The following is a 72,089-nucleotide window of genomic DNA, read 5'->3' on the forward strand; positions in this document are numbered from 1 at the left end:
TTTTCTAAACTTAATGTAATTACTGTATGAGTAGAAGTTCATGCTTCTGGTATGAATATTAGGAATTTAGGATGGCTGCTTTTAGTAAGTGGGCAAGATAACGGAAAGGAGTACATCTTGTGAACTTTGAAGGAAGCAGCAAGTGGAAAGAAGACGGCGTGCTGGCCAGTGCCTGCAAGGTTGGAAGGGTGAGCAGTGCCCTGGCCCCCACGCACATGTAGCTCACTCTGCAGTTTGTGTGTTCACCCCGAGACACACTTCGCTCACCTTCCCACTCTACAGTTTGTACATTTAACGTCCTTCAGGCCAGAGCAAAGGCTAACTCTTTCCCACGTGAGGAATCTATCATTGAGAACCTCAAACCTCAAGTGTTTCTGCGTTTGAGAAACACTGTTTTTTTGTCTAATTGCACAGTTCAAGGAATTTTACTTGTATAAGTCATGATTCTAGCATAACGTGGAGAATGCCTACCCATGCAATGAGTATAAAACTATTTCTGTAAAACTGTAGTTTTTTTCCTAGTACTCTATGGTTTTCTTTTCCTTTTACATTGATATTTAGTCCATTTGGAAAGTATTTTTAAGTAAGATCCAACTGGATTTTCCCAGGAGGTGAGCAAGGATCCTAATGTAATTACCTTATCCATCCTTTCCCTGGGGGTTCGAAATGCCACCCAGTGCCAACTCTCCGTGTATTTTATTCACTTCTGCGTTTTGCATTGTTTATCTGTTATTTCTGAAGCATCATCGTATCTCATTATTTGCTGAGGCACCTTCAGCCCTCCTTGCTCTCGTGTGTTTACTCCACTGCATGAGTGGCTTTACTTAAAGTTGTTACAAGTTGATAAAAATACTGATGTAGCCTCTTATTTGGACTAAGTCTGTGGACGCATTCAAGCAGGGAGGATGTAACGTCTTCTGGGTGTTTTCCATCCAAGCACATGATAACGTGCCTCGTTAAAAGAAGTTTCATCCAGACTTCTTTTAAGTCCCTGTGCGGTGATGGTCTCGTTCCCAGAAGGAGGGGAAATGTATATAAAAAGTTGAAGAAGTGAGGTCCGTCATCTCCTTCGTTTACTTGCCTCCCTGCCTTGCAGACCTCTGGGTCGCCCAGAGGCGGATCATCCAGGCAGGAGGTTGGGTTCTTTTTGCAGGATCTTAGTCCCCCGACCAGGGATTGAACCCGTGCCCTCGGCAGTGAGAGCGCAGAGTCCTAACCACCGGGCCACCAGGGAATTCCCCTTTCTTTCTCTTTTAAAATGTGGTCACTCCAGAGATCAGTTGCTGTGTCCCCCTGTGGCTCCGCAGGTGCGGCCGCAGTGAGGCCATGCCTGTTCCCAGCGTCACCGGGCTGCTGCCTGGCGAGGCGTCCCCACCTTCCCCCTTTCCTCCTGCAAGTGCCAGACGTGCCCCTACCCTGGGGAGGCGGTGTCGGGGCGGGGAGCTGCCCAGGAGGACGCTCCAGCCCGGGCAGAGCGCAGCGGGGAGAGGCCGGTGTGCACAAGCTCACGGGTCTGAGGTGTGTGGGCTGTCCTGGTACCTGTTGTCCTGGTGCCGGGCTGTCCAGGTGCTGACGTCCCCGCCACAGTGTCCCACCTCTGTGCCCACAGTCTGCTGTATAGCATTTTCAAGTTCCCTGTTTGGTTTTAGCTACAGCTAGCTTTAACGTGAATTTAGAATAATTTTAAGGCAAGTCCATTTGGGCTTGTGTCCAAGGTCTGCTGGGGTAAAAATACCGAAAAACAAAGAAGTGAGGACACACATCTCATCCTGAGCTTGTTTCCTCTGAGAGCGTTTGCCCCCGGGGCCCGGCGAGCCTGGTTGGACACGACCAGCGTGTCTTCCAGCTTCTCTGGGTCAGCGTTGGGTAGTTGGGTAGTTAGTTGCTCGATGTGTGCACGGTCGAGGGAAGAAGCGCTGGAGGTGAGCTTGGAAGGTGTGAACTTTCCTTCCGGGGGCGCAGGCCAGCAGGAGGCCCGCGCTGGGTGGGTCTGCTGGCGGCTGGGCGGGGCCGGGAGGGGGCGGGGACGGGGTGCGGCGTTGTGAGCCCGAGTCCGCCCGCCCTGACCCTGCTCTGCCCACAGGCCGGCTGTGCGGACTCGCTGCTCTGGAGGCTGAACCAGTGGCTGATGGTCCACCTGTTCCACTGCCGCATGGTCCTCACCTACCACATGTGGTGGGTGTGCCTGGGCCACTGGGACGGCCTGGCCCGCAGCCTCTTCCCGCCGCACTGGGCGCTCTTCGTGGTCGGGCTGGGCCTCCTCACGGTCCTCATCAACCCCTACTGGACCCGCAAGAAGACGCAGCAGCTGCTCAACCCCGTGGACTGGAACTTCGCGCCCGGCCGCCCCAACGGGCCGGCGCCGCCCAAGAAGACGAGGTAGCGGCCTCGGCCCCGACTGTCCCCGCGGCGCCGACCCCAGGCCGCGCGAGTACTGACTTCCACGTGGCGCCGAGTACTACACCTGAGCGCGCCTCGGGGACAGAGTCCCGCCGTGGTGACGTCACGGCCCGATGTGCTCCTTCCCGCGAGCTTGGCCTGTCTGCGCCGTCGCCCCAAGGAGGGCCCGCGTGGACGGGTCGCACTAAAGCGTGTGTGCGTCTTATTCAACAGCCCCGTTATTTTTAGTGGGAGAGAACTGTCCCAAGAGAACATAATCCGGTCCCTTACCCTGTTGACATTCCCAGGGCTGAGATGTAAGCCGCGTCTCCGCAGCGCCATCTCGTGGTGAGCGCGGGGCATCGGCCTGGCTTGCGGCTGGGGGCGGCGGAGGGGTCTTCTCACCAGGGAAGCTCGTCCGGCGAAGAGTTTTGTTTCCGTTTTGTGTTTCTCTGTTGACACAGTAAGAGAGGTGTTAGTAATCAGATCTGTCTAGATTTTAGAGCTGTTTTTAACTAAGTTTCAAACAGGTGCCCCGCCAGACCCTACCTAACCCCCTGGTTGGTGTCTCTCTGTAGGTTTCACCAGACCCTACCCCCTGGTTGGTGTGTCTCTGTAGGTTTCAAGTCGGGTCAGTGGTCACTCTCCCTGCGAGCTGTGGGTGGACCTGGCCCCTTGGAGTGCCCGGCTGCAGGGCCCCCTCCTCACCTCCTGGTGACGAGCCCGGGCACCACCTTTACCATGTGGGGCCCGGGTGGAATCTACACGCCGACCCGCAATTTTGTTGACGAATACGTACTGACATCTTATTCTTGCCACGAGTGGGCAATTAAAATGAAAAGCTCGTATTTACTGAAAGTGCCCTTGAACTGTTTTTGAAAAACACACTTATTGGTCGTGAGAATCACGTGTGCCTTGTGCCTGATCTGTAACACGGCCCCTCGGAAGGGTGTGTGCTGATTTCTGGTACTGTGACTTGACTGTACGGAGGTCAGGAGATGTGATAGCTGCTTGTGTCATTTTGAGAAGTGTTTCAATCCTAGAAACATCCAGCAAACCGTGTCCCTGCTGAGACTCCTCTCCCCCTCGCCGAAGACCCCAGGCACCTGCCGCCCGCTCTCCCGTCCGCAAGCGGGGGGAGCCGAGCTGGCTGTGTTTCCAGCCGGTCAGAACTTTAATAAAGTAACCGATGTTTACAGAACCTGAAAGCATGTCCGTTCTTCTCCCTCAATACTGTTCACATTGCTGTGGAGGCTTTCTGTCTCGGTGATACAACTGTGATGATGAATCTTCACGTGCTCAAGGTTTGAACTCAGTTTAAGGTATAAAATATTTAATTTTTACGTGACCCTCACTGGGAATTTGACTTTCCCCGGGCTCAGTCTCTACATCCTTCATCTCAGTGAAGGTGCTTTTGCCTCCGTCCCGACCCGACTTCCCGTGAGGACCGCAAAGGCAGGGCGTTTGGTCAGAAAGGGGCTTTTGAGGCTTGTGATCCGGCATCCAGGCACCTTCGCTGCCCAGACAGGTGCTGCCTCCCGGGCTGTGGGTGCTTTGCGGGCTCCGCCCAGCCCGTGCACGGACCAGGCCATAGAGAGAGATGTCGGGGGGTGTGCAGGGGGGCGTCGGCCCCTGGCCCTCCTCAGACCCCGTCTCTCCGATCGTTGCGGCTCCGCCAGCTGTCCCTGCTGCGGACCGCTGGGCTTTCCCAGGCGCCGCGCTGGCCACCGAGGGCTCCTCGGTTCCTGGCACGAACAGCTCTGGGAAGTAGGCACCGTCGATCCCGTTTAGAGCTGGGGCCTGGGGCTACGAGGTGGCGCAGGCGGTCAGCGGCCACGCTCTGACTTTAAAGCCGAGGCCCGTAGACTGCGTCTACGAGCACAGAAAGCAAGCGGCAGGCCCCGGCTGACCCTGGCCACCAGACCCAGCTGCATCCGCGTATGCAGAGCACTGGAGCACTGCAGTGTCTGTCCTGGTACTGCAGCCCCGCGGGACAGATGCCTGGCCGCTGGTGAGCGAGGCCACGGCGGCGTCAGCGGGCAGGTACCGGGGTCCACCAGGAAGGGCAGTTAGGAAGTTAGGAAGTGGGAGCGGCAGCCCGGCTCTGGCACCTGGAAGGCCGGGGCCGCGGGAGACTCTCCCGGGACAGGGCTGGGGTCTCCGGGTTGGCCGAGAGGCTGGGCGCCCCTGGGGGGCCAGCCAGCCTTGTCTGCAGCACCGTGTCTGTGTCAGGGCCGGTCAGGTGATGGGGTGATGGGCTGGAATGGCTGTCACATACTTCAGAGTGTTGAAAGCAGCAAAGCAGGGGACCTGTCTCCTCTCCCTCCTGCACCAGCACTGTGCACACGGCCGGGCTCGGGATCGGAGCACGGGGGTGGGGGGGGGGAGGCGGCTCCAGCAGGCGCCCTCAGGCTCCTCCCTCCTTAGGCCCTGGGCTCACTCTCATCTGGCCCTTTGCGACGGAGTTCCCCACGTGGCCGGCTGGAGCCCCGCGCTGGGGGCAGCGGCCACGGGAGGAGGGGACTGGATGCCAGGTGAGCCAGTGCCCCCGAAGGTCAGACTCGTTTCTCGTTGTAAGAGTGAGGTTGACACCCAAAATAAACCCCCCTGAGTGACGCCCACCCCTTCATTGGTGCATGTGGATGCTTTCAGTTTACCTGTATCCTTACTAAACTTCTGCTCTAATGGGAAAGTTTATTAATTCAACGTTTCTCTTTTTAAATAACTCTTCCCCTTTTTCAGTGACTAGACTATACAGTACACATTGTCTTGCCAGGTCATGTTTAGTGAAGTGGAAATCTCAGAAGTCTGTTTTCTTCCTCTGATGGCTGGGAATGCAGTGCTCTGGATTGGACCCTGCCCGTCCGGGGCCTGCAGCTCTCCCCACAGCCCGGCCAAGCCCAGCTACGCAGAGCAAGGAAGCTGCACCGTGACACGCCGTCCCACACGATGGGAAGGGCCGTGGGAGCCGCTTCTAGCGCTCTGCCCCGGGGGCCCACGGTGAGGACCCACTCCTCTCTCACTGTGTGTATGTGTATTTCCCTCTTACTGTCGTGCGGTTTCAGTGTCAGGTGCTGGCCTGTGGAGGCCTGGGTGTTCTCTGTGCGTCTGTGTACCCTCCCCCTGCCCCCCCAATTCACATGCTGGCATCCTGACCCCCCAGTGCGACGGTGTCAGGAGGTGGCGCCGGCGGCAGGTGACTAGGTCATGAGGGTGTGGTCCCGTGATGGGATCAGTGCCCTGACAGGACGCGAACGGAGAGCGTGTCCCCCCCGCTTCCCCTCCCAGGTGAAGCTGCCTCGAATCTGCCTCCACCCTGACCCTGCGCTCCCAGCCTGCAGGTCTGCGGTGACCTGCTGAAACAGCCGGGGCTGAGTCACTGGGTCCCCGTGACCTCAGCCTTTTCTCCCTGCGGCCCCCAACCCCCCAAGTCAAAAGTTTCCCAAAATTAACCCAGCATTAAAATCCTCAGTTATTAAAGAAAGGTGTTGAAGGTCAAGTCTTCTAATCTGGAAGTGCCCTGTTGACATTCTACTAGAAAACTTTTACTTTGTAAACTTCATAATATTTACTTGTATTTCAAACAGAACCACAGTTGGAAGGGGGCACGTTTCAGCCACAGTTTCTTTGGTTTGTATCGAGATCACCCTCAGCTCTTTTCCAAGAAATACGGAGCCTCTTTGGTCCACTCCAGAGATTTTATTTCCGCACAAGACAGACCAAGAGCCCAGAATGTTGGAGCCTTCACGGATTTTGCGCAGAAAGCCAAGCTTCAGAAAGTTCAAGGCCAGCCACGCCAGGACTCTCATTTTCCATCTTCCGGTAATTGCTTGATTGTCTCAAAATGAAACATGTATTCACTTAAAAAAAAAAAAAAGCTCAGAAAAACACTGCATTCACTGAAAATGATGGCTTACACTTTAATTTGGAACCAGTTATCCAACCGTGGGTTAACCTTCATCAGTTCGTCCTTTGCCGGCTGGGTTTGCAGCCCCCTCGCCCTTCAGCGCCCCCGGGTATGAGGTGGGCTTGGGAGGGTGGGAGGGGTCCTGGGGGTGCATGTCTTCTGCCAAGCAGGGTAAGCCTGGAGCAGGAAGCCATCACCCCTTCCTGCGTCCTTTTTGCCTAACATGCAGTTTTGACGCCCACAGGTTCCCCCGCCCTTGTCACGGGGACAGGCCTAAGGCCCGGGAAGCAGGCGTCCCCGGGGGCATCTCTGCGCTGCTGCACGGCCCGGCCCGCCCCCTCTGGATCGCCTGTCAGGTGAGAAGGACTTTCTGCCCTGGAGTCCCCATCCCCACAGGAGGCCCAGTTACAGAAATGCGAACCAGAACCTTTTCATCCCACCGTGCTCGTGGTCTTTCATTTGGGTTCAGATGAACAGCCTGTGACAGTTAGCCCTCAAGAGAGGGTGTTTCCAGTCTGAAGCTGCTGACCTTTTTTTTTTTTTTAAATGCTTGGCTTTTAAAAATTTATTTATTTATGGCTGTGTTGGGTCTTCGTTTCTGTGCGAGGACTTTCTCTAGTTGTGGCAAGTGGGGGCCACTCTTCATCACGGTGCACGGGCCTCTCACTATCGCGGCCTCTCTTGTTGCAGAGCACAGGCTCCAGACACGCAGGCTCAGTAGTTGTGGCTCACGGGCCCAGTTGCTCCGCGACATGTGGGATCTTCCCAGACCAGGGCTCGAACCCGTGTCCCCTGCATTGGCAGGCAGATTCTCAACCACTGCGCCACCAGGGAAGCCCTGCTGACCTTTGTCAAAATCATCTTCGTTGACGGAGGGGAGACGGCGGTGGCGTGGGACTCAGCACGCTTCTCAGAAGCAAGGCCCCCAGAAGTGTGCTCTTTGTTCCATTTTATGTTTATCTTCAACTTTTTATTTTGAACTAATTTCAAACTTAGAAAAAGGTTGGGAAAATAGTAAATACAAACAAACAACCCCATACACCCCTTACCTGGGTTTACCAATTCTTACCATGTTGCCGCGTGTTTCGCCTGTCTCCCAGCTTCCCCGCATCCGTCACCCCTCGATACTGCGTGCGTGAGCCTGTGACGGAGGACGTCCTCCTAAGTAGCCTCAGCTGGCGTCACCCAGAGAGACGGCACGGAGTCTGCACTTTGGTCTGATGGGCAGCCAGGTGGTTAGCTGGGTGGCCGCCCTGTCCATCCTCCTGTCCTCGCTCTCCTGGCCTGGATGCAGCCCGGGATCCCTGCGGCCTTCGGGTGTCACGTCCCTCAGCCTCTCTTTCTCTTCGACAGCCTGGGTATTTCGGAGGAATAGCAGCCAGCTGTGCAGTAGAAGCCCCGAGGGTGGGCGGGTCGGGAGCTCTGTCAGGATTGGACTCAGGGACGCATTTTTGGCTGGAGAACCAGGTAAGCGTCTCTGTCCTTCTTGGGCCTCAGACCCCGAGGCGTTAGTGTGTGAAACTCGGTGGCCGGGTCGCGGTGTTGTCTGGTTCTCACTGGACAGTTGTCATCGTCCCTCTTGTCATTAATGAGGAACGTGTGGGGAGGTGGTGACACCGACGGTCCCGTGTCTGCACGGAGCCGCCTCCTGCCCCAGGTTTACCATCCACTCACAACCCCACTCTTCCTGCAATGCTCGCGGACCGTCAACTTCCCGAGTCCATCGTCCCTTCCACATTGATTAGCCACATTCTGTCGTAAATAGAATCTTCCGACTTTTAATGCATTATCAATACGGGCTCGTGGGTTCATTCCGTAGCTTTATTCTGTGCACAGCAGTTTGTAGGTTATGTGTAACTCCCTGTTGTCCTTATACATTGTCCCTGCTTCGCCAGGGGGGTTCAAGCTGCCCCCAGTGTCCTTTTTTACGCCCATCGTTGTTTTTGATTACCTCCCTGTTTTCTCTGCGACAGGATGCCCTTGCGCTGTGTTGTCCCTGTGCTGGATTCACCCGTTTCTCCGATGACCTGGTTCTTCCGTGAGGAATGGTGTCTGGGAATCGGGACGTAAGTGTGCCATGTGCTCATTGCTAGCGGGTTATCACAGCCTCTAGGCCCTTCCGCCTCGCCCGCCCCGTCCTGTCCTGCTCTGCAGGGACTCTGGCTACGGTATCAGTGAGATCACACGTGGGTCACACGTGCACATGTGCACACAGGTGCAGAAGTGCCACCCGTGGACAGAATCCAACAACCGAGAAGAGTTTGCGGGATTTTTTCTTTATTCCGAGGGTGTACAGTCACAGTGCTCTGTGTTCAGTTACTTAACCTCCTCCTTCCCCACCTTGCCTTCAGGTGATCATGTTATTAGAGAGACAGTCCTGTGCACTTGTTTCTTTTTGCATTCAGTGTTAGGGTCTTCTCCAATTCTCGTTAATCTGGTTGTATTTTTTGCACATGTAGAATATTATCCAAAAGTCACACTGTTCAAAACAGTGTTTAGAGAAAGGTCACTGCCTTCTCTGTTCCCTCTGTCCTGTTCTCTTTACTCCTCGTGACAGATTTCATTCATGTTAACAGCTCTCTTGAACTATAATTCACATACCATCCAATTCATCCATTTATAAAGTGTACAGTGTGGGGAAAACAGTCAATAATTATGTAGCATCCTTGTGTGGTGACAGACGGTAACGGGACTTATCCTGGAGATCCGTTTGTAATGTACAGAAATAATCACTGTTGTATAATAGGAACAAACATAGTGTTGGAAGTCAGTTATACTTCAAAAACAAACTCATAGAAAATGAGATCAGACTTGTGGTCAGCGGAGGGGGGCGGGTGGGAAGGGGGAATTGGATGAAGGGGGTCAAAAGGTACAAGACGAAGAAACACTAGGGATGTGATGTCCACATGATAAATACAATCAACACTGCTGATGTTATACCTGCAAGTTGTTAAGAGATTAAATCCTCGGCATCTTTGTCAAGAGGGAAAATTTTTTTTCTTAAAGTCAAATCAAGGAGTCTCTCGTTACATCTGGATCTTGAATCACAGCTAGAAAACCTTCCTCTCCACCCAGGGTATGGAGCAATTGTGTAACCTGATTTTTCCCCATTTCAGTCTCTGGTCCATTTAGATTTTATTCTTGCAGGCAGCGTGAAGAATAGATCAAATTTTGTCTTTTTCCAGATGGCTGTCCAGCTGCCCCAACACCATGTGATAAGAAGTCTGTCTTCTATACTGGTTTGAGATGCCACTCCTCTCGAGCTGGATTTTCTTGGGCGCGTGTCTCCGTCTCTGGTCTTGGTGTCCTCTCCCGTTGGTCATTGTTGGTTAGTCCAGCGGTTTTTCCATCATAGAGACTCTGTGGGTTGTTTCAGTGTTTTCTAGCTACTTTTGTGTATTTTTCCAAATGAACCGTAATATCATACAGTTTTGTTGAACTGCAAAAAACAGAAAAAGGGGGTTATTGGTCTTTTGTTGAGTTCTCATTCATTTCGCAGTAACTTGGAGGCGTCTGACATCTTGGTGGTGCAGAGGCACCAGTCCCAGGACAAGGAAAGCCTTTCCACTTGTTCACGTCTGCTCTTCCCGTCACCAGCACTGCGCAGCCAACCGCCCACAACTCGGTGGGTTGAAACACCTGCCGCTTCTCAGTCAGGAGTCACGGGGTGGTTGGCTGGGCCCTGCTCTGTTCTATGAGGTCACCCAGCCGCCCTGCAAGGCCCGGGGCAGCTTCGCCACCTGCGGGAGGGCTGCTCCGGTGAGGGCCTCTCCTCCACGTGGCCTCAGGCCTTTCCCGCAGCAGCTGCGCAAGTTCAGAGGACTTGTGGCTTCTCAGGCTCGTGGTGCAGAGACAGGAGGCGAGGCTGCCAGTCCCATCCTGCCTGAAACTCAAGCGTCCTTCCTGCCACATTCTGTTGTCACAAAGCTGCCCCAGACCCCAGGGCAGGCAGGCGTGGGACGCTGAGCTCAGTGATAGCCAGGCCAGAGGGCTCGCGGCGGACTTCCGTCTGACATGTCCGCTTTTGTGTGTCCAGGATGTTTCAAGTTTCTCGTAATGCAGGTTTTGCACACTTCTCGGCTGGCGTACCCCTAAGCTCTTATTGCTTTTCTTGCTGTCGTGAAAGGGCTTTTCTCCCCCATCGTATTTGCTTATCATTTTTGTACATGAAGGTTACTGCTTTTTGCATGTCAGTTTATATCCTGCTAACTTGAATTTTTTTTTTTGAGTTCGTCTTGTCATTGGTTATCTAGATTTTCCAAGCATAATACCATCCTGTGTATAGAGATGCTTGTACTGCTTTTCCAGTTGTTAGGCCCATCTTTGTTTTTTCTTGTCTAGTTATATTGGCGAATACCCAGCAGGATGTTAAACAGCAGAGATAGTAAAGCCCTTGCAGACACCTCCGTATTCCCTCCTCCGTATCCCCTTCTGGGAACCTGTGCCTTTAGGGTATTTTCGTGATAAGAAGTATCCATCTGTTCAGATCACCTGAAGTGCTTCTGTTAAGAATTGGTGTTGAATTTTGTTAAATTTTTTTTCCAGCATCTTGAGGTAATCATGCAGCTTTTCATCTCAGACCTATTAAGATGGTATTGATAGATTTCCGGTATCAAACCACCCTGTGTTCCTGTACAAATCTCACTTGGTTGTTGACTTTTTTTTTTTTTAAGTTTATTTTTGGCTGTGCTGGGTCTTCATTGCTGCACATGGACTTTCTCTAGTTGTGGCGAGCGGAGGCTACTCTTCATTGCGGTGCGCGGGCTTCTCATTGCGGTGGCTTCTCTTGTTGTGGAGCACAGGCTCTAGGCGCACGAGCTTCAGTAGTTGAAGCTCGCGGGCTCTAGAGCGCAGGCTCAGCAGTTGTGGTGCACGGGCTTAGTTGCTCCGCGGCATGTGGGATCTTCCCGGACCAGGGATCAAACCCGTGTCCCCTGCATTGATTGACAGGAGGATTCACAACCACTGTGCCACCAGGGAAGCCCCTCAATAATTTTCCTAAGAGACTCAAAATAGAAAATTCAGATTTCAAAATTTAAAAGAGAATTTTGAGATAACTGATTCTGTGCATGTAACTATGTAGTGATAGATATTTTTTTTCTTGTCTTTCTTAGTTCTAGTGTAGTAAGGTGTTCTAATAAATCATGCTTAGAACGCACAATTTGGGAAATGAAACAGTTTTAATACATCAGTTGACAATTACTTTCAGTATCTTGGGTGTCATTTACAATCCTGCAAATAATAAACTCGTAGCTTTTAACATTCAGGCCGAACAGTCGCCTGACTGGGCCTCTTAAGCAGAAGATGAAAATAAAAATCACTTACTGTTTTGTCAGTGGAAATGTTATAGGCCAGTTAACAACACTCTGAAACTTATGGACACGAATTTGAGCCCAGTTAGTTTCTAGTTCAGTGTATGAGTCATACAGGCTCTTGGGCTGTGAGGAGAAAGCTTTAGTATACTTGGTCTATAAAAGAATTGTTTACCCTTAAAAAGTTCAAGTAGGAACCACCGTCCTCCTCGGCCACTTCCTGAGATCAGGGCAGGCAGAGCTTTGTTGTCAGGCCTCAGGTGAGGACACTGGGCCTATCACCCTCCTTAGGTCCTGGTACCACTGGTCAGCGGCAGGGCCCTTTTCCCTTAAGGACTGTGACTTCCTTCCCTGTCCCCACTCCGTCCCCCAGTCCTCTGTGGGGCTCGCCCTGCGCTGCTGTCCCGCGTCGGATCCCTTCCCAGCAGGCACTGAGACGAGGGTGGGTAGCACACTCGGTGCTGGAGGGAGGCGGGTGGAGCAGGAAAGGCGGGGAGGAGGCCAGCTCTCAGTCCACTGCAGGCAGCTGGATGGATCCTGGCCCGGGAAGCACGGACAGCCCTGAGGCCCGGCTCGGCAGTAGTGGGTGGGCTGCTTCTGGGCGTCAGTGCCAGCATTTCCCTGCCTGCCCTGGGTGCAGCCACTCTGCAGACAGAGGGACCAGCTGGCCAGGGGACACGGTCAGGGCGCCGACTGTACTTGTTGGCTGCAGGTTTCATGTGAACAAGTTTTATTCTTGTCATTTTGTACAAATGGCAATGGGTACCGATGTTGGTTGTTTACCCACTCAGTACTTTTTTGTGTGGAGACAGACATTCTCTCTGTCGTTCCCAGGTCCAGCCTGGGACCCGTGTCGCTCCGATCCAGGCCTTCAGCGCTGCCCACCCGGACGGGCTCCGGCTCCGCAGGATCACAGCCGTGCTGCAGGGGACACCCGTGTGCCCCACCTGCTGTGGGCCGGAGCTTCGGGGTCATCGCAGCAGTGGAAGCGCTGGGTCCAGGCCTCCGCGGATCTCCTTCTCCGGGCTGACACCAGGGGGCTCAGGTCTGTGTGGCTTGGCCCCCTGCCCTGCCGGGCCCGAGCATACGCTGGGGTCCCGGCACCACCCCTCCCGTCTCTTCCGACCGTGTGGCTACTCGTGCTTGCCAGCTGTGTCGCCGGTGCAGGCTCATCGTGAGGGCTCCCTGTTCCCGTTGATCTGTTTGCGGTGGGGGGGGGGGGGTCCCTCTTCTTCCTGATGATTCTGTGCCTCTTGAAGCCCGGTTGCCCGTCGAGCACCTCGGAGTCGGTGTCTCCCCAGCCGTCACCTCCAGGCTCTCTGCGCCTCTGCAGGTCACGCAGGGGAGGGTCTCGTGAGAGGGCGTTCTCCAGCCCAAGAGCCACGGTTCTGTTTAGTCTGATGCGTCTAATGTAACTACTCATGTGGGTGGACGCAGGCCTGATCTGCTCTTGTTCATCGTGCCCATGCCTCTTCTGAGTCGGTCCGTTGTTCTCATACTCCATTGTAATTTCTCCTCCTTTTTAACTGCACGCTCAGCTTTCAGGGGCTGCTCTGGGAATCGCGTTCTTCATCCTTCGCCTGTCAGTCCAGGTTATTCCGTATCGTGACGTGAGAGTGTTGATTGTCCTCCAGTTTCTATGTGTATTGACTTAAGTTTCCACTTTGCTCTTGTTGCAATTTCACCATTTATATTTTCAAAAAATGTCTTTCATCTACACTTCATAATTATTAATGCATACTTTTTAAAAATATACTTTATTTTGGCAAACCTCTTAATGTCTAGTTGTTTTGGTTGGTTCTATAGTTTATATCTCTTTCTCAAGATTTGTTTATATCATTCATCTTTCCAAGCAGTAGGGGCTTTTGGTTATTCTTTTTTTTTTCAATAATCTATTTATTTGTCCTTGTATTTATGTCCTTCCGTCTTGTTACTTTGAGTTTATTTAGTTTTCCTCTTTGTAAATTTTTATATTGAATATTTTGTTTTCCTTTAAGTATTGCTTTAACTTTGTCCCACAAATTCTGACATTTTTGTTTTCATTTTCATTCAGTTCTAAATATTTCTTAACCCCCTTCTGATGTACTTTTAAACGCAAGCGTTATTTAGTAATGTTATTTTCTTTCCAAAAATGTGGTATTTTAAAAAAAAGTCTATCGTTTTGGTATTTGTTTGGAAATGTATTGTCCTGTTCTAGAAAGAACATGACCACTTTGTTACTTTGGAATTTATTGTGTTTCCTTCTGTCCAGCAGCTGCCCGGGCGCCTTTGTCTCAGGCACAGCCCCCAGTGCCTGCCGCTGACTGGACATCGCTGGGCCACGGCGCCTTCTTCCCTGATGAAGGAAGCAAGGCTGTGGTCCTGGTCTGAGACATCTGGTAAGTGGTGGAACCTGTGTGTCAACACCAGGTGTTCTTCCCTACTGGGTGCCTTGGTTGGGATTTTTCTTTTGGGGAGGGGAGGCATAGGACTTAGTCATCTGGTTTTGAGCAGAGCACCACTTTAACTAGGTTTTCCCTTCTGGGTCAAGGAGTGTCTCGGTCTCCCGGCACTGCCTACAGTCGCCCCCTATTAGACCACGGCTCATCTGCACGCCCGTTGGAACAGCAGGTAGGAAACTTTCCATTCTTGTGCTAGGGAACTGTGACCCTGAGAAGCCCTGGACACTAGTCTGGTTCTGGTGACACTGGCTGTGTGAAAGAATGTGAAATTAGAGCTCTATTCCATCTTGGAGTCCCCTAGGGTGTATTTTACAAAACTGGGACATTTTCAGCTAGGCTCCTACGTAAAGGAAGAAAATGTTATTTTATTGTAACACTGCTTAGCCCCAGTATTTCTTGGGGTCCAGGGAGAAATGGCCCCAGTAGCTCTCTAAATCACACCACCATATTTCATCTAAAACTGGGGAAGGTAAATGGTACGAAATTCTTCAGCCTTTATGCTGTTGAATCAAAGGGAGCCTTCTGGAATGGGTTTGGCTCTTACCTTGGGTAGGTACGTGTTTGTGTCTTGGTGCATGAGTCCAAACCCTGTTTTCTCTTCCTGGTTTGAACCTTGTTAGGGGGTCCTGGTGGTCCTGGTTTTGGGGGAGACCCCACTGGTAGGAGAGAACTTGAAAGGATTAATTGTTCTCAGAGACCGTCCTGGTATTGACCCTCGTTACAGGGCCCTGGTAACCTGAACGTGGTGTAGACACTCGTAGAGACGGATAGCTTGATTTGCTCTGAGCCTGATTTAGAGCCACCTACAAGTTTGTCCGGAAGTGAGCTGTGTGAATGTGAGTGAATGACATGCGCTATTGTGTTATTTAAACTGAATTGGCTATTTGGGTACTGAAGGAACTCTCACCTTGAAAATGGCCAAAATGGGGCTCTCTTGATGTTCTAAGAGACTGGTTGTTGCGTATGCAGTGAAAGGAAGCTGGCTTCCTAAGAGGAACTTGCTTTACTCTCCCTGTGCCTTTGAGAAACAGATGTTCTGACAACCTCCAATTCCTGAGACTGAAGAGAAAAAAGGGAAGGAGAGTTTTAACTCAAGCAGGAAAACTGAGATCTGTGTCTATATGGGTGTCTGTGTATGTTATAGAGATATGTCTTTACCTCCAGATGCTATCAAAATTAATTTGTAAATGAGCTCTATGTAATTGGCTTAAAGGAAATTAAATGCTTATCTAAATTCTCAGAAATATAAAACTAACCCACCCCAATGAATTTCAGGTTCACATGATCTGGGAAATAGTATTAAATATCTGGTGTTAAAGTTTAAGCTTGTTGATGCCTGAAGACAGAGGTGCCTTCAGAGCCATGAACTATAATTTTTATTGTATTTAGGAAAGTTAATAAGATCTTACTAATCCTGTTACAGAATCTTCACAAGGAAAATAACTTGATACAATGGAACTCTTAAGTAAGTTAAATGTAAATAAGAAGAGTTCTGGGAGTTGAACTTTGGGAATAACTATGTTTTAGAAAATCTACTTAAAAATAGTCTCTCTAGATTTTGGCAATTTGAAACTTTAGGCTTTTGCTAAATTAATTGCTAAATGAGTCTAAGTTTACCCACTTTTGTCTTATGAGAGAAAACCTAAACACGTTTGGGTTTGGGTTTTTTGGACACATGTCTTATACCACATTGAGGAAAGAAATTATGAGAAGATGTATGTTTCTGGAGGTTGTAGAATATATTCATAAGTTTTCCAATCAGGAAACGGTGGTATGATCACAATTGCTTCTTTGTTTTTGCCAGAGATTACAGTTTTTAAGGGTTAAAAGTTGTAATATATGTAAAGCTACTAAAATAAGGGAAACATTTCAGTATATAAGAAGAGTAGGATGTTTGTTTTCATTAAAAGAAGGTAAGAGGAGTGAAAATGCATTTTGTTAAGGGTAAAAGTAATTTGGTCCTAAAGCTGGTTATTTCTAAATGGGAAAGAAAATAAGGGACAAGCTAATATGGAAAAAAAGGTGTGACAGGTTAAAAAAAAGGAACCCGGAACCCCAAAGCATCTGAGAGAGATTAAACTAAGATTGCTCGGTATGTTTAATTACATGGGAAGCATTCTCAAATGAGTGTTAAGCCTCCTTAGGTTATACTGTATGGGTAAATGTTATTAATATATTCTAGAAATTGTATGGAATTCTGAAAAATCTGGTGGTCCTGATAAAATGTCATAATTCTAGTTTTGTTAATTGAGGTCTATTTACTAAGACTCACCTCCCAGGTAGCTCATTATGTTACATAATTTTTTATTTTATATTGGAGTATATAGTTGATGAACAAGGTTGTTAGTCTCAGGTGTACAGCAGAGTGATACAGTTATACATATACATGTATGTATTCTCGTTTAAATTCTTTTCCCATTTAGGTTGTTACATAATATTGAACAGAGTTCCCTGTGCTATGCAGTAGGTCCTTGTTGGTTATCTATTTTATATATAGTAGTGTATACATGTTAATCCCAAACTCCTTAACTATCCCAACTATGTTACTTAATTGTCAAGTTTAACTGAATTATTAAAGGACACTCAAGTTTGTTTCTGAAGCTCATCACAGCAGTCTCTCATTGGATAAAGATCATACATACTGGAAAAGGCATCATTGAAAGGACTGTCTCCAACCTAGATGAAAGGACTCTTACGAGGTATTTTTTTAATTAAGCATCAATGATATTTAATTTTTATTGAACTATATTTACAGTGTTGTTTCAAGTGTATAGCAGAGTGATTCAGTTATGTATACATATATCTGTTCCTTTTCAGATTCTTTTCCCTTATAGGCTCTTACAAGATATTGAGTATAGTTCCCTGGGCGCTATACAGTAGGTCCTTGTTTATTTTATATACCGTAGTGTGGGTATGTTCATCCCAGACTCCTAATTAAAGTTGCTCAGGCACAGTGAAACCGAAGGGAATTGATACAAATTCATATGTGACTACTTCACTAGAGAATCTTCTTTCTATCCTGAACACTGAGGGCAACACACCCTGCACCCCTCTCCTGCACACTGTCTTTACAAACCCTCCCCTCAAAGATGGGGTGGTGGCACAGGGGGTTCAGGTCTTTTGAGCACAAGCTGCTCGTCCTCCTTGTTTGGCCCCAGGTTGGATGCCTTACAAACGCTGCACTTGCCTTCACCACAACCCGGCCTTGCACCCCAGTTTGGTTCACTAACAATGGGCTGGGAGAGCTCGCCAGGTAGCCATGTCTTTTCTCACCTGTCAAACAGGTGGCACAGAGCCCACGTAATCATTTGCCAGTTTGTAGAAACGCTCTCCTCTCTTCCAGCCCATTATACAGGTGAACCTTGAATTGCATGGGTCCACTTAAAGGTGGATTTTATTCAATAAATATATTCAAAATTTTTTGGAGATTCGCAACAATTTGAAAAAAACTCAGACAAACCACACAGCCTAGAAATATTGAAACAAGAGCCAGGTATGTCATGAATGCATGAAATACATGTAGGTACTAGTCTATCCGTACACAGGCATAAGGTGAGTGGTATTTGATATAAAATTGAGAATGTGTTAGTGCTCTGTTTTAGATCTTTGCCTCTCTCGTAGTTGGACAGACAGTGGATTAGCCTATCACAGATAAATGTCTTTTTACGTAGCAATGTTTCCAATACTGTGTTATGAATACAACTGACATAAGCCATAAACATAACGAGTCATTCATTACCGTAGAGGCTACGCCACTGTGAAGCACTCGTGTCAACTGCACCAGGCTACCGCTGACTGAAGAAAAAACGCACAACCTTCAGTTTTTTGGGGGCCTTACTGAAGACTATATAGCCTGTCAGACAGGCCTGAGAGTCTACGGAGGAGCCAGGGTACGTAGGAGTTTTTTGCTTAAAATAGGAAATGCTGAACAAAGATTCCTGCTAACCACAAAAACAGGCATCTCAGGTTAATGCTTTTAGTGCTTTTCTATGCGTGAGAAGATGCAAGAGTCTGGGCTCAGTGAAAATATCCTTCAGGTGTGCATATCCTTCAGGTATGCATCTTAACTGAGGCCAGTATCCAGAGCACAGAATGTGGCCTGTTACCCTCCATTCATGGCCAGTTTGTCCCACGGTGCTGGGAATTCTCATTTCGTAGGTCGATGAGGACTTGATAAAGGCCAATGTAGTATTTTTGGATTAGGCCCTGTTGACTAAAATTCTCTGCATCACCTGTCTTAACTAATCTGTCATGGTCTAGGAAGTGTTTTTCCTTGTTTCTTCTCATATCTAGAGTTGCACCGTTCCAGTTATTCAATATAGAGTCATATATGTGACTGATTGCCTCAAGATTTTAGCCCTCATTAATTTTGTCAAAGGCCTGGTTACACAGTGGGTAATACAAGAGACAACGATCTTATAAAACAGACAGGTAGTAACATTAATAAAGTCATAAGTAGGGAATTAAGCCATGAGGTTCCAGAACCAAACCAGCTCCCTACAACCATCACCAAGACTAGGAAGTGAATCACTTAAGGCAGAAATCTGGTTTTTCACGTGGTCATTAAATGCATCCTAGTAGAGGATTTGTCTGGTATGAAAACACAGCATTCGGTTTGAATTACAGCACAGGTGCCTCCTTGAGATGCTATAAGGCTATCAAGGGCCATGTGATTCTGTAATACCACTTTTCTCATCATAGAGGTGGCCTCAATGATTAATCATTTAGGGGGCTTTTGGGTGAATTCTGTTAAGGCTTTGATATGGGGAGGTACATCTTCCAATCCTACTAATAGCATAAAAATAGATGCTACATGATCATACCAGGGGAATACAGAGCTCTTGGTAAATTTGCTGGAGTCATCTCTAAATTAGCACACAAGTGGCCTTGAGCCCTAGGGAATCCTAAAGTACCTCTTCCCATCCATCCTGGAAGAAGCCAGGGATGTAGATTGGTGCCACAAAACCACTGAGTTCCATTAGGTGCAACCCAGTTACTCCTGGGTACCTGACCCAGTCTGTTCCATGTCAATTACTATCTTTAAGGGAAATGATGATACACTGACATGTTTCATTAAGGCACCCAGCCTAATTTTCTGGTGTTATTAGGCTGAATATCTTTAGTGTGATTTAATTGTTCCCAACATAGGGGGGCGCCTTAAGGGATCACAGCCTGGTATTAGCCATATAAACCTATCCCATAACTGAGGGGGGGTCCCTCCTAATAGTCAGGAAGTTATCATTTTTGACTGAAATTTAGCTTGTTGCTCTGACTGAGCTTGAGTAACTTTAAGGGAAAACTCATTTATGGCCAAAGTCAGAGCAAGAATGCTTGACTGGCCAAGTGAGGGGTTCCCATCAGTTGCAGCTCAGACAGAACTACTTTTTTCTAAGCTTTTCTACAGGCCATCCAATCAGAGCCTTGGAGAGGAGAAGCCCACTAACCAGAAGTAGTGGATGTAGGTAACTGACCACAAACCCAACAATTGCATTGACTTCTAAAATCTGCACAGGATCGTACCCATGACAGAAAAGCATTTGATTCATGTGCATAAAGTCCAGGAAATCAAGAAAATGTTATAAATAATCATACGGTCAGGTCCAGCATCTTGGGATAGCTGTCTCCTGATGTCGTCGTCTTCTCGTCCTGGCGTTGGTGTTTCTTTCCTATCAGAGCATCGCTTTAAGGTGAGTTTGAGGTCAGCAGTCCTCTCTATAGACCAGACGGTGCCTCTTTAGGTGGGAAATACGAATCCAAGAGTCAGTTACCTTCGATTTTGCTGTGCATGAGCTACTTAAAAGAACCTGATAGGGACTTTCCATCGAGGCTGGAGAGAGTCCTTTAAATGATGCCTTTTCCAGTATAGAGTGTCCTGGTTGTAGGTCATAGGGCATCTGACCATCATTTAAAGAAAGCTACTGTGATGGTTATGCTTTAACCTATGCATCAACACTTATAATGTCCTGTTAATTCAATTAAACCCTTGCAATAACGTAACCTATCCCTTTTCATTACTATAGGTTCATATAATCTCTCATCCAGTCTCACTGGTCTCCCCCTGATAATCTCAAAAGGAAACAAATGTTTTCCAGAACAGGTGGATCTGAGGTTGAGGAGAACCAATGGAAGGGCCTCAGGCCAGGTAAGGAATAAGCATTCATCATCTTAGCCAGTTGGGTTTTAATTGTTCCATTTGTTCTTTCTACTAACCCAGAGGGCTGGTGGTGATAAGCACAATGGAAATGCTGCTTAATTGGCCAAATCTTAACGATTTGTCCAGTAAAATGAGTTCCCCTGTCACTATGTGGTTCTGAGGGGACTCCCCAAATGGGCATCACTCTTGGTAAAATAAAATGTCCTACACATCGGGCTGTGGCCCTTCAGCATGGGATGCCTCAACCCAGTGTGAAAACATACAAATCAAAACAAGAACATACCGATAACCTTGAGGGGGGCACGTATAAAATCAGTCTGCCAAGTCGCAACGGGACCTGCAGGTCGTGGCAAATTCCCTTGAGAACTATGTAACGGCTTCCCTGGCTTATATTTTGGACAAGTGGTACATCTTGAATAATTCCCAAGCTCTCACAAAAGTCTTTCGGCAGTTTTTTACCCCATAATACCGTCCTACCTGGGTTCCAATGTGTTAACTCGTGAACATATTGCAAAATAGGATATTGAGCTTCAAAGGGAAGGATAGGCCTCCCGTCTGGGTGTATCCACAGCTTTGTGTGAGTTCAGGCTGCCTCCCTTGTGTGTCCAGGTGTCTGTTTTCTGGTGCCATTCCTTGAAACTTGACCATGTCAGTAAGGTTGCTGGGAGGCTGAAAAGGAAAGGCAGTGGTTAGTTGCTTGTTTTTGTTTTGCAGAGCCTCAGTCTTGGCAACGTGATCAGCTAAAGAGTTTCCTTTTGCTTCAGCAGTGTCAGCCTTTGAATGATACCTTAATGGCAAGTGCACCTGGCAGCAGAATGGCATCCATTTTTAACAGACTGTCCTCGGGATGTTAGAAATCCTGTTGCCAACGCATACCCAAGTCGTGGTCCCCCCCAGAAGCATGGCGGCCGTCTGTGTAGGTATTAGCGGGCTTTCCTTTTGCCAGCGGGCAGGCTCTCAGTGCTATTAGTTCAGCCTGTTGGACAGAAGAGACATGAGACAAGGGACCGTTTTCTAGGGCAGACACTGGAGGAACAATGGCATAGCCAGCCTGGCACCTCCCATGAGGTCCTCGCAGATACGCACCACCCATGAGTAACAAAGTCAGGATTATCCATTGGGCTTTCTTGAAAATCAGTCCTGGGATAGAAAAGATAACGTCTGAGTCTTCTGGGAGCAAGGTGGCTGGATTAAGTTAGTCACACCTGTGGGGAGAGATATGGTGAGAGCAAGACAATCTCATGAGAAGTTAATCGCCCTGAATAACGTGTGTGATGAGAGTTTAGTAAAGCTTCCGTGGCATGGGGGACAAAGATGGTGAGAGTGACTCATGATGCAGCACAGCTGTTGCTGAGACAGCCCCGGGACAAGGGCGGGGGAAGCCCTTGTCTACTGCAGCTAGCTGCTGGCTGTATGACCTATTGGTGGGTAGTACCGCCGTGTTGCTGGGTTAATACTCCGTGTGGCACCTTTGTTTTCATGTACAAAGAGAAAAAGGTAAATCATAAAAAGCTGGGTTCTTTTTAGTGTCTCCCTGGCTTCAGAATGTTTTATTTCCCAGAGGTTCGGCTTGGCCTTGTTTAAACAAGTTACATAATGGTTGGGCCACTAAAATAAAAACTCTGTAATCCAGTTCCTGCAATAGCCTGCAGGATCTAGAAATCCCTCAAATGCCCTTTTGTCCTAGGGGCAGGGAAAGCCAAAATGTATTTCACCGTCAATTAAAGGTCCTTTAGATGTCATTTGTTCTAAATATTTCACATTAGCCTTACAAAATTGTAATTTTTCCTCACTTTGTCCCTTTGAGCTAGTCTTGAAGTACAGGCTGTCTTCCTATTTATCAAAGAATTCGAACACAACAGCAAATCACCTGCACATTGTATCAAAACTGATTTATGAGGAAAAGCTAGATCATCTAGGTACGTTTTTAATACCTGGGGAAGGTGAGTATAGCCCCGCCACGTTACAGTCCGTGTATGCTGCCGTTCATCCCAAGTAAAGGCAAAGGGTGCTGGCCACCAGGATGCACAGGGATGCCAAACAGTGCACTGTGGAGGCCACAGAAAAGAAGTCACTGTTCTTAGGAACACAGGACAGAAAGGCATGGGGGTTGGCAAGGAGTAATGACGGCACTGCTAGAGCTCAAACCCTACACGATCCTCCAGCCCTCGCCGCCATTAGGTTTGCTAACAGGCAGAATGAGTGTGTCACAAGGCCCGGTGCAAGGCGTGAAGTCTTTCTCAATGTAAGCTGGTGTCAGGTGTTATTCCCTCCGTGGCTTCCTGCCTCCATATGGGGACGCGGTTCTTCTCGTCTTGGGTCGTTTTAACAGGCGGTGTGGAATGTTATTTCCATATGTCAGTAACTCTTCAGGTACTAAGCCTAGCAAGTCTTCGTCAGCATCACCTTGACCATGGCTCACAAACATTGTATGATGAAGGAAATCAGCTCTAAAAACATCTCCCCCTTAGGAGTAAGGAAATATGGGCTTCATAAGTTTCTAATCAATCTCTTCCTGTCAGGTGAATAGGGGTGCTTTCTACTAGAAAAGATGAGTGCCTTCCTTTAAGTTCTCCTAAGTAAAATGCTAAAGATAATGGTTTAAGAGCCTTAAGAGGTGCAGTAGAAATCCCTACCATCTACACTGAAGTATTACTTCATGGGAGGGAGCCTCTGGTTTTGGTTTAAAACTGAAAAGGTGGTCTCTGTATCTATTAGGGCTTTGTTTCTCTCTGTCTTGTCTCTCTACTTCTGCCAGGGTGTTACAGAAGAAAGACTGCCACTGTTCCCTCAGAGGAGCCCTATTCTTGTTTAACTCGGTATTCTGATCTGAAATCTAGTCTGTTCTTGAAATCTTTCATTTTTCTACAGTTCCTTCTTTTTTTTTAAACACAGTAAAAGAAAATGCTAGGTTCCTCTGTCAGTCGAGGATTGAACGGGGGTTTGTTAACTGTAGCCTGACCTTGCTTACTTAATTGGCACAGTTGAAGGCTCACGATTTTTTTTCATAAATTTATCTTTAGCTGCGTTGGGTCTTCATTGCAGCGCGTCAGTGCGTGGGCTTTCTCTAGTTGCAGTGTGCAGGCTTCTCGTTGCAGAGCATGGGCTTCAGTAGTTGTGGCATGCGGGCTCAGTAGTTGTGGCTTGCAGGCTCTAGAGCGCAGGCTCAGTAGTTGCTCCGCAGCACGTGGGATCTTCCTGGACCAGGGCTTGAACCTGTATCCCTTGCGTTGGCAGGTGGATTCTTAACTGCGGTGTCATCAGGGAAGTCCCGAAGGTTCACGATTTTTATAGATGTATCCTCTCTGATGGTTTTGAAAAGCTATCAGCCAGCGTGGTAAGGGCATTTGTATGTAACACTGACCAACCGAAGTTGTGTTTTTAATTACAGTAGCCAATTCCTCATTTATACCTTCCGAAATGGACGTAAGCAAAGGCTCATTGTGGTGGTTAGAGAACATTCAGATGTTATGCCAGAATGTTGTTTAAAAGTTCTCACACCATGATCTAGGATTTTATCCTGTTTTTGTTTGCACTGCTGAATTTTTGTCTAGGCTATGGCTTTTGGGAAAAACTCTGGGATAAATGAGTAATTTATGAGCCAATTCCTTGCATTCAACTCGAAAATCGAAGTTTGTTTGTTAAGGGCTGTTTCCATTCTACTTTCTCTATCCGTTGCCTTGCTTTACTTTCAGAAAGGAATAGCTATATTACGGGATACATATCTGCAAACCCAGACTCACGGGCTTGGATGGCTAACTCATATTCCCTGCATATCCCAATGGGCCTTGACTAGGGTCAGGAAACCCCTTAGCTAAAGCCCTAAGTTTTGCTCGAGTCCAGGGTGTGTATGTAAGCACAGAGGACAGTTCCCCTCTTCCTGTGAAAGGTTTTCCTTAAAGGGGGATAGAAGTACTTCTGATTTAATGTCCTCCTTTGCTGGGGGGAGAGGAAGCAGCAAGGGGCAGAGGTGATGGAAGAGAGAAGGGAACAGCATCTGGGTCAGGGGGTTCAGATAAAAGAGGAAATGAGGGGGAGCAGAGGAGAGGCAGGGTTAATACTGGCAGCTTTCAGAAATGTTGATAAAGTAAGTTTTGGTTGATTTCCTGCAGAAGCTTATCATTTCGTCTTTAGAAGCTTCTAATATCCATAAGCATTCCCTTCCATCTGTCTGATCTTGTGGACTGCTTTCGCTAGCTGCATACACAGGAAAATTCTGGAATGTCAGAAGAACCCAAATGTGGCCGTTTGAGGTTGTGATCTCCTTTAGTGTGGTTTCTCCAATCAAGTAAGTATTTGCAGGTATAAATTCCATACATATTGTACCTGAACCTGGCCTGGGTGTTAGTTGGAGGCTAGCAATCTGTCCTTTTTGTTTTAAAAGCTTTGTTTCCCATTCCAAGGTGGATGTGTTGAGATAAGAATCATTACTGATGATCCCATGGTGGGCCAGCGTGCTGGCTGTGAGCCTGATTCCTCGGGATTTTAGCCCAGAGCCATTGCAGCGCTCTTACAGGTCCTACTTTCTGTAGCCTAAGACCACAGTGGGTGCTTGCAGCACCGAGTGGCCGGCTCTTATATGTGTCCCCAGCTGAGATGAGTGGGTTTCCCTCTACAGATGGCAGCCCAGTATGAGGACTTACCTCCACCACTCCCACAAGTTTCCCAGTTGCCTGAGAAAGCCAGTGCTGTCAGGAAGGAGATGGCTCATAAGGGCTTTCAGCTCCAAAGAAGGGACATCTTCATTTTTATTCCAATAATCTGTTAAAGTAGCCAAATAAAGGAAAAATGACATGTCAGTCTCCCACCTAATTTCCCAGTCCAACCAATCAACTGAGTAAAATCTCCCCAACATCTCTCAACTGGGATAACCCAGGTTCTTCTTCTTGAAATTAAATTCAAGGAAAACCTCCTCCTCCAGTGAGGGATTTATCCACCACCGAATACAATAGGATCAGCCAGTAACAGGAGATCTGAGACCGGGGGGCTCACCAAGGAGACGGCTGGGCACAAGAGGCCTCTGCTGGCCAGTCCGCCAGTCCCTGCAGGGCTCAGGCAGAGGAGAAGCCTGCTCCAAGTTCCCTTCCGGTCACCAAAGCCGCTGACTGAAGGAAAACATACAACCCAAAAGCTGCAAGTTAAAGTTTTAAGCCCAGGAGACAGCCTCTCAGGAGGTAAGGGAGGTGCCAAGATGCAGCGAGTTTTTGCTGGAAGACAAGAATTTAGTCAAAGGTTACTGCTTGTCACACACACCAAAGCCCCAGGCAGTTCAGGTTAGTAATTTTAGTGCTTCTGTATGTATGGGAAGATGAAGAATCTGGCCTCACTGAAATTATTCTTTAGATGTGCACTTAAACGATCTAGGGCTGGTACCCGAGCACAGAATGTTTCCTGAATCCCCGCGGGGCATGCCGTCAGGGCAGCTGCAGCAGCTGATGGCTTGATCATGCCCAGTATTCTTTGTTTACTGGAATGGCAGGTGACACTCCCTGTCCACACTACATACATCATATTGCTGTTGCTTCATTATCAATGCCTGAACCATTATTCCTATAAATAAAAATGAATTTTCACATTGTTTTTGATGTCTAGTGTTAGTAATAACCTCTGCAGTGTTTTATATCATAATACTGACAGATGACTCATCTTGTAAACGTACATCATCGATAAATGCAGTATTATAAGTATTCCTTATGATGTTAACATTTTCTCTAGCTTACTTCTCTGTAACAATGCAGTGTATACACACATAGAAAATATGTTAATTGACTACATTATTGGTAAGGCTTCTGGTCAATAGTATAGTAGTTGAGTTTAGGGGAGTCAAAAGTTACACGCAGCAGAGAGAATTCCCAAGATGGCAGAGGGGAGACCCTGAGCTCGCCTGCTCTCAAGGGCAAACCAGAATTACAGTGTGCGAAGAATCTATTGTTGACAAAGACTCGAACCTACCAGAAAAGATCTGCAAGTGATAAAGAAGGAAGCACAAGCTGGGTAGGAGGGGCCGAGTCACAGCACCGTCAAGACCCCCAGAGGAGGGAGAACAAGGTGGCAGCGGAGGGCGTGGAGCTCACCCCCTCCCACAGATGTCAAATGCATCTACACGTGGAGCAGTTCTCAGGGGAACTACACGGAAACTGGCAGAGCTGCTGTACAACCAAGGCTGCAGGAAGATACGTAACCAGCGAGGACAGGAAGAAAAGCGTTGGTTCGGGACCCCCGCCCCTGGGAGGGTACTAAGAAGAGGGAGATTGTGTGGGTGGACACTTGCCCTTGGGAGTGAGCCAGGCAAGCCAGACTGGGCCTCCCAGGCCTGGGGCCCTGCGTAGTGGACACAAGTCTCCCTTGGCTGGTTGGAGAACTGCTGCGACAGGTATGAAGGCTGGAGAAGCCTAGGCTCCGTTCATGAGGAGTGCATAGGTGCTGGCTTGCCACTGGACAGGCTGGAGAGAGGTCTGACCTAGTGGCTCCCAGCCTGCCAGGCTCCCCAGTCCGAGTGAGGAGACACACCATGCACTCCATGCCACACCTCAGCAGTGTTTCTAGGGCAGCCAGGCCCTGGGAGGAGACTCATCGAGGGCCACAGGGGTTGCCTAGGGGCCCGGGGTGAGGTCCAGATGGGGTGGTGGCAGCCACTGTCGGTGCACCACGCAGGCAGCCCAGACCCTCTAACAACAGTGGGGCTGCTGGAACCCCTACAGCACACCACGATCCCCCACTCCCAGCTGAGCTAATCTGCTCACCCACCCACTCCACGCCACAGCCTTGCACTAGGTCTCAGACAGCCACAACAGGGAAAAGACGCGACACTGGGCTGCATCCAGCGGAAGGGCAGACACCAGCACAGACCTCTGTGAGCACACGAGCCCCACTTGCTCCAGCAATCCCCTCCTTCGGAGCAACGGCCCCAATGCAGAAAGAAGGAAAAACACACTTCAAGGAACAGAGCCATCCACTCCCTTCGAGATCACAGCAGGTAACTGTTTCACCTAAATTCATAGACACAGAAATTTAAGAAAAATGACAACACAGGGGACCTACTCTCAACTGAAAGAGAGCAAAGCCCTGAAAAAATAATGAAACAAAGGTAATGAGTCTACCAGACAATGAATTAAAAATGCTAACTGAATTAAGAATTGATCTAAGCACAGATTATTTTAATAAGGAACTAGAAGCTATAAAGACAGCCTAATCAAAAATAGATAATTTTAAAAAAACAGGTAATTAAATCTGAGATTAAAAAGCGCTCTAGAAGCAATGAATAGCAGACTGAATGACACAGAACAACACATAAGTGAACTGAGAGAGAGAATAGAAATCACCCAATCAGAACAGCAGACAGAAAGACGCATGAAAAAAGGAAAGCAACATACAGGCTCTATGGGATAATATAAAATTGTGTCAGCATTTCCATAATAGGGATTCTCCACAAGGAGAAGGAAGGGGATCAAATGTATTTTGAAGAAATTATGGCTGAAAACTTCCCAAACCTAAAAAAGGAAACAGATACCCAAGTACAGGAAGCATAGAGGGTCCCAAACAACATGAACACAAAGAGACTCACACTGAGACATACCACGATTAAAACAGAAAAAGTTATAGAGGATTCTAAAGGCAACAACAGGAAAACAGAGTTATATACAAGGGAATCCCCATAACGCTATCAGCTGATTCCCCTGTGGAAAGTTTGCAGGCCTAAAGGGGGCAGCATATATACAGAGTTCTCAAAGGGAAAACCCTGCCACCTCAGATACTGCACCCAGTAAGATCATCATATGAGACAGAAGGATGAAGAATTTCTCAGGCAGTCAAAAACCAAAAGAATTCAGAAATACTAAAACTATTCTAGAAGTGTTGAAGGGTCTTTTTGAAACGGAGAAGTAGCAGGAATCTGTAGGAAAGGGAAAAGCCCAATAGGAAAGGCAAATATATACTAAGGATTTAAGATCACTGAAACCAGTATGTAGACTGAAACACAAAACAAGATTGTAAAAGCAATTATAACTACAACTAACAAAAAAGTGATGAATGTGAAGATGTAAACTATAACATCAAATATACACAGTGTACGAGGGGAGTAAAAAAAAATATTTTAGGACATGTCTGAACTTAAATGACTATCAGTTTAAAGCAAGTACATATAATTATGGGTCAACATATAAGCCCCATAGTAACCACAAATCAAAAACCTACCACAGATACACAAAAATCAAAAAGAAAGGAAACCAAGCATACTACTGAAGAAAAATCAAACCACAACATGAGAAACAAGAAACAGAAGAACTACAAAAAGTGGGAAACAAAGAATAAAAATAGCAATAGGTATGTACTTACCAATAATGCCTTTAAATGTCAGTGGTCTAAATGCTCCAATCAGCAGACACAGGGTGGATTTTTCAAAGTGTGCATTTTTCTCTGAGCTGGAACTCCTCCACAACTGACTATCCCTAAGGGGCTGATGAGCTGCCCGGGCCTGGGAGGAAAGGATCCAAACCTTTCGAAAGGCGAGCTCTGTGTTGGCCAAAAACGTTAAAGGTCTGATTTCCTCTCCTACAAGTGTGAGGACATAAATCAGTTTCTGGGCTGGAGAAAACTTTAGATAAACTAGAGGCAAGAAGGGAATAAAGCTCTCCAGCCTCTTCTTCAACTTGGTCACTGCTGCTGCTGCAGCCCCTCCTAGGATTCCCACCAAAATCACAACTGCTGAACAAGCATTGACAAAAAAAAAAAAATGGAACTGAGATTGGTTCAAGATGGCAGACTACAAGGACGTTCTGCACCAGAATCACAACTAACTGCTGAACAATCATCCACAGGGAGACACTGGAACTCACCAAAAAAGATACCCCACATGCAAAGACAAAGGAGAAGCCACGATGAGACAGTAGGAGGGGCATAATCACAATAAAATCAAACCCCATAACTGCTGGGTGGGTGATTCACAAACTGGAGAACACTTACACCACAGAAGTCCACTCACTGGAGTGAAGGTTCTGAGACCCAACCTGGGGGTGTGGCAATGGGAGGAGGAATTCCTAGAGAATCAGACCTTGAAGGCTAGTGAGATTTGATTGCAGGACTTCAACAGGACTGGGGGAAACAGAGACTCCACTCTTGGAGGACACACACAATGTACTGTGCACACTGGGACCCAGGGGAAGGAGCAGTGACCCCATAGGAGACTGAGCCAGACCTACCTGCTAGTGTTGGAGGGTCTCCTGCAGAGGCAGGGGGTGGCTCTGTTTCACCGTGGGGACAAGGACACTGGCAGTAGAAGTTCTGGGAAGTATTCCTTGGTGTGAGCCCTCCCAGAGTCCACCATTAGCTCCACCAAAGAGCCCAGGTACGCTCCAGTGTTGGGTCGCCTCAGGCCAAACAACCAACAGGGAGGAAACCCAGCCCCACCCATCAGCAAACAAGCAGATTAAAGTTTTATTGAGCTCTGCCCACCAGAGCAACACCCAGCTCTACCCACCACCAGTCCCTCTCATCAGGAACTTGCAGAAGCCTCTTAGATAGACTCATCCACCAGAGGGCAGACAGCAGAAGCAAGAAGAACTACAATCCTGCAGCCTGTGGGAAAAAAACCACATTCACAGAAAGATAGACAAGATGAAAAGGCAGAGGGCTGTGTACCAGATGAAGGAACAAGAGAAAACCCCAGAAAAACAACTAAATGAAGTGGAGATAGGCAACCTTCCAGAAAAAGAATTCAGAATAATGATAGTGAAGATGATCCAGGACCTCGGAAAAAGAATGGAGGCAAAGATCGAGAAGATGTAAGAAATGGTTAAAAAAGACCTAGAAGAATTAAAAAAACAAAGAAACAGAGATGAACAATACAATAACTGAAATGAAAAATACACTAGAAGGAATCAATAGCAGAATAAATGGGGCAGAAGAACGGATAAGTGACCTGGAAGGCAGAATGGTGGAATTCACTGCCATGGAACAGAATGAAGAAAAAAGAATGAAAAGAGGGCTTCCCTGGTGGCACAGTGGTTTAGGGTCCGCCTGCCGATGCAGGGGACATGGGTTCGTGCCCCGGTCCAGGAAGATCCCACACGCCGCAGAGCGGCTGGGCCTGTGAGCCATGGCCGCTGAGCCTGCGCGTCCGGAGCCTGTACTCCGCAACGGGAGTGGCCACAACAGTGAGAGGCCCGCGTACCGCAAAAAAAAAAAAACAAACCAAAGAATAAAAAGAAATGTAGACAGCCTAAGAGACCTCTGGAACAACATTAAATCCAACAACATTCGCTTTATAGGGGTCCCAGAAGGAGAAGAGAGAAAGGACTTGAGAAAATATTTGAAGAGATTATAGTTGAAAACTTCCCTACCATGGGAAAGGAAATAGCTACCCAAGTCCAGGAAGTGCAGAGAGTCCCATACAGGATAAATCCAAGGAGAGACATGCCGAGAGACACATAGTAATCAAATTGGCAAAAATTAAAGACAAAGAAAAATTATTGAAAGCAGCAAGGGAAAAAGGACAAACAACATACAAGGGAACTCCCATAAGGTTAATAGCTGATTTCTCAGCAGAAACTCTACAGGCCAGGAAGGAGTGGCATGACACATTTAAAGGGATGAAAGAGAAGAACCTACAACCAAGGTTAACTCTACCCAGCAAGGATCTCATTCAGATTCGATGGAGAAATCAAAAGCTTTACAGACAAGCAAAAGCTAAGAGAACTCAGCACCACCAAACCAGCTCTACAGCAAATGGTAAAGGAACTTCTCTAAATGGGAAACACAAGAGAAGAAAAGGACCTACAAAAACAAACCGAAAACAATTAAGAAAATGGTAACAGGAACATACATATTGATAATTACCTTAAACGTGAATGGATTAAATGATCCAACCCAAAGACACAGGCTCGCTGAAAGATACAAAAACAAGATCCATATACATGCTGTCTACAAGAGACCCACTTCAGACCTAGGGACACATACAGACTCAAAGTGAGGGGAAGGAAAAAGATATTCCATGCAAATGGAAATCCAAAGAAAGCTGGAGTAGCAATATTTATATCAGATAAAATAGACTTTAAAATAAAGAAGTTACAAGAGACAAGGAAGGACTACATAATGATCAAGGGATCGATCCAAGAAGATATAGCAATCATAAATATATATGCACCCAACACAGGAGCACCTCAATACATAAGGCAACTGCTAACAGCTCTCAAAGAGGAAATCGACAGCAACACAATAACACTGGGGGACTTTAACACCTCACTTACACCAACAGACAGATCATCCAAACAGAAAATTAGTAAGGAAACACAAGCTTTAAATGACATGATAGACGAGATAGATTTAACTGATATTTATAGGACATTCCATCCAAAAACAGCAGATTACACTTTCTTCTCAAGTACACACAGAACATTCTCCAGGATAGATCACATCTTGGGTCACAAATCAAGCCTCAGTAAATTTAAGAAAACTGAAGTCATATGAAGCATCTTTTCTGACCACAACACTATGAGATGAGAAATCAATTTACAGGGGAAAAAAAAACATAAAAAACACAGACACATGGAGGGTAAATAATACGTTACTAAATAACCAAGAGATCACTGAAGAAATCAAAGAGGAAATCAAAAAATACCTAGAGACAAATGACAATGAAAACACAATGATCCAAAACCTGTGGGATGCAGGACTTCCCTGGTGGCGCAGTGGTTGAGAGTCCGCCTGCCGATGCAGGGCACACGGGTTCGTGCCCCAGTCCGGGAAGATCCCACATGCCGCGGAGCGGCTAGTCCCGTGAGCCATGGCCACTGAGCCTGTGTGTCCAGAGCCTGTGCTCCGCAACGGGAGAAGCCACAACAGCCAGAGGCCCGCATACCGCAAAAAACAAAAAACAAAAAGAAAACCCTATGGGATGCAGCAAAAGCAGTTCTAAGAGGGAAGTTTACAGCAATACAAGCCTACCTCAAGAAAAATCAAACAATCTAACCTTACACCTCAAGGAACTAGAGAAAGAAGAACAAACAAAACCCAAAGTTAGCAGAAGGAAAGGAATCATAAAGATCAAAGCAGAAATAAATGAAATAAAAACAAAGAAAACAATAGCAAAGATCAATACAACTAAAATCTGGTTCTTTGAGAAGATAAACAAAATTGATAAACCATTAGCCAGACTCATCAAAAGGGAGTGGACTCAATAAAATTAGAAATGAAAAAAGAGAAGTTACAACAGAAATACAGAGCATCCTGAGAGACTACTACAAGCAACTCCATGCCAAAAAAATGGACAACCTGCAAGAAATGGACAAATTTTTAGAAAGGTATAAACTTCCAAGACTGAACCAGGAAGAAATAGAAAATATGAACAGACCAATCACAAATAATGAAATTGAAACTGTGATTAAAAATCTTCCAACAAACAAAGGTTCAGGACCAAATGGCTTCACAGGTGAATTCTATCAAACATTTAGAGAAGAGCTAACACCCATCTTTCTCAAACTCTTCCAAAAAATTGCAGAGGAAGGAACACTCCCAAACTCATTCTATGAGGCCACCATCACCCTGATACCAAAACCAGACAAAGATACTACAAAAAAAGAAAATTACAGACCAATATCACTGATGAATATAGATGCAAAAATCCTCAACAAAATACTAGCAAACAAAATCCAACAACACATTAAAAGGATCATACACCAGGATCAAGTGGGATTTACCCCAGGGATGCAAGGTTCTTCAATACATGCAAATCAATCAATGTGCTACACCATATTAACAAATTGAAGCATAAAAACCATATGATCATCTCAATAGATGCAGAAAAAGCTTTTGACAAAATTCAACACCCATTTATGACAAAAACTCTCCAGAAAGTGGGCACAGAGGGAACCTACCTCAACATAATAAAGGCCATATATGACAAACCCACAGCAAACATCATTCTTAATGGTAAAAAACTGAAACCATTTCCTCTACGATCTGGAACAAGACAAGGATGTCCACTCTCACCACTATTATTCAACATAGTTTTGGAACTCCTAACCACAGCAGAGAAGAAATAAAAGAAATCCAAATTGGAAAAGAAGAAGTAAAACTGTCACTGTTTGCCAATGACATGATACATAGAGAATCCTAAAGATGCCACCAGAAAACTACTAGAGCTAGTCAATGAATTTGGTGAAGCTGCAGGATACACAATTAATGCACAGAAATCTCTTGCATTCCTATACACTAATGATGAAAAATCTGAAAGAGAAATTAAGGAAACACTCCCATTTACCACTGCAACAAAGAGAATAAAATACCTAGGAATAAACCTACCTAGGGAGACAAAAGACCTATATGCAGAAAATATAAGACACTGATGAAAGAAATTCAAGATGATACAGAGATATACCATGTTCTTGGACTGGAACAATTAACACTGTGAAAATGACTATACTACCCAAAGCAATCTACAGATTTAATGCAGTCAAATTGCCAATGGCATTTTTTTACAGAACTAGAACAAAAAAATCTTAATATTTGTATGGATACACAAAAGACCCCTAATAGCCGAAACAGTCTTGAGAGGAAAAAACAGAGCTGGAGGAATCAAGACTCCTGACTTCAGACTATACTACAAAGCTACAGTAATCAAGACAATATGGTACTGGCACAAAAACAGAAATACAGATCAATGGAACAGGATAGAAAGCCGAGAGATAAACCCACACACTTATGGTCAACTAATCTATGACAAAGGAGGCATGGATATACAATGGAGAAAAGACAGTGTCTTCAATAAGTGGTGGTGGGAAAACTGGACAGCTACATGAAAAAGAATGAATTTGAACACTCCCTAACACCATACACAAAAATAAACTCAAAATGGATTAGAGACCTAAAGACCGGACACTATAAAACTCTTAGAGGAAAACACAGGAAGAAAAACCTTTGACATAAATTACAGCAAGATCTTTTTCTATCCACCTCCTAGAGTAATGGAAATAAAAACAAAAGTAAATAAATGGGACCTAATTAAACTTAAAAGCTTTTGCACAGGAAACCATAAACAAAACCAAAAGACAACCCTCAGAATGGGAGAAAATATTTGCAAATAAAGCAACTGACAAGGGAGTAATCTCCAAAATACATAAACAGCTCATGCAGCTCAATATCAAAAAAACAAGCCAATAAAAAAATGGGTGGAAGATCAAAATAGACATTTCTCTAAAGAAGACATACAGATGGCCAAAAAGCACATGAAAAAAAGTTCACCATCACTAATTATTAGAGAAGTGCAAATCGAAACTACAATGAGATACACCTCGCACCAGTCAGAATGGGCATCATCAAAAAATTTACAAACAATAAATGCTGGAGAGGTTGTGGAGTAAAGGGAACCCTCTTGTACTGTTGGTGGTAATGTAAATTGACACAGTCACTATGGAGCACAGTACAGAGGTTCCTTAAACTAACAACAGAATTACCATATGACCCAGCAGATGTGGATGGACCTAGAGTGTCATACAGAGTGAAGTAAGAAAGAGAAAAACAAATGGTACAGATGAACCAGTTTGCAAGGCAGAAATAGAGACACAGATGTAGAGAACAAACAGACGGACACCAATGGGGTAAAGGATGGGTGGAATGAATTGAGAGACTGGGATTGACATATATACACTAATATGTATAAAACAGATAACTAATGAGATACTGCTGTATAGCACAGGGAACTCCACTTAGCTGTACAGCAGAAACTAACACAACGTTGTAAAACAACTATAACCCAATCTAAAAAAAAAAAACTTACAACGAGGTATCACCTCACACTGGTCAGAATGGCCATCGTCAAAAAGTCTATGAACAATAAACGCTGAAGTGGGTGGGGGAAAAGGGAACTTCCTACACTGTTGGTGGGAATGTAATTCATTTGGTGCAGCCACTATGGAAAACACTACAGAGGTTTCTTGAAAAAACTAAAAAGAGAACTACCATATGATCCAGCAGTCCCACTCCTAGGGATATATCCAATGAAAACGATCATTCAAAGAGATACATGCACCCCAGTGTTCACTGCAGCACTCTTTACACTAGCCAAGACATGGAAGCAACCTCAATGTCCCATCAACAGAGCAATGGATAAAAAAGATGTGGTACATACATACAATGGAATATTACTCATCCATAAAAAAATGAAACAATGCCATTTACAGCAAAATGGATGGACCTAGAGATTGACATACTACGTGAAGTCAGACAAATCTCATATGATATCACTTATATGTGTAATCTAAAAAGATGATTCAAATGAATTTATTTACAAAACAAAAACAGTCCCACAGACTTTGAATACAAACTTATGATTACCAAAGGGAAAAAGTGGAGGGGTGAGAGATAAACTAGGAGTTTGGGATTAACATACACACACCACTATAATTAAAATAGATAATCAATGAGGACCTACCGTATAGCACAGGGAACTGTACTCAGTATTCTGTAATAACCTATATGGGAAAAGAATCTGAAAAAGAATGGATATATGTATAACTGAACTGCTTTGCTGTACACCTGAAAGCAACCCAACATTGTAAATCAACTATACCTGAATATAAAATAAAATTTAAATTAAAAAGAAAACAAATGCCCCAAACCAAATTATTATTTACTCCTTCCTCTGATATTGTTTTATCCTTTCTGCTTATAAGTTTAGATAATTATGTTGTTTTACCTTCAGTAGCAATATTTTAGTTGCAGGTAAAGTCATTCCTATGTGAAATAGTACGTAATATATGCACATTTGGAATTAACATTATTCAACACATTCTGCTGTTACTTACAATTAGCAATTTATATTTTAATGTTGTAAGTAGTTGTGGAGTTTAGTCATTTATGTACATTGAATTATTTACTGTCACTAAATAAGTATCTTTTTTCTTTAGCGGCTCAAAATATAGCTTTGTAAATAAAAAAGACACAGGGTGGCTGCCTAGATTAAGAAAACAAAGCTCTTCAATATGCCGTCTACGAGAGACTCACTTCAGGGTGGAAGATGCGATGCGCAGAGACTGAAAGTGAGGGGATAGAAAAAGATTTCACGCAAACAAAGAAGAAAGCAAGAGTAGCAATACTCCTATCAGGCAGAACAGTCATTAAAACAAAGGATGAAAAGAGACACAGAAGAGCATTATATAATGATAAAGGGATCAATGCAAGAAGAGAATATTTGTTAACAAATACACACCCAATATAGGATCACCTAATCTATATAAAGCAAATACTGACAGACATGAAGGGAGAAATTGACAACAGGAGTAGACTAACACCCCAGTGACATCAGTGGGCAGGTAAGACCAAAAAAAAGTCAAGAAGGCAATCGTAGTCTTAAATGACAGAACAGATCAGTTGGACTTAAATGATATCCATAGGATATTACATCTAACAAAGCAGAATACAAATCCTTTTCTTAATTAATTAACTAATTTGTTTAATTAATTTATTTTTTGTGTGCATTGGGTCTTTGTTGGTGTGCCCAGGCTTTCTCTAGTTGCGGCCACCGGGGGCTACTCTTCATTGTGGTGTGCGGGCTTCTCATTGCAGTGGCTTCTCTTTTTGCAGAGCACAGGCTGTAGGCACGCAGGCTCAGTAGTTGTGGCTCGCCGGCTCTAGACGCAGGCTCAGTAGCTGTGGCACACAGGCTTAGCTGCTCCATGGCATGTGGGATCTTCCCGGACAAGGGATCAAACCTGTGTCCCCAGCATTGGCAGGTGGATTCTTAACAACTGCGCCACCAGGGAAGTCCCACAAATCCTTGTTGAAGTGCACATGGATCATTCTCAAGGATAGAGCACTTACCACATGACAAAATAAGCCTCAACAAATTTAAGAGGATAGAAATAATGTCAAGCATTTTTCCCACTATTACATCAACTGAAGAAAAAATGGGAAAAGAACAAACATGTAGAGACTAAACATGCCTCTAAAAATAATATCAGTGGGTTAACAATGACATCAAAGAGGAAATAAAATACCTGAAGACAAATGAAAATAAAAACATAACTACAGGGCTTCCCTGGTGGCACAGTGGTTGAGAGTCTGCCTGCCAATGCAGGGGACACAGGTTTGTGCTCCAGTCTGGGAAGATCCCACATGCCGCGGAGCAGCTAGGCCTGTGAGCCATGGCCGCTAAGCCTGCACGTCCAGAGCCTGTGCTCCGCAACGGGAGAGGCCACAACAGTGAGAGGCCCGCGTACCGCAAAAATAAATAAATAAATAACTCTACAAAATCTATAGGATGAAGGAAAAGTAGATCTAAGAGGGAAGTTCATAGCAATATAGGCCTCCAAGAAACAAGAAAAATCTCAAAACAACTTAACCTACCACCTAAAAGAATTAGGAAAAGAACAAAGCCCAATGTGAACAGAAGGAAGGAAATAAAGATCAGAGGGGAAATAAAAGATTAATGAAACAAAGACCTATTTGAAAGGATAAAATTGATAAACCTTTAGCCAGACTTACCAAGAAGAAAAGAGAGGACCAAGTAAACAAAATAAGAAAGGATCAATAACTGACACCACAGAAATATAAAAGAAAATCACATTACTATGACTAGTTATATGTCAACAAATTGGACAACCTAGAAGAAATGGACAAATTTCTAGAAATCTACAGACTGTGAAGACTAAGTCAAGAAGTAGACCATTTGAACTGATCACCAGAAGTGAAACTGAATCTGTAATAAAAATAAATAAATAAAAACTTCCAGCAAACAAAAGTGGGCTGTTTCACAGGGGAATGCTACCTAGCATACAAAGAACTTCTATCTATCCTTCCGAAACTCTTCCAAATAATTGAAGGGGGAACACTGCCAACATCATTCTATGAAGCCACCATCATCCTGATACCAAAACCAGACAAAGACACTACAAAAGAAGAAAATTACTGGCCAATATCTTTCATGAACAAAGATGCAAAAATCCTCATCAAAATGTCAGCACACAAAATCCAACAATATATAAAAAGGGTCATATACCATTCTCAATTTGGATTCATTCCAGGGTTGCAAGGATGGTTCAACATATGTGAAACGAAAACAAAAACACCAGTGTGATACTCCACACTAACAAAAGGAAAGACAAACCACATGATCATTTCAGTATTTTCAGAAAAAGCATTTGATAAAATTCAACATGACAAAAACTCTTACCAAAGTGGAGAGGGAACATGTCTCAACATTAATAAAAGTCATTAAAGCAAACCCACAGCCAATATAATACTCAATGGTGAAAAGCTGAAAGCCTTACTGCTAAATTCAGGAACAAGACAAGGATGCCTACTCTCACCACCTCTATTCAACATAATATTGGAAGTCCTAGGCACAGCAAATCAGATATGAAAAAGAAATAAAGGGTATCCAGATTGGAAGCAAAGAGGTACAACTGTCCCTATTTACAGATGACATGATACTGTGTATCAAGAACCCTAAAGTTTCTCCACCTAAAAACTATGAGAACTAATGAATTCAGCAAGCTTGTTAGTATACAGAAATACATTGCATTTCTATACACTAATAATGAAATATCAGAAAGGGATATTTTTTTAATCCCATTTAAAAGTCACACTAAAAAAAAAAAAAAAACCCTAGCTGAATAAACTTAACCAAGGAGGTGAAAAGCCTATATGCTGAAAACTATATAAAACATTGATAAAAGAAATGGAAAGAAACCCCATGCTCTTGGAGTGGAAGAATATTAAGATGGCCATAAAACCCAAAGCAATCTACACATTTAACTTGGTCCCTATCAAAATACTAAGGAGATTTTTTCACAGAACTGGAATAATCCAAAAATTTGTACAGAACTACAAAGGACTATGAATTGCCAAAGCTATCTTAGAAAAAAGAGCAAAGCTGGAGGCATGACCCTCCCAGGCTTCAGACTATACTACAAAGCTACAGTAGTCAAAGCAGTGTTGTAGCAGCAGAAAAACGGACAGAGCAATGTCACAGAGAAGAGAACCCAGAAATAAACCCATGCCCCTACAGTCAATGAATCTACAAAGGAGACAAGAATATATGATGGGGAAAAGATCGTCTCTTTCAACAAGTGGTTCTGGGAAAGCTGGACAGCCACATGTAAAAGAAAGATTATTTTTATATGTGGTGTGAGGGAACATTCTAAACTCAAAATGGTTTTAAGACCTAAAAGTAAGACAAAACCATAAGAGAACATAGGAACACTCTGACATAAATGGTAGCACTATTTCTTGAATCAGTCACCTAAGGCAAAAGAATTAAAGCAAAACAACAACACATAATAATAATAATAAAGACAAATAAGACCTAATTAAATATAAAAGATTTTGCACAGCAAAGTAAGCCAGCAACAAAACGAAAACACAACCTGCTGAATGGGAGGGACTGTTTGCACATCATGCACATCAACAAAGGGTGAATATCCAAAATACACCAACAGCTCATACAACTCAATACCAAAAAAACAATCCAATCAAAAAAATGGGCAGAAGACTCAAATAGACATTTTTTCCAAAGAAGACATATGGATGGCAAATGGGCCCATGAAGAGATGCTCAACTTTGCTAATCAATAGAGAAATACAAATCAAAACTACAATGAGGTATTACCCCAAATCAGTCAGAATGGCCACCATCAAAAAGTCTATAAATAATGCATGTTGGAGAAGTTACAGAGAAAAGGGAGCCTAAGTACCCTTTTCATGGGAATGTAAGTTGGTGCAGCCACTATGGAGAACAGTACAGAGGATCCTCAAAAAACTAAAAATATAACTGCCACGTGATCCAGCAGTTCTACTCCTGGGCATATTTCCGGAAAAAACAACACCAATTTGAAAAGATACGTGCACCCCAATGTTCACAGCTGCACTATTTACAATATGTAAATAGCCAAGGCATGGAAGCAACCTAAATGCCCATCGACAGAGACATGGATAAAGAAGATGTAGTACATATATACAATGGAATATTACTCAGCCATAAAAAAGAATGAAGTAACGCCACTTGTAGCAATATGGATGGACTTACAGAATATTACGCTTAGAGAAATAAGTCAGAGAAAGACAAATACTATATGGTATCACTCATGTGTGGAATCTAAGAAACACAAATGAATGTATATGTAAAACAAACAGATTCACAGACAGACTTCTAGAAGACAAACTTAGGTTACCAAAGGGGAGATGGAAGCAGGGAGAGACACATTAGGGGTAAGGGAGTAACAGATACGAACTAGCAGATAAAAAAAATAAGCAACGAGGATTTACTGTATAGCACAGGGCACTACACTCATTATCTTGTAATTTGTAACAGTACACTCTGTAGAAACGCTGAATCTGAATCACTATACTGTGTACTTGAAACAATATTGTAGACCAACTATACTTCAATAGAAAAAAGAGGACCCATGCCCCAGAGTGGGTGGCCCACAAATGAGAGAAGAGTTACAACTGCAGAGGTGCTCCCCAAGGAGCAAGGGGTCTGGGCCCCACATCGGCTCCCCAGGCTGAGGGTGCCGCACCAGGAAGACAAGTCCCTAGACCACGTGGCTTTGGAGGCCAGTGGGCTTGCTTTCAGGAGACCCCGAGGGCTGTGGGAAAGAGACTCCACTCTTAAAGGATGCACACAGGCTCTCACAAGCTCCAAGACCCAGGGCAGCAGCAGCGATCTGAAGGAACCTGGGTCACACCCACCTGCCGATCATCTCATCCTCCTGGAGAGGCTGGGGGCTCACCCTGGGGACACAGACACTGGCAGCCGCCATTTGGGAGGCCAGTGTACCACATGGACACTCACTGGCAACCTGCACTGTGGAATCCTCCCTCTAGCTTCTCAGCCTCAGGACCCAGCCCCACCCCTGCCCAATAGCCTCTAGGCACCAGTACTGGGATGCCTCAGGCTACGCAGTGAGCGGGCAGGGGCACAGCCCCACCCAGCAGACAGGCTTCTTTGAGAAACCCCAGCCCACAGCCACCCCTGGACATGCCCTGCCCACCAGAGGGCCCAGGACCTTGCCCCACACACCGGAGCACAGGCACTAGACCAGGGAGCCCCAGGCCCTGCAGTCAGAGATCCTGGGACTCAGCCCTGCCCACCAGCAAGCCTAGTCCAGCCTTGAGGCCACCCTCACCTACCAGTGGGCGGACACCAGCCCCAGGACAACTGCAGCCCCGCAGCCTGCTGTGACAGGACCCAGCCCGCTTACCAGCAGGCCAACACAAGCTTCAGGACCCCTGGACCCCACCCATAAGCAGTCTGACACCAGCTACTGAACCCCTGGGCCCTGCAGCCAGCTCCCAGGACCTGGCACTGCCCACCCGTGAGCCAGCACTAGCCCGGCGTGCCCCTGGGGATTCTGCAGCCAGCCACCTCGTGACCTGGCCCCACCAACCAGAATGCGGCAGCTCTGTGCAAGGCAGGGCCTGGCAACCAAATGGATGGGGGCTGGCCATGCCTACCAGGGCACCCTCAGTAGTCAGACCACCACAGCAGTAGGACCTATGCAGCCCTCACTGGGGGAACCACTAAAGCATACAGCTCTGGCGACAGGAGGAGAGTGTGCTTCTGGGGCACACAGGATGCCTCCTACAGAGCGCCACTTCTCCAAGGGCGGGAAACATAACCAACCACCAGATGCGTAGAAGTACAGTGATTCAGGCAAGATGAAGTGACAGAGGAACATATTCCAAATGAAGGAATGAGATAAAACCCCAGAAGAAAACCTAAGTGAAGTGGAGATAAGCAACCTACCTAAGGATAAATGATCACAAAGCTGATAGAAGAACTCAGGAGGAGAATGCATTAATGGAGCAAGAAGTGAGAAGTTTTAAAGAGTTAGAAAATATAAAAAGCCCAACAGAGATGAAGAGTGTAATAACTGAAATGAACACAGTAGGAGAAATCAACAGACTGATACAGAGGAACGGATGAGTAAGCTGCAAGACAGTAGTGGAAATCACTGATGCTACAGAGAAAAAATAAGAAATGACAGTATAAGAGACTCTTGGGACCTCAGATGCACTAATATTTACATATAAAGGTCCTAAAAAGGGAACAGAAAAAGGGGCAGAGAACACTTTTGAAGAAATAGCTGAAAACTTCTGTAACCTGGGAGAGGAAACAGACATCCAGGTCCTAGAAGCACAGACAGTCCCAAACAGGACCAACCGAAGGAGGATCACACCAAGACACACTGTACGTAAAACAGCAAAAATTGGAGCGAACGTTAAAAGCAGCAAAGGAAAAGCAACAGGTAACAAGGGGACTCCCGTAAGGCTATCAGCTGACTTTTGAACAAACTCTGCAGGCCAGAAGGGAGGAGTACAATATACGTAAAGTGATAAAAGGGAAAAACCTACAACCAGGAATACTCTGCCCGGCAAGACTTTGATTTGATGGAGAGATCAAGAAATTTACAGATGAGCAAAAGATAAAAGTTCAGCACCCCCAAACTAGCTTTACAAGAAATGTTAATGGGACTTCTCTAAGCAAAAAAAGAGAAGGCCACAACTAAAAACAGGAAAATTACAAACGGAAAAAGCTCATCAGTAAAGGCGAATATTTAGTAAAGGCACTAAATCATGTACAAAGCAAGTAAGAAAGTTAAAAGTCAGTTTAGTGTGATCATCTACAAAACAGACGTAAGATATGACGAAGATAGTAATCATGAGGAGAGTAAAAATGCAGGATTGATAAAATACGTCTAAAATTAAGTGATCAGCAACTTAATCACACGTGAATATTACTATATATAACCTCATGGTAATGATAAACCCTAAATCTATAATGTTACACAAAGATACAAAGAACAGAGGAAATCTAAACACTAAAGATAGTCATCAAATCACAAAGAAAAGGAATTTTAAAAACCACAAAAACAACCCCAAAACAATTAACAAAATGGCAATAAGTACATACATATCAATAGTTACTTTAATGTAAATGGACTAAATACTCCAATAAGACAGTGACTGAAATGGATACAAAAGCAAAACCTGTATATACGCTGCCTACAAGAGACTCGCTTCAGATCTAAACATACAGACAAAGTGAGGGGACGGAAAGTGGTATTCCATGTGCACGGAAATCTAAACAAAGCTTAGGTAGCAACACTTATCAGACAAAAGAGACTTCAAAATGAAGACTGTTACAAGAAACAAAGAAGGACATTATATAATGCTTATGGGGTCAATCCAAGAAGATACAACTGCTGTAAATATATATGCACCCAACATAGGAACACCTAAATATATAAGGCAAGTATTGAGATAAAGGGAGAGATTGACAGCAGCACAGTAATAGTGGGGGACTTTTCAACACCACTTACAATCAGCGGACGGATCATCCAGATAGAAAATTCAATAAGGAAACACTGGCCTTAAACGACACATTAGTTCAGATGGACTTGATATGTACATATTTAGAATATCCCAAAAGCAGCATACAGTAAGTCTCCTACACATGAACCTTCAAGATGTGAACTTTTAAAGATGCAAACATACACTCGCATGTCCAATCACATAAGTTAGTTCACGTCTGGCGTGCATTGTCACATGCGTGCATCCTCTACAAGTGGTTGTGCTTTTGTGTAGTTTACTATACAGCATAGAGTACAGTAGGTACAGTACCTTTATTTCAAGCCCAGGATGCCGGAAGCAAGCGTAAAAGCAGTGGTGATGTAGCTGGTACTGCTAAGAAGCGCCAAGCGATAACAACTGAAACAAAAGTGAAAACAATTGAGAGAGTGGAGCAACAAGAGGAAGAAGAAGTAAGTGAAGAACCAAAGAGATTCACGAGTCATGAAATGGCATGGGGGCTTTATCTGAGGAGGCACTGTTAGTGTTTGAGGCACAGGACCTGAATGCAGAATGGTAGACAAAGGTTGCAGCCGCTGTTCAGAATGTAATTCCATGCTACCGTGTCATCTATTATGAGGAAAAAAGAGCTACTACCCAGACATCACTGGGTCATTTTTTCAAGAGGGTAGACAGAATTGAATCCAGCAAGGAACCAGAACGTGTGGCATCAACGTCAGGGGTGAGTGAAATGGCAGCTCGCCCTCCGTCTCCTATTGCTGACGATCCTTCAGCTCTACCATCTCCCACCTCCTCTCCCTCCTCCAGTCAGTAACTCTTCTCGCCTGTTCACTTGATGCCAGCCCCTGTATGCCAGCTGTTGTGCTGTACTACTGTACTTTTCAAGGTATTGTACTGTTAAAAATTAAAACATTTTTAATCTTGTTTGGTTTTATGTATTATTTGTGTGAAAAGTATTATAAACCTATTACAGTACAGTACTATATAGCTGACTGTGTTAGTTGGGTACCTAGGCTAACTTTGTTGGACTTACAAACAAATTGGACTTACAAATGCACTCTCGGAACAGAACTCATTCATGTGTAGGGAACTTACTGTACACATTCTTTTCAAGTGCACATGAAACATTCTCCAGTATAGATAACATGCTAGGCCTCAATACAAACCTCAGTAAGAAAATTGAAATAATATCAAGGATCTTTTCCAACCACAATGCTATGAGACTAGAAATCAACAAGAAAACTGCAAAAAGCACAAACACATGGAGCCTGAATAATATGCTACTAAACAACCAATGCGTCACTGAAGAAGTCAAAGAGTAAATTAAAAAAATACCCGGAGACAAATAAAAACAAAAACACAATGATCCAAAAATCTATGGGGTGCAGCAAAGGCAGTTCTGAGAAGGAAGTTTTAGGGATACAAGTTTACCTCAGGAATCAAGAAAAATCTGTAACAATCTAACCTTACACCCAAAGGAACTAGAAAAAGAATAAACAAAACCCACATTCAGAAGGAAAGAAATCTTGAAGATCAGAGCAGATATAAATGAAAAAGAAAACAGAAAGATCAATGAAACGAAGAGCTGGTTTTTTGAAGAGAGAAAACAAAATAGATAAACCTTTACCCAGACTCAATCAAGAAAAAAAGGGAGAGGGCCCAATCAGTAAAAATCAGAAGTGAAAAAGAAGTTACAACCGGCACCACAGAAATACAAAGGATCGGAAGGAGACTACTATGAGCAACTATACACAGTGAAATGGGCAAACTGGAAGGAATGGACAAGTTCTTAGAGATGTACAAAATCTTGAGACTGAACCAGGAAGAAACAGAAAGCATGAACAGACCAATTACCAGTGGCGAAACTGAATGAGTAATTTAAAAACTCCCAACAAACAGAAGTCCAGGACCAGATGGCTTCACAGGTCAATTCCACTGGACTTTCAGAGAAGAGTTAATACCTACCCTTCTGAAATCATTCCAATAAACTGCAAAGGAGCACTTCTGAACTCATTATATGAGGCCACCGTCACCCTGATACCAAAACCAGACAAATCGAAGAAAAAACAAAGTTACAGGCCAGTAACACTGATGAACATACATGCAAAAATCCTCAGTGAATTAGCAGCTGAATCCAGGAATACATTAAAAGGATCGTACATCATGATCAAGCAGGGATATAAGAATGGTTCAGTATCCACAAATCAATGTGATACACCACATTAACAAATTGAATTAAACCCATATTATCTCAATAGATGCAGAAAAAGCTTCTGACAAAACTCAATAGCCATTTATGATAAAACCTCGAAGTGGGTATAGAGGAAACATACCTTGACATAAAGGCCATATAAATAAGCCCACAGCTAACATACTCAATGGTGAAAAGCTGAGACATTTCTTCTAAGATCAGGAACAAGACAAGGATGTCCTCTCTCGCCACTTTTATTTAGAAGTCCTAGCCACAGCAATCAAAGAAAAAGCAATAAAGGGGATCCAAATTGGGGAAGAAATAAAACTGTCATGTTTCCAGGTGGCATGATACCACACATAGAAAACCCTAAGACGCCACTAGAAAACTACTAGAGCTCAATGAATTTGGTAAGGTTGCAGGGTACCAAATTCATATACAGAAACCTGTTGTATTTCTGTACACAAACAAGCTTATCGGATGATGGTACAGACGAGCAGACACAAGTACAGCGGCTCTTCAAGCAATTCTGTGTAACCGTATTGGAGACGCTGGACTTATTATATCAATAGCATGATTTCTGTTTAATTTACATGCGTGAGATCTGCAACAAATCTTCATACTTGACCTAAGGCACTCAAACCTACCTTTAATAGGACCTGTACTAGCTGCAGCTGGAAAATCCACCCCATTTTGGTCTCCGCCCTTGACTCCCTCGGCAATAGAAGGTGCTACCCGTTTCAGCCTTTCTCCCCTCAAGCACAACACTTGTAGCAGGTATTTTCCTCCTCATCCTCTTCTCCCCTTTAACAGAAAAGAATGAGCTTATTCAGACAACACCACAATGCTTAGGGGCTAGTACTGCATTACTTACAGCAATATGCACTCTTACCCAAAAGGATATTAAAAAAATTGTCACTTTCTCCACTTCAAGCCAGTTAGGCCTTATAATGGTAACAACCGGTATTAACCAGCCTTACCTAGCATTCCTCCGTATCTGCACACACACACCTGTTTTAAGGCCATATTGTTTATATGCTCTGGGTCTACTATTCACAGCCTAAACGATGAACAAGACATTCGAAAAATAGGGGGCCTAATCAAAGCAATACCCTTTACTACAACAGCCCTCGTTATCAGAAGCCTAGCCCTAACAGGAATACCTTTCTGTACTGGATTTTATTCTCAAGACCTAATTATCAAGACTGCTAATACGTCTTATACCAGCCGGCTGAGCCCTGCTAATAACCCTAATCACCACATCCCTCACAGCTGTTCACAGTACTCATTATCTTCTTTGAATTATTCGGACAACCTCGCTTTCCCACCTTAACTTTCATGAGTGAAAGTAACCCATTCCTAATCTATTCTATCAAACGCTTATTAACGGGGAGCATTTCGCGGGGTTTATCATCTCCAACAATACTCCTCCAGTAACAGTCCCTCAATCACCTATACCCTACTTCGTAAACCAGCTGCCCTTGCTGTAACTATCCTCGGCTTGACTCTAGCCCTCGAACTTAATCTTACTTCTCAGAACTTAAAATGTAAGTATTTCTCAGACATCTTCAAGTTTTCCAACCCCTCAGGATACTTTCCCACTCTCACACACCATCTAACACCCTACTGGAACCCGTCAACAAGCCAAAAATCAGCATCTTCTCTCCGAGACTTAATTTGACTAGAAAGCATTTTACCAAAAACCACCTCCCTTATTCAAATAAAATTCTCTACATTAGGATCAGAACAAAAAGGCCTAATCAAGCTATATCCCCTCTCACTCCTCACAACCCTCGCCCTGAGCACGATTCTAGTTACGAGTAACCTCTATAATAACCCCAACACGAATAAGCAGTGATCAACCAGGAACAATCGCCTGCCAAGAAGCGCAGCTGTACAACGCCACAATTCCCACAGCCTCTTCCTAAAACACCAGACTCACCACCCGTATCATAAATTACTCAATCCCCTAGCCCACTAAACTGAAGTACAGTTTCTACCTCCTCATCTTTCAAAACATAAAACACCACTGAAAACTCTATTAGTAAGCCTGAAATATACCCAAGACAGTCTTATTAAGAACCCACACTTCTGGGTACTGTTCAGTAGCTATAGCTGTCATATTACCAAACACTACCAACATCCCCCCTAAATAAATCAAAAGTACCATTAATTTTCAGCCAGTTAAGCCAACTGTGCCCTTTTCCCCGTGGGGGCCCGGCGTGCACCTCCTCAGTGGTACGTGCAGCCTGTTGCCTGTACGGGTTGTCCTCAGGGACGCTGGGTTCAGCCCTTTCCAGTGGACACTCGTGACTGGAATGCTGTCCCCAGGTCTAGGCTGCAGACAGGGATGCGAGGTGCCCTTGGAGAGCTCCAGAGCACAGTGGCCAGGATCCACGATGGCCAAGTCATCATGCACATCCACACCAAGCGCAGGACAAGGAGCTTGTGACTGAGGCCCTCTGCAGGGCCCAGTCCACGTACGTGCTCTGGCCTCCAGAAGATCTACGTCTCCACGAAGTGGGGACTTACTAAGTTTACTGCGGATGAATTTGATGACATGGTGGCAGAAAAGTGGCTCATCCCGGATGGCTGTGGGGTAAAATACAGCCCTAGTCATGGCCCCTGGACACGTGGCGGGCCTTGCACTCAGGAGGGCCTTGGCGCCATCCCCTCCTTAATCAGGCGTACCAATACATCCTACTTTCCTGCTTTTTTTAAAAAAGAAAAACCATTAAATCTAAAAATGAACCACCAAAAGTCAACACAGTCCCACAACCAGCACCACCACCCAGTCAGTCCAAGCCCTCCAGAGACAGGGGAAGGTTTTGAAGAAAACCCCATAAAATCACAAAGGACTCAAAATAAATATATTGTATCATTATTCTTACGTGGAATCTAACCATGGCCAATGACATGCAAAATCATCATTGTTATTCAACTGTAAGAACACTAGTGACCAACATCTGAAAATCACACCCATTAATAAAAATCATCAACAGTACATCCATTGATATTCCAGCCTCATCAAACATTTCATCATGATGACATTCTGGCTCCCTGTTGGGTATCTTTGATTTTACAAATCTTAACAGGCTTGTTCCTAGCAATACATCACAATGTCAGACACAATAACTGCTTTCTGATCAGTGACACCCATCTGCCGTAAATCAGAGAAGAATCATTCGGTATGTACATGCAAACGGAGCTTCCGTATTCTTCATTTGCCTACTTATTCATGTAGGACGTGGGCTATATTATGGGTCCTGTGCTTTTCTAGAAACATAGAAGATCAAAACTATCCTATTTACAGTGACAGCCACAGCATTCATAGGCTAAGTATCACCCTGAGGACAAATACCGTTTTGAGCAGCAACAGTTCTTACCAGCCTCCTCTCAGCAATCCCATTCATCGGTACAGCCTGTCGAATGGATCTGAGGCTGCGTCTTGGTAGACAGAGCAACTCTACACAATTCTTCACCCTCCCTTTTATTCTCCCATTCATCGCTGCAGCACTAGCAGCCATCCACCTACTATTCCTTCACGAAACAGGACCTAATAACCCCAAAAGAATCCCATCTGACATGGACAAAATTCCATTTCACCCCTACTATACAATTAACGACATTTTAGGTGTTTTATTACTAGTTCTAGCATTGATAGTATTAGTCTTATTCTCACCCTACTTACTAGGAGACCCCGACAACTACACCCCAGCAAATCCTCTCAATATACCACCTCACGTTAAACAAGAATGTACTTCCTATTTGCATACACAATCCTACAATCAATCCCCAATAAACTAGGAGGAATACTAGCCCTAATCTTTTTGATCGTAATCCTAGCATTTATCCCAATGCTCCACACATCCAAGCAATGAAGCATAATATTCTGACCCCTTAGCCAATGCCTGTTCTGAATCCTAGTGGCAGACCTATTCACACTAACATGAATTGGAGGACAACATGTAGAGCATCCTTTCGTTATCACTGGACAACTAACATCTATTTTATACTTCTTTCTAATCCTAGCACTAATGCCAGTAACCAGTATTGCGGAAAACAATCGCCTGAAATGAAGAGTCTTTGTAGAAGATACATCATCCTGGTCTTATAAGCCAGAGAAGGAGAACAACCACCTCCCTAAGACTCGAGGAAGTAGCTCCAGCTCCACCACCAGCACCCAAAGCTGAAATGCTCCTTACACTATTCCCTGAAACTTTGGTCATGGGCCATTTACAAAATTGAGTACTATTTCAGTATTAAAGTGACCTCATTTTACAATAAACTAGTGTGTACTTCGTGCATATCTGCATCACCACATCAATACATACATACATGCCGTATCATACATAATACATTTTATGTATAATCATACATTTACCCCGTGCTTATAAGCATGTAATTGTATTATTGATATTACATAGAACATATACATTGTCAATCGTGCATAGCACGTTAAGTCAGATCAATTCAGGTCAACATGCATATCATATCCGATAGATCACGAGCTTAATCACCAGGCCGAGTGAGACCATCGATCCACTTGGCAGGTGTCCCTCTTCTCGCTCCAGGCCCGTGATCTCTGCAGGTTTCTATTGATGAACTTTATCAGACACCTGGTTCTTATTTCAGGACCATCTCACCTAAAATCGCCCATTCTTTCCTTTTAAACAAGACTTTTTTTTTTTTTTTTTTTTTTTTTGCAGTACGCAGGCCTCTCACTGCTGTGGCCTCTCCCGTTGCGGAGCACAGGCTCCGGACGCGCAGGCTCAGCGGCCATGGCTCACGAGCCCAGCCGCTCCACAGCATGTGGGATCTTCCCGGACCGGGGCACGAACCCGCGTCCCCTGCATCGGCAGGCGGACGCTCAACCACTGCACCACCAGGGAAGCCCTAAACAAGACATCTTGATGGACTAATGACTAATCAGCCCATGCTCACACATAACTGTGGTGACACGCATTTGGTACTTTTTAACTTTTAAGGGATGCTTGGACTCAGCTATGGCCATCTGAGGCCTTAACTCAAATAAATTGTAACTGGACTTTAATTGAACATCATTTACCAACATCATCAACCATTAAGCTGCTGTTCAATGGTTACAGGACATAAGATTACACGCACGTGTGCAAGTAGAGTTTAACCACCTACCCAAAATTAAACAGACGAGAAAATAACCCAAACGCACTGTTGACCTTTTAAAAAACGCACAACATGAGAGTTGCGAGTTAAGTTTTATTTGAGACAAAATGAGGACTGCAGCCCAGGAGACAGCATCCCAGATGGCTCTGAGAGACTGCTCCCAAGAGGCAGGGGGAAGGTCAGTATATACGTGACTCTGGTGCAGGGGGAGTACCTGCAATCAAGCACATACTTTTTACTGAAGGTTTCTGCTGGTCTTGTGCAGGTTACTCTGCTGGTCTTGTGCAGGTTACTCTGCTAGTCACGAAGAGCAGACGTTGCCATGAAGGATTTTAGTGCTTTTCTAGATATAAAGAGACACAAGAATTGGGCTCATAAAATGGGCTCCTGAAAACATCTAACTATCTGAAGACCTGTTCTGCCAGTTCTTCCCAGCACAGAGAGCCTCGTTCCAGCTCTCCACCTTGAACTCCTTTCAGGGGGTGCTGAAAGGGAGAGCTGCAGCAGCACAGGATTTACTCCTTGTAGAGGTCGATGGCCAGTGCCAATTTGTCATTAACAGCACCAATAAACTACTTAGATATTCACCACTTATATAAACAGACATCTCCCTAGATCCAGTAGCCATTTTAATCAAAATTTTAATACTAAATCTGACATAAGCCACATAAAATAATCACATAAATATTAGTCCATCACATACGTCAACTTGTTAATGTAGCTTAAACCCTAAAGCAAGGCACTGAAAATGCCTAGATGAGTTCATTAACTCCATGAACACATAGGTTTGGTCCCAGCCGTTCTCGTTTTTAATAAAATTGCACATGCAAGCATCCACGCCCCGGTGAGAATGCCCTCTAAACCACTGAGATCGAGAGAGGCAGGCGTCAAGCACGCTAACACCAGCAGCTCACAGCGCCTCGCTTAACCACACCCCACAGCAAACAGCAATGGTAAAAATTAAGCTACAAATGAAAGTTCGACTAAGTTATATTAATTAGGGTTGGTAAATTTCACGCTAGCCACCAGGGTCATAGATTAACTCAAATAATAAGAGATACAGCATAAAGCGTGTTAAAGAGTAATGCAAAATAAAGTTAAGTTTTAATTAAGCCATAACTCAAATGAAAGTAGATGAAGACGACTTTACTATTTCCTGATAACAGAGCAGCTAAGACCCAAACTGGGATTAGATACCCCACTATGCTTAGCCCTAAACCCAAATAATTACAAGAACAAAATTATTCGCCAAAGTACTACTGGCAACAGCTTCAACTCAAAGGACTTGGTGCTGCTCTACACCCCTCTAGAGGAGCCTCTTCTATAATCGGTGAACCCCAATAAACCTCACCAACCCTTGCTAGTTCAGTCTATATACCGCCATCCTCAGCGAACCCTAAAATGGCATACAAGCAAGCATAACAATTATACATAAAAACGTTAGGTCAAGTTGTAACCTACGGGGTGGGAAGAAATGGGCTACATTTTCTGTAACAAGAACATATTTTCGTCACACGAAACTTTTTATGAAATTTAAAAACCAAAGGAGCATTTAGTAGTAAATTAAGAATAGAGTGCTTAGCTGAATAAGGCAATGAAGCACGCACACACCGCCCGTCATCCTACTCAAATATAATAACTTCCTATAATCTATCAGCAAATACTAATCATATGCAAGGAGACAGGTCATAACAAGGTAAGCATGCTGGAAAGTGTGCTTGGATAAATCAAAGCATAGCTTAAATAAAGGACCTGTCCACCCAGGAGATTTCATATCCCATGAATGCCTTGACCTAAAGCTAGCCCAACACCCCTCCCATTATATTAGCATAAGCAGATTAAACATTCACTCAACACTTAAAAGTATAGGAGATAGAATTTAAATTACCCTCTGGCACTATTGAGGAAGTACCGTAAGGGAATGATGAAATATTAAAAGTAATAAAAAGCAAAGTTTACCCCTTGTACCTTTTGCATAATGATTTAACTAGCAAAAATTTAACAAAGAGAACTTAAGTAACCCAAAACCAAACAAGCTACTTATGAACAGTTTATTAGAACAAACTCATCTATGTGGCAAAACAGTGAGAAGATTCGTAAGTAGAGCTAACAAGCCTAAAGAGCCTGGTGACAGCTGGTTGTCCAAAAAAAGAATTTCAATTCAACCTTAAAAAGTACTAAAAACCGTTTTAAGTGTCTTTTTGTTTGTTTGTTTTTGCGGTACGCAGGCCTCTCACTGTTGTGGCCTCTCCTGTTGCGGAACACAGGCTCCAGACGCACAGGCTCAACGGCCATGGCTCACGGGCCCAGCTGCTCCACGGCACGTGGGACCCTCCCGGACCGGGGCACGAACCCGCGTCCCCTGCATCGGCAGGCAGACTCTCAACCACTGCGCCACCAGGGAAGCCCCGTTGTAAGTTTTAATGTATTCTTAAATGTTAGTCTAAAAAGGTACAGCTTTTTACAAATGGATACGACCATAACCAGAGAGTAAAAAACAAACACCACAGCTGGCATAAAAGCAGCCACCAATTAAGAAGGCGTTCAAGCTCAACAATAAATATATCCCAATACCAACAATAAACAAATCAACTCCTAGTCTTACTACTGGACCAATCTATTAAGTTATAGAAACAATACTGTTAATAACAGTAACAAGAAATATTTCTCCTTACATAAGTTTACATCAGTAACTAATAATATGCTGATAATTAACAGTAAATAAATACAACTCAGCACTAAATTATTAACTACACTGTTAATATAACACAGGCATGCACCAAAGGAAAGATTAAAAAAAGTAAAAGGAACTCGACAAACACAAACCCCGCCTGTTTACCAAACACATCAGTTCTAGCATAACCAGCATTAGAGGCACTGCCTGCCCAGTGACAACTGTTGAACGGCCGCAGTATCCTGACCGTGCAAAGTAGCATAATCGTTTGTTCTCTAAATAAGGACTTGTATGAATGGCCACATGAGGGTTTTACTGTCTCTTACTTTTAATCAGTGAAATTGACCTTCCCATGAAGAGGCAGGAATAACAAAATAAGAAGACCCTATGGAGCTTTAATTAGTTAATCCAAAAATATATAATTAAACCACCAAGGGATAACAAAATTTCACATGGGTTAACAATTCTGGTTGGGGTGACCTCGGAGAACAAAAAAGCCTCCGAGTGCTTAAAGTCTAGACTTACCAGTCAAAACATAGTAGCCCTTATTGATCCAAAAACTGATCAACGGAACAAGTTACCCTAGAAGTAACAGCACAATCTTATTCCAGAGTTCATATCAACAACAGGGTTTACAACCTCGATGTTGGATCAGGTGGTTCTGAAGAACCTAGGGGCAGGACAGGAATAAAGACGCAGACGTAGAGAATGGACTTGAGGACACGGGGAGGGGGAAGGGTGAAAGAGTGGCATGAACTTATATACACTACCAAATGGAAAATAGATAGCTAGTGGGAAGCAGCCGCATAGCACAGGGAGATCAGCTCAGTGCTTTGTGACCACCTAGAGGGGTGGGATAGGGAGGGTGGGAGGCAGACGCAAGAGGAAGGGGATGTGGGGATATATGTATACATATAGCTAATTCACTTTGTTATAAAGCAGAAACTAACACACCATTGTAAAGCAATTATACTCCAATAAAGATGGTAAAAAAAAAAAAGTCCTACCTGATCTGAGTTCAAAGCGGAGTAATCCAGGTCAGTTCCTATTATATATTTCTTCCAGTATGAAAGTACAAGAGAAATAAGACCCACTTCACATAAGCACCTTAAAATAATTAATGATATAATCTTAACTTAATAAACAAATACAAAATAGCCACCCTAGACCAGGGTTTGTTAAGGCGGTAGAGCCCGGTAATTGCGTAAAACTTAAACCTTTATTACCAGAGGTTCAAATTCTCTCCCCAGCAAAATGTTTATAATCAACATCTTAATGCCTATTATCCCTATTCTTTTAGCCATAGCACACCTAACACTAACTGAACGAAAAATTTTAGGTTATATGCAACTCCGAAAAGGGCCAAATATCATGGGACCATACGGCCTATTACAACCCATTGCAGATGCAGTCAAGTTATTCATCAAAGAACGGCTACTACCAGCTACATCCTCCATCTCCATACTCATCATCGCCCCAATCCTAGCTACCCCTAACCGTACGAGTCCCCCTACTCCTTCATTAATAGAAGCCTGGGAGTGTTATTTATACTAGCTACATCAAGGCTGGCTGTATACTCTACGTGATCCCGATGGGCTTCCAACTCAAAATACACACTAATCGGGGCCCTACGAGCAGTAGCACAATTTCATATGAAGTAACACCAGCAATTATTCTTTCATTGGTTCTCCTAATAAATGGATCTTTCACTCTTTCAACCCTCATCACAACACAAGAACAATTATGATAATTTTCCCATATGACCACTGGCTACAATATTTCTTTCCATTCTAGCAGAAACTCATTGAGACCCCTCTGACCTGACAGGAGAATCTTGATCTTGCATCAGGTTTCAATGTAGAATACGCAGCAAGCCCATTCACTGTGTTTTTCCCAGCAGAAGATGCCAACGTTATCATGATAAATATCTTCGTGACAATCTTACTCCTAGAAGCATTCCACAACCTATACATACCAGAACTCTATACCACCAATTTTATCATCAAAACACTATTACTGGGTTTCCCTGGTGGCACAGTGGTTAAGAATTCGCCTGCCAATGCAGGGGACACAGGTTGGAGCCCTGGTCCAGGAAGATCCCACATGCCACGGAGCAACTAAGCCCATGCGCCACTATTACTGAGCCTGCACTCTAGAGCCCGTGCTCCACAACAAGAGAAGCCACCGCAATGAGAAGCCCATGCATCGCAACTAGAGAGAGCCGGTGTGCAACAAAGACCCAACACAGCCAAAAATAAATAAAATAAAAATAAATTTAAAAAAAACCTACTATTAACAGTCTCCTTCCTATGAATTCAAGCATCCTATCCTCGACTCTGATATGATTAACACATTTACTCTGAAAAAATTTCCTACCACTAACGCTAGCCCTATGCATATGACCCATCTCATCACCTATTATAATATCAAGCATCCCTCCACAAACATAGTATGTCTGACAAAAGACTTTGATAGAGTAAATGATACAGGTCTAAATCCTCTTATTTTTAGGATCATAGAAATTGAACCTACCTTTCAGAATTCAGAATTTTTCGTGCTTCCATATTACACCATATTCTATAATAAGGTCAGCTAAATAAGCTCTTGGGCCTCAAAAATGTTGGTTTATACCTTTCCTGCACTAATTAATCCTATCATCTTTATTATCATCTTAACAACCATTATCCCAGGAACTATAATAACCAGCTCCCACTGATTATTAATCTGAATCAGCTTCAAAATAAATATACTAGCCATTATTCCCATTATAATAAAAAGAATTTAACCCATGAGCTATAGAAGGATCCACTAAATATCTTCTAACACAAGCTGCCGCATCAATACTACTTATAATAGCAGTTGTTAACTTGCACTCCGGCCAATGAACCATCACCAAAATACTCAATCCAACAGCAGCAACAATAGCCCTAACCATAAAACCAGGCCTATCCCCATCCCACCTCAGTGCATCCCGTTAATAGCAGGCTCAACGCCATTAACACGACAAAAACCTGCACCCCCGTCAGTACTGTATCACATCTCACCATCTATCAACCTAAACCTCATATTATCTATAGCCCTGTTATCCATCTTAATTGGGGGCTGAGGTGGATTAAACCAAACCTCATTCAACATGCATGTAGTGGAGGATATTTTGCAACCACGTGGATGTAATAGAGGGTATTTTGCTAAATGAAATAAGTTAGAGAAAAACATACTGTATGAGTCTCACTTAAATGCGGAATCTAAAAAATAAAACTCGTGAACAAAAAACACTCAGAATGAACTAGTGGTTCCCAGCGAGGAGAGGCAGGGGGCGGGGTAATGCTGGGGGATGGGATCAAGAGGTACAAGCTACTGCGTATACAGTCAGCTTGAAGGATGTGCTGTACAACACAGGGAACACAGGCGATGCTGCACAGTAAGTGGCGCACGATGTACGTGCTGTAAAAGCTCGGAATCGCCACACTGTATATCCCAAAGGAACGCTGCTAGCTGACTACACCTCAGTGCAGTTATGCAGACATGACCGTAAGGGTGGGGCAGGGGACCCATCCCCTACACTGTTCAAGGTCACCTGCAGTCCCCGCGGTCCTGGCGTTGCCGGGTCTTCTTCCCGTCTCTCCAGCCTCTTCTTCCTGGGAGGGGAGGCAGTTCTGGTCTGCCTCAGGCTGTTCCTCTCAGAGATGAGGACTCAGCCTGGCCTGAGCATCTGCAGGTGACCCTTCTCCAGCGTTAACGTGGCACAGCGGGTAGGTTCGTGCCCCCTGGGCTCCGGCCCCAGCCCTGCTCCTGAGATGGACGAGGTCTAAGCACAGCCACGTGTGTCTCCTGGCCCTGTATGCCTGCCCAGGAGAACGGGGTGGGCAGCCTGAGAGCTCCGGCCTTCACTCTGCCAGCCACCCGCCCACCCACCGGGCTGTGAGGAGGCGCCTAAGACCCGCCTGGCCCAGGCCACCCCCAGACTGGCGAGCACGGTGGGCGTTATAACTGAAGCCGGCCAGCGAGGGACCTGGGGCCAGCCCCAGCCATGTCGGGAGCCAGAGACAGTCCTCCGCCGGGTCCCCCCTTCCCTGTGACACAGGCTGCTGCAGGGCCCCTGGATGACCTGCTCCAGGTCCCACAGCACGTGCTGCGCGGTACGCATTCAGCAGGCACTGAGCGCAGAGGTGACAGCATCTGTCGCAGCAGTAGCAGTAGAAGAAGTGTCTCTGGAGAACGCTCAGCGGGCGAAGGGCAGTAGTCACCAGCTCTGCGTGTGGTCACCTCGCTGGGAGAGGGGCAGGTGGCCGTGTTCCCAGGCCGGCTGCCCCAGTCGCCAGCATCCTTGCCCGCGGAGCAGAACAGGAGGCCTCCGTGCACGTGTGTCTGCAGAGAACAGGACGCAGCCAGGACCTGCAGGATCCGGGCTTCCCCAACCCGCAGCTGTGGCTCCATCCACACACAGCCCCACGGCCCACCCTCCTGCATCCCACCACCCTCCCCGCTCAGCTTCCCCCAGGCCCCGCCCAGCAGGGTCACGGAGCTGCCCAGCCTGAGGGTCATTCCAGGGGTCCACCTCCTGCATCACCCAGTCTCCTTCTGTCAGACTGGGGAGGTTGCTCAGGAAGCTAACAGACCTGCCCCATGACCCTGAAATCCTGCTTCTGGGTATTTATGGGCAGGACACAAAAAACAAGGTCTCAGAGGTAAAAGTTTTACCATGCGTCCACGCTACTGGGTACACGAGCGTTTACTGTGCACCTGGGAGTAGTCTGCACCTGTGTGGATACAGGCTGGGGTTTGGGGAGGACAGGGCAGGAGCTGGGACCCACCACGGTCAGAGGCAGATCAAGCCGGCCCTGTAAGAGGAGGGTGTCCGGAGGGTCTCGGAGATCAGAGCCCAGGCGGCGGGGAGGGGGATCTGAGCCTCTGCACCGAAGAGAACATCCAGATATTCTCACCTTCAAGTTCACCATCTCCCGCTGCCTCGAGGGCCCCGTCCGCACCCCGTCTAAGGCCTCTTCGCGCTGGCGCCAGGGGCCCATCCAGGCCTTTCTCAGCAGCCGCCCTCTCCCTGCACCTGACCGTTTCCTCTTCTGCTTTATGAAGGTTACCCCACAAACGCAGCGACAGCTCCCGACGCTGAGAGGTCCCGGGAGTTCACTCCTCCAACCGCCACTTTCCCTCTTCTCGGAACACCCGGCAAGGATCTCCCATACACGCGCCCCCCTCCAGCGCCCTCTGCCGCCCTCCGCCCCCCACATCGACAGGCCTGGCTCCCTCACCACCTCCCACCGCCCCGCCCCGCCCCATGGGCACTGGTACCGGACGCTGATGGCGTTCACTCGCTCGCTCGCTCGCTCCCCCTTCGCGAGGCTCCTCCTGGGGGTCCTGAACACGACCGTCTTCATCCTTCCATCCTCCCGCTGCTTTCCCCCATCTCCCAGCCTCTCCCATCGTGCCCTCCACAGGCGCCCCCCGGCCCAGCTTTCAGCTACATGTTCCCCACAGGCTCCCGGGTTTTACCTCCGCCCCGGCTGCAGAGCCAGCTTCCCTCGAATATCTCGTCCGCCGTGTCGGGCAGGCGTCGGGCTCCACTTCACCCCAAACCGGCTTTGATTTTCTCCACGGCCTGTCTTCCTTCAGCTTCATCTTCACTGCCTGTTTACGTCACAACTCCTGGCAGCGTCCTCGATTCCACCGTGTGATTCCTGAACATCCACTCCGTCAGCAGGCCCCGCTGACTCTGCCCGCAAGGCACACCGTCACCTCCACCCATGTCTCCCCAGCTTCCCAGCCTCCGCCGTCGTCCCGCTGCTCCCTACAGCCCGGCCCACACGGCAGAGCGACCCTGGTGCCCGCCCTCAGCTGAAGGTCCCCCAGCAGCCCTGCTCTCAGGGTTAGAGCTACAGACCTCACATGCCGGCCAGGCTGCCGATGCAGTTGCCCGGGGGTGGCCTGGGGCCCCAGAGGTCACAGCTGGGTTCCCATCAGCCCCAGGGCATTATTCCCTCCACACTCACGTTCCCCCAGTTACGGGCCAGGGTTCCGGGCACTGGTACCGTTACGACCAACAAATTCAGAAACAGGTGTTAACACTTCTCGCTTCTGTCAGTCGAGGATAAGATGACAAAAATGTATAATTTACTCTTCTCAGTGGAGAGCTGTTTTTGGAAAGCAGTTCTCACAAAACAGGAAATGTTTTGTTAGTATGTAACGGGTTTACTATATTTTAGTGATTACTATAAGTGAAAACCGAGACAACTATCGATACAGCCCACCAAATCCCAGCTCCACTCTCTCTGTGAAGTCAGTTGTCGCCCAGTCCTGAGACCAAACACATGAGGACACTGCCTGACAGGACGCACGGCAGCCACCCCTCTATCCTTAGGTCCCGTCGCTGTCCCACCCAACACTTGCCAAGACAGAAGAAGATCCAGGCGACAGGGATTCATTCCTGCCCTGGGGTTGTACATGGGGGACAAGTCGGACTCACCTCCCACTGTGGTGCGGGGGTGACAGCCGGGAGCAGGGTGGTGCCACCAACGGGCAGTCAGAGGAAACAGCAGAGGTGGAGGCGTCTGTCTGAGCTGCTCTAACAGGACCGGACTGGGGGCTTAAACACAAGTCGAGTCCTCACAGCCCAGAGACTGGACGTCCAGGACCAAGGTGACGGCAAATTCAATGTCTGGTGAGGCTTCTTCCTGGTTCACAGACAGCGTCTTCTCCCTGTGTCCTCACATGCGGGAAGGGCTGGGGGCTCTCTGGGGGCTCTCATCAGGGCACTAATCCCATTCACAGAGGCTCCACCCTCATGACATCATCACCTCCCAAAGGCCAACACCATCACGTCAGGCATTAGGATTCGACAGGAGCTTGGGGGACACACATTCAGATCACAGCACTGAACCGACGTACAGGATTCATGCTGAGGGCAGACCAGAGAGTGAGACCTCATTAGGGGGAGGACGAGTAATAAGGAATCCAGCCAGATGTTGATGGTGGTCAGAAGTTGAGCCTGAGGAGCTCTGACTAAACTGACAGGAATCTTGCTGAAATGAACAATGAAAATCCAGACGCTGAAGCCTGAAGGGTCAGGGCCTAGTTGGGAACTGCTCAGAGAAGCCCAACCAGTTTGGTCCAGGAGAGACTGTGACCCTCCTCTGCTCCAGACCACTTGTCACTTCTGTCACACTGGTCCAGGCTGTCCCTTCTACAGGGTGCAGGGGGGCACAGTGTTCCTGGAGCCCCAGTCCTGTTCCCAGAGCTCCACAGGCTCCCCCAGGGCGTGTGACAGGCAGACCTCAGATGTGAATCCAAGATCTCTCCATCACTGGAAACTGATCACAATAACACGAATCACATGACTTGGTGGGTGTCCCGGGGCATATAAACCTTGTTCACACTATGTTTCAACCTGTTATGTATACGGACTTGCACCTGAACAGCCTATACACCTTAACACTTCATCGCTAAAAAACGCTAACCAGCACCTGAGTTTTCCAAGTCAGAATCAGTAAAATCACTGTCACACATCAAATAACGGAAGTTTGAAACACTAAGAATAACTAAAACACGACAGAGTGAGTACATGCAGTTGGAGAATCGGCACCAGGTTTGCTCAACGCGGGACTGCCACAAACCTTGGATTTGTAAGAAACGCAGCATCTGCAGAGCACAGAGCAGTGGTCGCCGGAGCCCGTGGGGAACAGCAGAAACGTGAGCGGCAGCTACTCGGGAGAAATATGTTATCTGACCCAGTGCCAGGAAAGTCACCCAGGGTCCCACTCAAGGAGCACCTACCCTCAGCACAGGACCAGGCGGGGGTCTCACGTGCAGGAAGCACAGCTGCCCACCACCCTCTCCTCAGCCCTGCAAACAATGGCATTTCCCACAGTGGTCGGGGGACTCGGCCCTTGTCCTTCACATTCAGAGCCTGCCATCTCTTGGAAAAGCGTTAGTGACCCTGGGCTTGCCTCGTACCCGGTTCCTCAGGGCTCCATCCTGCAAGTCGGCCCCTTGGGTTGATTGGGAGGGGCTGCACAGGCCAGCCCCAGGCCAGCCCTCCAGACCCCAGAGGCCTGGGCCACCTTCCTCCCCTGCTGCCCCGGGTAATTCCAGAGAACTCGGTGCTCCGACGGCACGGGGTCCGCTTCTCACTTTTAAAGGTGAGCAGCTTCCCCTGACGGAGGCTTTGCTGGGGTGAGACCCCCTTTCCAGCTGTGGCCCGGGGGTCACACGACAACGCCCCCGGGATCAGCCAGGACGTGACAACACGGTTCCCTGCGTAGAGCCCGAGTATCTTATCTTGATCCACCCCGGAGGGGAGCCTGCCTGTCGCATCTTCATTTGGAAGTGGCAGCACAGGCGACTTACGTCTTGTGAAGTAACCCCACTTCCTCATAGCTCAGAAGACACTGAAATACGTACACCTGTGGTTTCTATTACGTTACATTTGAAACTGTACAATCAGAGACTTCCCTGGTGGCACAGTGGTTAAGAATCCACCTGGCAGTGCAGGGAACATGGGTTCGAGACCTGGTCCGGGAAGATCCCACATGCCGCAGAGCAACTAAACCCGTGTGCCACAACTACTGAGCCTGGGCTCTGGAGCCTGTGAGCCACAACTATTGAACCTATGTGCCACAACTACTAAAGCCAACACACCTAGAGTCTGTGCTCCACAATGAGAAGCCACCGCAGTGAGAAGCCCGTGCACCACAAAGAAGAGTAGACCCCGCTCGCCACAACCAGAGAAAGCCCGCGCGCAGCAACGAAGACCCAATGTGGCCAAAAATTAACTAATTTAAAAAACCTGTACAATCAGGGAATGGAAATCCTGTGTCACAGCTGCTGATGAAATCCACAAACACGGTCTTACGGTGTTGAAGCCCCGGGCTGAGAATCGCATTCTGTCCGCTGCACTAAGGGCACATCCGCTCAGCCCGCAGCACAGGACGGCACGTGGGGACACAGCCCAGCGCCCCGGGCCTGCGTCTCTGCTGCGACGACTGGCCTTGCGGCCACGGGCAGCTGGCCCTCCCTCCGGCTCGTTCCTCCACCTGCAAGCTGAGCCTGGCCCTCACAGCCGCAGAGTTGTATCCGTGCTGCCAGGGACAGACAGACAGGACCCAGTTTGTGTCGAGGGTGAGGGGCTGGGGCTGGGTAGAAGCCTCAGGTCCCCACGCGGGCTGAGCGCAGATGAGGTTCCCTCAGCAGGTGACCTCTGTTCCCTGGGATGGCCTCCCTCCAGCCCACAGCTCTGCCTGCGGTGCGTCAGCCTCCCCCTCCAGCTTCACCTGCCGTGAAGGGTTAGGCGTTAGGAGAGCCGTTTACTAGTCCTCTGCGCCGAAAGCCAGATGTTTACCTCAGGCAGTCAGCTCCCCGCTCCGGGTCAGGCTCGCCTCCCTGGGAGCTGAGATGCTGGACCGGTCCACGGGACCAGCTGGTGTCCATCCTGGAGGTGGGGGGACGGTCTACACCCCCCGGGATCCAGTGCCCTGGGCTCCTCCAGCCTTCGTCCTCCACTCAGGAAGTGCACTAGCCAGGAGGGAAGGGAGGACTGCGGGCCTGGGAGGAAGGAATTGCCTCCGAGTTCTGAGACCTAAACAACTGAAAGACTAGCTATTTCTGGTAACGAGTTACTTGTGTCTTCAGACCAACTGGAAAGGCCCAGTGTCTGAGGGTGCTGAGCCCAGCTGGACCAGGTTTCCCATGGGGGCTTTCTGGAGGTGGTGCATTCGAGCACCCTCCTAGGCGACGTGTCACAATTAGTCACGGTTGCTGAACCAGGTTCGTTCTGCCTGGTGCACAGCCAGCCAAGACGCTAAGCCGCCGAGGTCTGCAGCAAGAAGTGCTTAACTGCAAGGCAGCCAAGCAAGCAAGCTGGAGAACAAATCCCAGGTCTGCCTCCCAGAAGGCAAGGCGCTGGGGTGCTAATGGGACAGCAAACAGGGCAGCCACAATGGGAAAAAGGTGTGTACTCGTCCTTCTGCGCAGGCGTAACTAGGCTCCAGGCCTCTGCACGTTCACAAGGTCTCCAGTGCAGGCGCAGGCCCAGCTGAGGGGCCGGTGGTCCTACCCCATCTCAACTGGCTCAGCCCTAACTCGACACAGCTGACTCCAAGTTCCTGGAGAACAACTCCGACAAACACTTACTGATTAGGCTGCCACGCAAGTCTTCACAACCTTCATTAGGGACGGCAGGTGAGTGCGTTTAACCCACGGTTCAAGGTTCAGCACCCCCATCTTCTCATCGTTCCTCAACCTCAGGGGAGGGGTGAGGATGCCTCTGGCTACTCCCTGCTCGTAAGGGGCATAGATCCAACAAGGGCTTGAGAAGTCAAACTGTCAAGCACTCATTTGAGTGTATTTTCTTGTTTCTGGTTTGACATTAACACTGATCCCAATAAACAAATTCCACCCAGACACCGCTGTCAAGGTAGCCACAGGACCAAGATTGGTAATTGAAACTGCAAAGACGTATCCCTCAGGGGCACAGAGAATACCAGCCAGGGTTAACATTTAGGATTTTTAGGGATCCAGGGAAAGACAGGAGTCAGGTGATCAGCCTGATAGGTTACCAGCACAACCAAAGCAGAAGTCCTTCCAAGCCTGGGAGGTTAGAAACAAAGGACTGACAAGAGAACAGATCCTTCTTATAACAAGTTATTTAAATTGCCTTCTGAAGCATCTGATGTGACCAAAGCCACCACTGCAGCAAACCCACTCACCCTGATTTCTTTCTCGCAGCTTCTGAAAAGCAGCTGAAGATCTGTTGGGGTTCACCTGCCGCTGGAAGAAGTCAGTGTCGGGGACTGGAACCAGGCAAGGTTTGGATGACCTTGGTCGCGGTTTTCCATCGCATTTCTCATAATGTCCCGTCCTGCAGGGATGAAACCGGCCTCCTGTATGTTTATCCTTCAAGATTTCAGCCTAGGGTTTCTGTGTAACTGCCTTTAAAAGCTTCATTAAAAGGATTTTGCTATGAGTCCAAACCTGGGGGTCCAGGTGTAGCAGCACCCAGGCGCTCCCAGGAATCCCACAGTTGTCTCCTGGTGGCAACTGCAGTCCTGGCTAGAGCTTCCCTCCCGGCAGGGAGCAACTCTCTGTCCTTGAGTTCAAAACCCCAGAATATTTAACAGAGGGCTGAGAATCTATATTTTTCTTGGACACCTGACAGCCTCTTTCAGCCAAGAAGTTGGAAGTCAAACCCATACCTTGGTCTCAGAAGTCCTTTGTCTCACTGGTAATGAGGGCGTTGTCCACAGCCTGGAGCAGGGCTCCCCTGTTTAGTTCAAGGTCCCTCAGGTCTCGCCAGGATTTCTCCAAGTATTGCGAGAATTTTTAACTCCCTGAGGAAGAACTGTCCAGCAGTGAAAGCAGACAACTCGGGATTCAAACCTCAAGGGTGTACAAAAAAGACCTCCTTCAAGTCCAAGATGGTAACCCAACAAGAGTCTGTGGAGAGAGTCCTTAGCAGAGTATGGTTACGGGCTAGGGATGAATTCCTACAGCTTGTTAATTGCTCTTCAATCACGTAACACACATTCAGCTGTGGACCAGTCAATCACCATGTGACCAGCAAGAGCATATTGGCTCATAATGCAAGGAGGCTGTTAGAAGTTCACCCCACGCTTTGCTTGCTGCTTTATTGGATACTGCATTAAGTTTGGAATGTCTGGCCCCCTGCAGAGCCTGGCCCATACAGGTGTGGCCATCTCTGCTCTCCCCAGCACCCCCCATCCGCCCATCCCCCAGACTCACCCTCCGTGGTATCGCTCCCGGAATCACTGCAGGCTGTTTCTGAGGTTAGAGCGATAGAGCCTGCAGCGTGCAGGTCTGCTCAGGCGGTGCTTCAATGTCCACTCAGCGTCCAGAGGCAAAGGCAACCCTGGTGTTTAATTCAGTCCGTCTCATCCCAGAAGGGGAGTGAGGCCACCAGGCATGTACGGAAAGCTATCAGTGGTTCTTTCCCAGCCGGAGAAAAGGTTTTCTCAAGGGCTCTCCGCACACCCCTATTACTAACAGTCTCAAAACAAAGTTTAGAAAGCCAGATATTTAAAACCGAGTTCCCCCCACCACCTGTGCTGGTAAGCCCCACCCTTGACTCCCACTGCCACGTCACCCATATGGAAAACAATAATGGACTCGGAGCGATCATTGGTCACCGGCATCATCAGTTACCTGGGGCACCTGAGGCGCCACCTGCTTACCATCAAGAGTCTCAGGATGGGGCACTCTTCCAGCGTCCCTCCTGCCTGCAATATCCACATTTGCGGGGGGGGGGTCCCTCTATCAGGCTCCGCATTCAAGGAGGGGGGCCTTGAGGCCTCCTACCTTTTGCCGAGTCCCTCACGGGGGCCTCCGTTTGGTCCGGCTCTTCCCTGGGTTCAGGCGGCCGCCAGCAGAATAACCTGTTTCATTCTCCTTTGCTCCCTTTTCTCCTGAACCTGGTCCCTGCGATTAAAAACAAAACAAGCAGACACAGACAGACATGAACACATGAGACCAGAAACCAGAGCCCCAGCCTCCCACCCCGGTACCTCAGCAGCCGCGACCTTTCCTATTGTCCCCCAAACGCCCGCCAGCCGGGCCTCCAGCCACCATTGGGTCAGGACCAACCAACGATGGAGACGCAGGTGCGGTTCCACTCACCCAGAAAATGTCTTCCTAACCAAACCCAAAAACCGTTTTTCTGGCACAAAACGAAACAAGCACAGAAGGTCGGGGTGCCTGGTGGGGAACTGGGGGACGGCCCTGGAGCCAAGGGACCCGAGGCTCAGGCTCGGCCACCGGCTCCCGGTACCCAAGAGGGGCCACAACCCTCGGGCCAATGTTCCTCTGAACTCCCTCCCGGCCGGCTTCCAAATCTGTTACCAAACCAAGTTCGTTTTGCTCAACGCACAGCAAACTGAGGTTTGAAGCAAGGAGAGGTTTACTCACAGCCACACCAAGAGGAAACAGGGAGCCTCAAGCCCACCTCAGCGAAAGCCAGGCCTTGCCGGGTCAGGAACAAAGCGGCTGGGAGGGGTGGGGCCTGAGCTGCGTGGGGCACGTGGGGGCGGGCTGAGGCGGGGCGTGGAGGGGTCGCGGGGGACGTGGGGGGCGGGCTTAGGCCGGGCAGCTATGGGATGTGGGGGGGGGGGGGGTGGGCTGAGGCGTGAAGCACGTGGGGGCGGGCTGAGGCGGGGCGTGGAGGGGGCGTGGGGGACGTGGGGGGCGGGCTTAGACCAGGCGGCGTGGGGGACGTGGGGGCTGGGCTGAGGCGGGGGGCGGGACGTGGGGGACGTGGGGGAACGGACGTGGGGCACCCGACGTGGGGCACGTGGGGGGCGGGCTGAGGCGGGGTTGTGCGGGGGCGTGGGGGATGTGGGGGGCGGGCTTAGACCAGGCTGCGTGGGGGACGTGGGGGGGGGGGGGGCTGAGGCGGGGGGGCGGGGCGTGGGGCACGTGGGGGGCGGGCTGAGGCGGGGCGTGCGGGGGCGTGGGGGACGTGGGAGGCGGGCTGAGGCGGGGCAGGGCGGGGTGTGGGGGACGTGGGGGGCGGGCTTAGGCTGGCGGCGTGGGGCACGTGGGGGCGGGCTGAGGCGAGGGGGGGCGTGGGGGGCGTGGGGGCGTGGGCAGTGCGGGGAGGGCGCGGGGAAAGGGATGAGGTGCGTAATGGACCTTCTGCGCAGGCGTAACTAGGCGCTAGGCCTCCCCAAGGTCACTAGGCCTCCAGATCTCCGGCAGGCCCAGTTGAGTGGTCAGTGCTCCTATCCAGTCTCAACCGGCTCAGCCTAAGCTCGACGCAGCTGAGCCTGCAAGCTGCCGGGAAACAGCTCGGGCAAACAGCTTACTGTTTAGCATCCCTGCCGCTTGGAGGACATGAAGTCTTAAAATGACCTTGATTAGTGAGGGCAGGTGCAATGTATTGACTCATTACCCACGCTTTCAGTTTGAGCCTCAAACGAGGGACGTGGCTGTGATCCTTGACTTATAAGGAGGTTTTAAAATGAGATTGCTCACAGGAATAGAGCCTCCAGGAGACGTTCAATTGTTCACGGTCAGTGTCCGGGGTTGAAACCTGGCCCGACTAATAACAGGGTCTGGGTGGGGGCACAGCGTGTCTCATGCCTGCTTCCTCCTCCTGAAACCCCGGGGCAATGCCTCTGACGAGTGTTTAATGACTTAATGTAGGAAAGCAAATATCTCGACTTACTCTCATGTTTTAAACTGACAGCCAGCCCTTCTGAGGATCAGAACCTCAGGAACGGAAGCCTTAACAATCATACAACCCAAGTTTAAAATGCGTTTTAGAGCATCACATAAGCAAACAACCTGACCTATAGGGGTTCAGAGAAAGAAGAAACCGCTAGGCGGCGGGGGCTACAACGGAGACAAGTCTTAAGCCCCGAGTTAGATGGGAGCTCTGAGGGCACAGGTGTGGCCTGTATGGTTGTTGACTGCACGAGGGACTTGTGGCAGCTGAAATCCAAGAGCTCCACTCACCAAGCCCCGTACTTCCACTTTGTGGACCAGTAGGAGAAGGGCAGTGATGAACCTCGTTCAGGGGGCAGAATCTATCAGCGTGGGTTTAGGGAGAAGGGCTGCACCACCTTCTAGAACTGGGACTTCATGGAGGGAGAAGGGAGCTGACTGGGGGCCAGTTTCAGCAGGAATCCGCCCTGCTTTACTTTGGTGCCTGGCAAAACAATCCCTCAGCATCAGCTGGGTGCAAGTAACAGCGGTACGAGCAATAAATAGTGATACAAGTAATAACTAGTGATACAAGCAATAAATATACAAGCAATAGTGATACAAGTAATAGTGATACAAGTAATAACTAGTGATACAAGCAATAAATAGTGATACAAGCAATAGTGATACAAGTAATAGTGATACAAGCAATAAATAGTGATACAAGCCATAAATAGTAGTATAGTAATAGTGATACAAGCAATAGTGATACAAGTAGTAAAGAGTGATACAAGCAATAAATAGTGATACAAGTAATAAATAGTAGTATATGTAATAAATAGTGATACAAGTAATAGTGATACAAGCAATAGTAGTATAATAAATAGTGATGATACAAGCAATAAATAGTAGTGTAAGTAATAAATAGTGACACAAGTAATAAATAGTTATAGAAACAATAAATAGTAGTACAAGTAATAAATAATGATAAAAGGGATAAGAGCGCAGCCACCACCACTCTTTTTCTTCCCCTGTGTCATGAAAGGCTTCATTACATTTACAAGGAAGTTCAGGCTTGAGTTTTATCGGTTTTTTTCCAATTTTTTTAAAAAGGTATATTTGACATATAGCATTGTATTAGTTTCAGGTGTACAACATAATGATTTGATATATGTGTATATTGTGAAATAATCATCACAGTAATTCTAGTTAACATCCATCCCCTTACATGGTTACAAAATGTTTTTCTTGTGATCTTTTAAGATCTAGTCTCCTAGCAACTTTCAAATATACAATATTGTTAACTTTGGTCACCATGCTGTACATTACATCCCCGGAACTCATAACTGGAAGTCGGTAGCTTTTGACCCTCTTCACCCATTTCGCCCATTCCCCACCCTCATCTCTGGCAACTGTCAATACAATCTCTGTATACACATATATATATGTATACATAAGTGTGTATATACACACACACACACACACACACACACACACACACTACACCTTCTTCATCCAGTAATATGTTGATGGACACTTGGGTTGTTTCTATATCTTTGCTATTGTAAATAATGCCGTGGTGAACATGGGGGTGCAGATATCTTTTCCGGATAGCGGTTCTGTTTCCTTTGGATAAGTACCCAGAAGTGGGATTACTGGACCATATGGTAGTTCTATTTTTAATTTTTTTAGGAATCTCCATACTATTTTCCACAGTGCCTGCACAAATTTACTTTCCCACCAACAGTGTACAAGGTTTCCGTTTTCTCCACACCCTCACCAACACTTATTTCTTGTCGTTTTGATAACAGCCATTCTAACTGGTGTGAGGTGATGTTTCATTGTGGTTTTGATTTGCATTTCCCTGATGATTAGTGATGTTGAATATCTTTTCATATGCCTGTTGTCCACTTGTATGTCTTCTTTTGAAAAATGTCTATTCAGTTCCTCTGCCCATTTTTAATTAGATTGTCTGTTTGGTTTTTTTTGGCTACTGAGTTGTATGAGTCCTTTATATATATTTTGGGTATTAACCCCTTATCAGAAAAACAGGCTGTCTATTCCCCATTGTATTACTGGGGGGAAGTGTGAGATCATCCATCCCATCTCACAGGGCTGAGAAATTAAACACTTTATCCAGTCATCCAACTAGTTGAAGCATGGCTAAGGTGAAGACATACATCTTTCTATTTTCAGCCAAATTCACATTTTATTACCACAGGATGGTGCTTCTTACGAGTAATGTTTAACTAGCTTATCATTTTCAATTAAGATTCCCATGTCTGTTTTCAGAAAAGGAAATGCTTAGGAGATTTTAGAAAATGGTATCGTTTTCCCCCTCAAATTAGTTTGTTGATTTTTTTCATCTTCAGCAACATGGTGGTCTTGTCTAAGTTTCATTTGGGAGGGAAATAGGAAAACCACCATACTGTGAGCATACACTGAGTCACAGCTTTTCCACAAATGCTTTCAAATCTTGGCTGGATCTGACTCAGCAGGGGCCAAGAACGGGAAAGGGTGGGGCTCTTTGTTTTTGAGAATAGCTTCTTTGTTGTCTGCTTGTTAAATAATTCAGCCAGATTTAAATTTGGGGATAATTAGGTGAAAATCAAAAAAGGTAAAAAGTGATAAAAGCTAATTAAAATCTCTGATTTGGGATGTAGTAAGAAAACTGAATCTATTGCTACTAAGGGCTTGCCAGTAAAATTGGCACCTTATGCGGGAGTGTCTGGTAGACCGAGTGTCCCTAAACTGAAGGTGGCCTGTGACACAGAACTTATCCTGCTCATTAGTTGAAGTTAATATCTGTGACAGTATTGCTCTGATTGCTGCTTTATACCCAGGCAAGCGCACAAAACCTAACAAAGCTACAATACCATGCATTTGGAACTATAACATAGAACACAGTGTTTCTATCCACATAAGTAAACCAAAGAGAAAAATAATAGAATTGAACCTGAAATTATTTAAATTTTCTATCAAATGTTGCTGCCCCCAAAGAAGTAAGTTTAATTAGAGAGGAAGGAGGGAGAGCCTTGAGAGTCTGAAAGGAGGCCGCAGGGATGATGAACTCTAACATTCACAGTGTTTCTTTATCACATTAAAACTCACTTCCGGGATTCCCTGGCAGTCCAGTGGTTACGACTTCGCCTTCCAATGCAGGGGTACCGGTTTGATCCCTGGTCAGGGAGCTAAGATCCCACATGCCTTGCGGCCAAAAAACCAAAACAGAAACAATATTGTAACAAATTCAATAAAGACTTTAAAAATGGTCCACATAAAAAAAAATCTTAAAAAGAATAGTCTCTTTAAAAAAAAAGAAAAAACTCACTTCAAATTCTGCCTCTTCTTTACCTTGATATCTGACTCACTTAAAAAAAATGAACTCGGGGCTTCCCTGGTGATGCAGTGGTTGAGCACTTATACACTTAATTTATGAGACTGCAGGTGGTGTTCCCAATACAATGTCCTATCTGTGCCCCCATCACCAACATACAAGAATTCCAGTCATCCCACAGCCTTGTCGACACTTGGTGTTGTCAGAATTCTCCGCTTTATCATTCCAGGAGCTGCCTCGTTAGTTAATCTTTCGAATAACTACAAGAATTAAACTGTAGTGTGATCTGCTAACACGGTCTAGTGGGAAAGGCAGAAACCAATGCAGCTGACCCTTGAACAATGTGGAGGTGGGAGCACTGACCCCCAAGCCATCGAAAACATGGGTACTGCTATCTCTGCCTCAAAAACAAAGGAAATGGTCCATGACTCGGCCGAGGGCAGGAAGCTGAAACAGTCTGGATGGAATCAGGACTCCACCCCTCGTTCTTTTGATCCCACATATTGTGATCTCTAATCAAACACAAACTTTCCCCAAACTTAGTCAATTTAAAAATCTGTAAAATGAAAATACAGGTACTACGCTTATTGAAAAAGAAAATTTGCATATAAGCAGACCCTTGTAGTTCAAACCCGTTCAAACCCGTTTAAGGGTCAGCTGCAATTATACACTCCAAGCTGCCCATTTCTGTAAAGCAGAGGTTGGGACTTGATTCTGCCGGGGGTCGGGAGGGAACCATCCTAGGTCCCTGAGATTCGGCGTGGCTGCATCCGATCTGCTTTGTGCATCTCTGGCTGCTCTGCAGAGACTGGCCATCAGGAGGATGAAACTTAAAAAGGGAAAACAGAGACACATGACACAGACCAGACTCTGATCCTGAAAGCTGACCGTAGGGCAGGAGAGAGTGTAGGCGGAGAAACGCGCAGGTCTGAAAACACCTTACCCAGGAAGGCACCGTGTCAGCTAAGGGAGAAGGCAGCTTTGAGCAGCCAGGCCTCAGGGTGCAGAGCTCGGCACAGAGACAGAGCTGCCTGCTCGCTGCCTGGGGGCAGCAGCCGGGGACCAACCAGGTCCTCAGCCAGA

General features: G+C 46.4%; 1 protein-coding gene, 2 long non-coding RNA genes and 2 pseudogenes across 8 annotated transcripts in view; 4 read left to right on the forward strand and 1 right to left on the reverse strand.

Moving 5' to 3' along the window:
• CLN8 (CLN8 transmembrane ER and ERGIC protein) overlaps window positions 1–3,580 on the forward strand; it is an 11,930-nt gene extending 8,350 nt beyond the window's left edge. For 4 of the 6 annotated variants that reach the window (XM_060001480.1, XM_060001482.1, XM_060001479.1 and 1 more), the window contains exons 3-4: window positions 2,084–2,379; window positions 2,999–3,580. In XM_060001480.1, the coding sequence (XP_059857463.1) occupies window positions 2,084–2,379; window positions 2,999–3,167 (465 nt within the window). In that variant the 3' untranslated portion in view covers window positions 3,168–3,580. Of the gene's footprint in view, window positions 1–2,083; window positions 2,958–2,998 lie in introns of all 6 variants that reach the window. The other 2 variants (XR_009517911.1, XM_060001483.1) reach the window with 2 other exon arrangements.
• Window positions 3,581–15,760: 12,180 nt separating this feature from the next.
• Window positions 15,761–21,012, forward strand: LOC132417641 (uncharacterized). The gene is made up of 5 exons (XR_009517903.1): window positions 15,761–16,738; window positions 17,784–17,929; window positions 19,552–19,726; window positions 20,060–20,181; window positions 20,908–21,012. It is a non-coding gene; the product is annotated as an uncharacterized lncRNA (long non-coding RNA).
• On the reverse strand, window positions 19,661–21,086 carry LOC132417642 (uncharacterized). The gene is made up of 3 exons (XR_009517904.1): window positions 20,981–21,086; window positions 20,671–20,862; window positions 19,661–19,771 (listed from the first exon to the last, which is right to left on the reverse strand). It is a non-coding gene; the product is annotated as an uncharacterized lncRNA (long non-coding RNA).
• Window positions 21,087–47,861: 26,775 nt separating this feature from the next.
• LOC132417779 (small nucleolar RNA SNORA70) lies at window positions 47,862–47,979 on the forward strand (annotated as a pseudogene).
• A 6,802-nt stretch (window positions 47,980–54,781) lies between these two features.
• LOC138413945 (NADH-ubiquinone oxidoreductase chain 1-like) lies at window positions 54,782–59,360 on the forward strand (annotated as a pseudogene).
• Window positions 59,361–72,089: the final 12,729 nt, after the last annotated feature.

Source organism: Delphinus delphis, chromosome 21, assembly GCF_949987515.2.
Source record: "Delphinus delphis chromosome 21, mDelDel1.2, whole genome shotgun sequence".
NCBI classification, from domain to species: Eukaryota; Metazoa; Chordata; class Mammalia; order Artiodactyla; family Delphinidae; genus Delphinus; species Delphinus delphis.